The sequence below is a fragment of the Ochlerotatus camptorhynchus genome, unplaced genomic scaffold (genome assembly GCF_037179485.1).
Source record: "Ochlerotatus camptorhynchus isolate MF236.1 unplaced genomic scaffold, CSIRO-AGI_Acam_v1.1 ptg000178l, whole genome shotgun sequence".
In the NCBI taxonomy this organism is placed as follows: Eukaryota; Metazoa; Arthropoda; class Insecta; order Diptera; family Culicidae; genus Ochlerotatus; species Ochlerotatus camptorhynchus.
The window spans coordinates 1,311,866-1,383,954 of record NW_027040668.1 but is presented as its reverse complement, the minus strand read 5'-3'; the positions used below and the strand labels follow the sequence as shown (position 1 = coordinate 1,383,954).

The following is a 72,089-nucleotide window of genomic DNA, read 5'->3' as shown; positions in this document are numbered from 1 at the left end:
AACTCTCGACGGTGCATAACACCCGTCGAAGTCGAACGCCGCGACCCAACATTGAGCAACTACGGGACGTCGGAATTGCCCAGGACTACGCGCAGCAGCTGGCAGTTGCGCTACCCACGGAAGAGCAGCTTGGCGCAGCTTCTCTTGAAGATGGCTGGAGGGATATCCGTACTGCTGCAGCGGCACTAGGTACTGCATTCCCGGACCGAAGAAATGGCTGGTTTGACGGCGAATGCAAACTGTTAGTAGAGGAGAAGAATGCAGCACGGGCGAGAATGCTGCAACACCGCACGAGATTGAATGTGGAGCGATACAGACAAGCGCGGAACAGACAAAACTCGGTATTCCGAAGGAAGAAGCGTCAGCAGGAAAACCGAGATCGCGAGGCGATGGAAATATGTACCGCGTAAACGACACACGGAAGTTCTACGAGAAGCTAAATAGTTTGTGCAAAGGCTACGTTCCGCAAGCCGATATGTGCATGGACGTGGACGGTAGCCTTCTCACGAACGAGTGTGAGGTGATTGAGAGGTGGAAGCAGTACTATGACGAGCACCTCAACGGTGAAGCAGCAGAAAACGAAGGTGGCACGACAACATACCTTGGAGCACGCGCAGAAGACGGCAGGCTACCGGCCCCTGATCTTCAAGAAGTTGAGGAGGAGATCGGTCGGCTGAAGCACAGCAAAGCAACTGGTGTAGATCAACTACCAAGTGAGCTATTAAAATACGGGGGTGAAGCCCTGGCTAGAGCGCTGTACTGGGTAATTGCCAAGATTTGGGAGGAGGAAATATTACCGGAAGAGTGGATGGAAGGTGTCGTATGCCCAATTTACAAAAAGGGCGACAAGTTAGATTGCTGCAACTACCGCGCGATCACACTGCTGAGCGCCGCATACAAGGTACTCTCCCAAATTCTATGCCACCGCCTGTCACCATTTGCAAGAGAGTTCGTGGGGCAATACCAGGTGGGACTCATGGGTGCCCGCACTAACACGGACCAAATTTTTGCGATTCGGCAGGTTCTGCAGAAATGCTGCGAATACAACGTGCCCACACATCATTTGTTCATCGATTTCAAATCTGCATACGACACAATCGATTGAGATCAGCTATGGCAGATTATGCACGAGTTCGGATTTCCGGATAAACTGACACGATTGGTCAAGGCGACGATGGATCGAGTGATGTGCGTTGTTCGAGTATCGAGTCCCTTTGAATCTCGAAGGGGGTTACGGCAAGGTGATGGACTTTCGTGTCTGCTATTGAACATCGCGTTAGAAGGTGTGATCAGAAGAGCTGGGATAGACACGAGTGGCACGATCTTCAGGAAGTTCATCCAGCTTCTTGGCTTCGCCGATGACATTGACATCATGGCACGGAACTTTGAGACAATGGCGGAAACGTACATCAGACTGAAGGCTGAAGCTATGCGGATTGGACTTGTCATCAACGCATCAAAGACAAAAAACCAGAAAGGAAAAGGTTCTAGGGAAGACAATGTTAGCCTCCTACCCCGAGTTTAGATTTGAACCGGTCGAATAAAATTCACCGCCTCACGAAGTTGACTGTCTACAAGACGCTGATTAGACCGGTGCTCCTCTACGGCCACGAGACCTGCACTATGCTCGTGGAGAACCAACGCGCCCTTGGTGTTTTCGAATGGAAGGTGTTGCGTACCATCTACGGTGGAGTGCAGATGGATGACGGAACGTGGAGGAGGCGAATGAACCACGAATTGCACCAGCTGCTGGGAGAACCATCCATCGTCCACATTGCAAAAATTGGGCGACTACGGTGGGCTGGGCACGTCGTAAGAATGCCGCACGACGACCCAGTGAAAATGGTTCTAGAAAGCGACCCAACAGGAACAAGAAGAAGAGGCGCGCAGCGGGCAAGGTTGATTGACCAAGTAGAAGGTGACCTGCGGACCCTTCGTAGACTACGAGGTTGGCTAGGAGGAACCCTTTTGGAAAAAAAAACATTTCCTCTAAAAAAAAGCTGATTCGAGTAGTTTGTACGATCCACACGACGGTATAAAATGTGAGTAACACTTATACCATCGACAGACATGAGTTTAGAATCGTTGTACAATTTACTCTATTAACGCAATTGATGCACTTAAAGTAGTACAATGGAACTATAATAATGTTTGTCATTAGTATTACACACTTGTCGTGCATGCTAATGCGAAAAGTTGTTGAGCTGACAATATCTAATGCCAAAAAACTCCACGTGTGATAAATTTGAAATCGTCTCAAAATAACTAAATCAAACTAAGCTTTGCAACATAATTCAAGAAAACGGCATCCCTTAACATCCGATTCAGCCAAAATGTCTTCCTCAATAACATGCAGCAGCAGGTGTTGTGAGCCAAGTAATTAACTTGTTCCCTACCATTTCACCGGAAAATTTAATTTTTTTTTGCACTCTCACTTCTACACTTCCAAGGAGTAAAATTAATGATTTCCTTACCAAAATTACTGACCCAAAATGGTTCAACCAAAAAGGTGCAACATTAAAAGCAACGGTGGTCCCATTGGGAAGGGCACAAAAGAATGTTCCTTTTTGTCTTCAGGATCAAAAGTATAAAACAGTTTGCGATCGTGAGAGGGAGAGAGAAACAATTTTCTCCATTTAATATGCTAAAAGATGTGATGTGAATTGTATAATTTGCATATTAATTGTACCCCTATTGACATCGATCATTAGCCGACAGTCATTCTGAATGAAGCCTGATACCACTATTATCCAATGGCACGGTGCTATGCGAGGCTTTTGTTCGGCTGATCTATGCATTCAATGATGAAATGCGTCAAATTATGGCTAAACGGCGACACGAAATATCGACAGGGTTGAATCCTTCACTCTCCTCTCACATGACCCCGGGTGGAAAATGCGATGAGCTTCAAAACTTCCTCATCCACACCTTATTCTCCACAAACCACTTAATCGCTACATGTCCGGAAATTGTCGCAATCGCAATCCCCGGAACCAACACTGCACTGTGTAGCAGGGTGCCTTTCTCGCGAATGAAGCCTACATTGAAATTGCGAATCCTTCTACCTTTCCAGTTGACAGTTTCGAAACACGGCCAAATGCTGGAAGGAGCATGTGGTGATGAACCGGTTTGGCAGGGAGGGTGAGTGGTAGATCGTTATACTAGTAGCATAGAAATTAAATTGAGTGACATAACAAGCGATAATGAGTTGAGCTGATAATCATTTTCCATTTTCGAAGCCCGAAACAAAAGGACATAATCAGCTCTGCCTCTCTAATGCCTCGAGGGGTTGGGGAGGGGACTGGGAACTCGAGACTCGGGATTGCAGCGTTGACGGCGTGGAAATCTTCGCTACACGACAGCATCGACAGGCATCAGACGCGGGAACCTTATCGGTTTCATTAGGCGTAATGGGGTATTGTAGCAATTTTTTCGAATTGCCTGCTGGGATAACGGAACCGATGGAGTGAAGTTCTTTTCACGCGTGAATGGAGTGCCTTCCTATATTGTATTTTTTTGGGATAGGGAGCGAGGTACATCGAGGGGAATGCACAGTATAGTAATTACGATTGACGCACCTTAACAGGTAGAAAGGGTTCTATTTGATATCGTCGTTTCTTAATGGAAAGTCTAGTGACACGTGCCTGAAAGGGCGTTAAATGGAAAATGTATTTCGCTTGATAAAAGTTGTTGTTCGCCAGGATATTGGCAACGAATTTATTAAAGTATACCTTATCCATAAAGCTCTCTGGAATACTTTCACTGGCTTGATTATGCAGTTAAGTTAATCATTTACATTACATATTTTATAACGCATGCTATTTTTTGCATGTATTGAAGAGTAAGCAAAAGTATGGAATGGAACTTTTTGCCTGTGCTGAAAATCGTAGGCGTTAGCTTAACTATTAGATAAGCAATGGAGCATTTCCGCTCCAACTGAAAATGGAAACAGTAGGTGTTTGGTCTAAGGTATCTTATCCACCGTGATGGAACTACCATTTTAAGTGCAGCTTCCAGGGAAAAGTATTTCTTATTCTGCTGCTGGATGCCAGTCAGACGCTGTTTGAGCCACACCTCCATGGTGAAAAGACGCTCAGTGAGGTGAGCTTAGGTACCGTAAAATGGGGTATCTTTGATAATGCGGGTTACTTTGATCGTAGAATAAAATGATTGAATGCATCCTCTGCCTTTTTTTTTCCGAATTATTAACATTGGTTCCATATTGTAGCTAAAGGCATTTCCCTTGATATCGCATATAATTTTTATATAGTTTGTGTTCCATGTTTGCCAAACATATTGTAAAACAATTTTCTTCCTTTTGCCTGTTTAAAAAAGCACTCAAACCATCACTCATGAAATGTATTTCTGATATAGCCGTCACAAATTCAATGTTGTCTTATTATTGCTTATGATGTTTCTGATTATATACCCATTCAATGTTTCATATTTCTTGACCTCAATTGTTTGAGATTCACGCATGTTTTTCTACATTCATCGGGCATTATCAAAGTAACCCCAAATCAAAATTCTGCTGCTTGGTATCAAGACTAAAAAATAGTTCAAATGCAATAATTTTCGTTAAATATATTACTAACGAAATTTCTCTTGGATCCTCAGTACTTGTTTTTATACAATAAAATTTGAGAAACATTTTTTTTTATTAATTTATTTGATAAGGCTCAACCGAATTAAGTTTACAGAGGCGAGGACAATACATCTTAAAACTATAGTCAAAAGGTACAACACAGTAAACAATTTATCTTCCGCTATCCAATAAGCCTCCTCCACCAGAACGGCAGCCGTTTGCAGTGGTTTCATTGTATGGCAGATTCGCCAACGGGGGTCAAAGCGCTTCCATTGCAGCAATGGAACGGTTGTTTTCCAAACTCGACGACGCGTCGACCGAAAGAACTGCTGATGAAGAACAATGAGGAGGACTATACAATGGATGCTGCCGAGTAGACAGACGATCGCGTGACACACATCGAGAGTGGCCTGCTTCTGTCGACAGCCGAGTGAACACTGATTTGAGAAACATTAATTGATGTAAAATATATTTAAAATATACTTTAAAAACTATCAATGTTACCCCGTTTACGGTATTTATAGCGGTACTAGCCCGCGTGATCCAAACTGATTTTGCATATTGTGGTAGTTCAAAGAAACTCGACAAAGCCTGAACTGCTATGTGCTAGCAATGCAGCACCAGAACAGCTCTCGATGTTATCATCCATGTGCATCAAATTACTAGCTTGCTTAGAATGAGTAATGCGTCGTCGACTTTGGAAAGCAATGTTCCCTAATAAAGATAAATTAATTAATTAATTTATTTGGAAAGCAACCGTTTCATGATGAGTGTGTGAGTGATGACCACGTTTTACGACCGTTGATGGAATGGAAGCGCTCTTTGTTCCGTTGACAATACTGCCATACAATGAAACAACTGGATGTCGATTCCGTACTGATGGAGAAAACTTATTGGATAGCGGAAGATAAAGTGTTTATTCTGCTGTACATTTTGACTATAGTTTTAATATGTATTGTATAGTGAACAAGAATGCTCGGCTATTTAAAGTTAATTCGATTGAGCCTTATCAAATAAATTAATAATCAAGAAAAAAAGAAACGGTTCCACCAAAACGGATGATTTACATGACTGTGATCGATCATCACAAACTTTTTCAAATCCTCCCTTTTATTTTCAATCACTTCCTTGAAAATATTCTTCCTGCTTCTATTCAATTCACCCTTCTACTCGGCAACGACAACATTTCCTTTTCTAGTCCAATTTTTCAGTTATCTTGGTACTGCTTCGCAACCCGGCAGACACTCTCAACGTTGTTCAATACCGCAAATTGATTAACCAATTACTTTGCCCTACTGCACAACGCAGACATATAGGTATGTGCAACGTAATTGGCATGATTTATCTCCTTAAATATGGCTCCACTCCGTTCAGATGGTCAAAATTTTTATTTGTGGATTTCCCAGTGTAAAATATTTCAAAATCCTTCATTTGTTGGCTGGTGGATTTCCCAAACCTTTAAATCGATTTATCTCCGTAAATATAGTTCTAATCGCGATTTGGGGGGTGTTCAGATGGTCGAAATTTCTGTACCCGGATTTCCCAGTGTGAAATATTTCAAAATCCGGCATTTGGTGGCTGGTGAATTTCCCAAACCTTTAAATCGATTAATCTCCTTAAATATGGCTCTAATCGCAATTTGGGGGGTGCTCAGATGGACGAAATTTTTTTACTCGCATTTCCCAGTGTAAAATATTTCAAAATCCTTCATTTGATGGCTGGTGGATTTCCCAAACCATTAAATCGATTTATCTCCTTAAATATGGCTCAAATCGCGATTTGGGGGGTGTTCAGATGGTCAAAATTCTATACCCGGATTTCCCAGTGTAAAATATTTCAAAATCCTTTATTTGTTGGCAAGTGGATTTCCCAAACCTTTAAATCGATTTATCTCCTTAAATATGGCTCTAATCGCAATTTGGGGGTGTTCAGATGGTCGTAAATTTTTTACCCGGTTTTCCCAGTGTAAAATATTTTAAAATCCTTCATTTGTTGGCTGGTGGATTTCCCAAACCTTTAAATCGATTTATCTCCTTAAATATGGCTCTAATCGCGATTTGGGGGGTGTACAGATGGTCAAAATTTTTATACCCGGATTTCCCAGTGTGAAATATTTCAAAATCCTTTATTTGTTGGATAGTGGATTTCCCAAATCTTTAAATCGATTTATCTTCTTAAATATGGCTCTAATCGCGATTTGGGGGGTGTTTAAATGGTCGAAATTTTTATACCCGGTTTTCCCAGTGTGAAATACTTCAAAATCCTTTATTTGTTGGCTGGTGGATTTCCCAAACCTTTAAATCGATTTGGGGGGTGTTCAGATTGTCGAAATTTTTATACCCGGATTTCCCAGTGTGAAATATTTCAAAATCCTCTATTTGTTGGATAGTGGATTTCCCAAATCTTTAAATCGATTTATCTTCTTAAATATGGCTCTAATCGCGATTTGGGGGGTGTTTAAATGGTCGAAATTTTTATACCCGGATTTTCCAGTGTGAAATATTTTAAAATCCTTTATTTGTTGGCTGGTGGATTTCCCCCCAAACCTTTAAATCGATTTATCTCCTTAAATATGGCTCGAATCGCAATTTGGGGGGTGTACAGATGGTCAAAATTTTTATACCCGGATTTCCCAGTGTGATATATTTCAAAATCCTTTATTTGTTGGCTGGTGGATTTCCCAAACCTTTAAATCGATTTATCTCCGTAAAAATGGTTCTAATCGCGATTTGGGGGGTGTTCAGATGGTCATTATTTTTATTCCTGGATTTCCCAGTGTAAAATATTTCAAAATCCTTTATTTGTTGGCTGGTGGATTTACCAAACCTTGAAATCGATTTATCTCCTTAAATATGGCTCTAATAGTGATTTGGGGGGTGTTCAGATGGACGAAATTTTAATTCCTGGATTTCCCAGTATAAAATATTTCAAAATCCTTCATTTGTTGGCTAGTGGATTTCCCAAACCTGTAAATCGATTTATCTCCTTAAATATGGCTCTAATAGTGATTTGGGGGGTGTTCAGATGGACGAAATTTTAATACCTGGATTTCCCAGTATAAAATATTTCAAAATCCTTCATTTGTTGGCTGGTGGATTTCCCAAACCTGTAAATCGATTTATCTCCTTAAATATGGCTCAAATCGTGATTTAGGGGGTGTTCAGATGGTCAAAACTTTAATTCCTGGATTTCCCAGTAAAAATATTTCAAAATCCTTCATTTGTTGGCTGGTGGATTTCCCAAACCATTAAATCAATTTACCTCCTAAAATATGGCTCTAATCGCGATTTGGGGGGTGTTCAGATGGTCGAAATTTTTATTCCTGGATGTCCCAGTAAAAATATTTCAAAATCTTTCATTTGTTGGCTGGTGGATTTCCCAAACCATTAAATCAATTTATCTCCGTATATATGGCTCAAATCGCGATTTGGGGGGTGTTCAGATGGTCGAAATTTCTATACCCGGATTTCCCAGTGTAAAATATTTCAAAATCCTTCATTTGTTGGCTGGTGGATTTCCCAAACCTGTAAATCGATTTATCTCCTTAAATATAGCTCAAATCGTGATTTAGGGGGTGTTCAGATGGTCAAAATTTTAATTCCTGGATTTCCCAGTAAAAATATTTCAAAATCCTTCATTTGTTGCCTGGTGGATTTCCCAAACCTTCAAATCGATTTATCTCCTTAAATATGGCTCTAATCGCGATTTGGGGAGTGTTCAGATGGTCGAAATTTTAATACCCGGATTTCGCAGTGTAAATATTTCAAAACCCTTTTTTTGTTGGCTGGTGGATTTTCCAAACCTTTAAATCGATTTATCTCCTTAAATATGGCTCTTATCACAATGTGGGGGTGGGGGGGTGTACAGATGGTATCTATTCATATCCCCGGATTTCTCAGTATAAAAGGAAAAAGCCCAGTGTTGTTTTGTTAAATTCAACGGAAAATCTTTACAAAACATGAGGATTCTCAACAGCTGCTGAAATCTCCCAAGGACCCGCTTTCTCATTGATAACAAAATTGGAACTGAAAAAAGATCCTCATCTCTGAAGTTTGCCGCGTGTGAACTACCTTGTCGATTAAATTACTATTTATAATCAATCTGAAGTTTGAAAGTATTTTCCACTGATCACGTTCTGTTGGCAGACTGATTTCACGATGAAAATAAGAATCGCAAAGCCAGCGATGGTTTGTGCATCTATGCCCATCCTGCTCCAGCCATCTGACACTATCTGGCGTCCACGATGCAGAACTCATGCAGCAGTGCTATCCAACGCAAGTTCATCCCAGTCGCCTCGTTCAGAAACAATCAACAACGGCACGCCGCAAGGCGACCGGTAGAAAAACGCTAGAAACTATAAAACTAATATTATTTATAACACCGAGCAGCAACCATCATTCGCAGACATAAAAATCGTAAACTACACTCCACCAACCGATCGCCTACCTCTGCTACCAAGTCTTGATCGTTTGTTTCCTGGTACTTTCTTCGGGGAAGCACAAGAAAACATTGAGTCATGCATATAGACTTCCGGAAACTAGTTGAAGATGATTTTTTTCCCCTTCGCTGTTGAGCGAGCACTCGGTGTTCGTTTCTTGAGCTTTCTCCTGAAAAAAGTTGTAGGTGATATATTTGATAAAAACATTTTTACACTGCAACTTGCCGTCACCGCGTTCACTCCAGCAGCAATACTTCTTCGCTTATTATGTGAGGCAACATTTATCAGAAATGAGCGGGAGAGCTTGGGGGAAAAAAGAGAACCACGCGACGGCAGCATTCCGCCAGAAGACATCGAACATCAGAACCGTCGTTGCCGCTGCTGCTGCTGCTGCTGCCAAGGGGCAAAAACTCGATCCGGAAATGCTATGCTGATGGTTGTTTTATAGCAGTTGCAACCATTCTTCATTTTCCTTCCGACCAACCCGGCGCGGCGTGGCGGCATGCGCTTAAGCTGAAGGAAAAGTTGGTTGAGACTTCTTCTAGCGGTTGACGTGGTTGTGGAATGATGTATTCATGTGAGGAAGTGTAGATATGTATAGATGAACATATAAAAGTAAAATGCTATACAGGATGGAGTAGTAGCTACGGAACTTGTCAATGTTGCCATTGTCAAGTCGAGTAGTTTCGAACTTATTTGCAATTGTAAGCCGAATTAATTTGAAGACCTGGTATAATGATTACTTTTGCAATGATGACATCCATGTCCTTTTTCTGCGGTTGACAAAGTATTTCCAACGATGATTTAAAGCACTGATCATCTGAAAATCTTCAATTGTCCACATCGAGCAATTAGTTAATTAAATGCCACTTCGCCAAGCATACTAGAATATTCAATTTCTCATTCGTAAAACCGCAGGGTTGACCAACCTCTCCCTTCAAGCAATACGCAGTCATCAAATCACAATAAAAGCGACTTCCTGGAAGTCATATCCCTTTCCTTCGAAGCCAGCACATCTGACTCATCATCACCCTTCTGCCATCGAAGAGAAGCCCCCACCAACGGACAACGAGAGTACTCTCTGCGGTGGCATCGCTTAAGCCATTACACATCCCTTCCAATTGACTTACATTGTCTCCACATCAGAACGGTGACGCATTGGAAAGCCGACGAACAAAACGTCACCAATGGGCAAGAACAATAAACCAATCAAAATCAAATCAAATTTTACTTTTTGACCTTCCCCGAACTTGATAGCCAGGACTATGCTCCAGTTTCACTTCCCTCGAGGAAGGAACACTTGACGACGCCTATGTACCTTTGGCCTTTGACCAGCCTCGGCAGCAGCTAGGGCAGGGTTGATATTTCGAGGGTGTAATAAGATTATATTGTCTCTTTTTCATTTGATATGCATTAAGATTGAATTGAAATCCATTACTGAGAACAGCAATCCCATGTTACTATAGCGATGAAGGGTGACGTGGTGGTTCAAATGCTGAAACGGTTCGTGACTCTTCTAAGAGGGAATCAACTTCGAAGGGTTCGATGGAGTTATTTGGATTCCGGGCGCTCGAATTTTTGCCTTATAAAAAAAAATCAAGAGCATGATATGCATCGTATATAACAGGAGTGCGTGTCTTGGGATATGTAAGTCAGCGTTTCTCAATCTATGGAGAGTGGACAGCGTTAGCAGTTCGTTGCCTTTTTGCCAATTACATATACATACATATTACAGTACCTATAAATTAACAGGTAAATTCGTGTCATTCTATATAATTTATCATGTGGATGTAAACTTACATGGAAAGCTTGTGAATTTACATGTTTGAATCAGTTACATACCAAAAGCTGTAAAATTAGATGTTCAATTTCATTACATGCCACATTTTGACGTAGACTACGTCATACGGAAAAGTATTGGGGGTAAATAAAGAATCTAAAATTGTGATCGTCACGAAAAGGTGTTAGGTTTTGAACGCTTATGACATTACCATTTATAGATGAAATAAAAATCTAAATACACCAATCGATAGGAAATAACCCTACAAATTTGCTGAATTCAATTCTTTTGCATTTTTTCTTAAAAAACTTAAGAAAAATGTCCATATATAAATTGATAATTTTTTCACTATTTTCAAAAAAAATTACGTTTTCTCTAGCCCAGTCGTCATTGAGTACTACTTGGTTGTACTTCGTTCTTCTTGGACCTGTCAAGTTATAAAAGAGCGATGCTGTCACGCCTCCGCTCAACCAGTCGTTGGTGGAATGAGACTAACCTTACCACAATGTATTATGTAATTTACCTATTTATGTTTGTATTACTTCTGCGTGAAGTTAAAGATTTTACATAGGTGGTGGGGGAATACCCTTCATCATCCGTCTCCATCTGGGGAGTTTGGTAAGGAGAGATGATCAACCCGATTGTACTTTCCTCAAAGTTGTTCTTGCTCGTTTTCTACTCTCTATATACAACATTCACACTGCCGTACTCTAACGGAACTATCAATTCTATACTTTCATTTTTTTCATCTATCGTACCACTTTAGTCTGTTATTTGGAATTTGAGATCTTCAACAAGGTTTTATAATTTAATGGAGTGCAGTAAGATAGAGTGGTAAAATTTGAAATTAGCATATTCAACTATGTAAATCGTTGACTTCATGCAGAAGTAATATAAAAAAAAACAAGTTAAAGTACATAAAACCTGCAAATTTAGCTTTGACAGAGTCACAATGGGCGATTTTCCGGCCGCCTCTTCGTGAAGAGTGAAGAGTGAAGCGTGGGTGAGATAAATGACAAAATCGCTTATTGCGACTCTCATGTAGCAAAATTGGCAGGTATTATGCGTCAAACACAAACTTTACTATTTTTTATTGTTGCTAACACAAACAAAATATTATTATAATACATTATTATTCTATGATTTCATAAAACATTTTTTAAGCCAAAATAAATGGAAGGCATCCTGGTTACAACTTAAAAAAAAGTAAACCCCGTTATGCCGGAGAAAATAGCGGCGCCGGTGGTGTAGTGGCAAGCGTGATTGCCTCTTACCCCAGCAGGCCTGGGTTCAATCCCAGTCGGCGCCGCTGGGATGTTCTGAGGCATAACATCTCTGATCACGCCATCCTTCGGAAGGGAAGTAAAGCCGTTGGTCCCCGGTTCATGAGTTGATGGGTCGATAGGTAGGGTCCAGGTGTGGGAGCTGCCTTCCTGGCGTCAGTAGCATTGGTGCTCAGCACGGAAAACAAGATCGACGGAAAACAAATCCAAGAAAAAAAAATGCCGGAGAAAATAACAAGCAGTAGAAATTGTTGGATTGATCATTTTTTGATCTGATGTTTGATGGAATGAATGAAACACATTCGATTCAGTCCAATGTAAATGAAAAGATTAATTGAATTTAAATTTAAAACAGAAATTAAGAAGGATTTTCGAACCAAAATGGAATTCCCATTATTTTGATTTTTGCCAGTATTGCATGAAACCGACGATATATCTCACTCTCTCATTTGGGGAGAGTCGATCGGACGATATTGGACAGCTGTTTGATGAACAGGGTGACCAGTGAACCAGGAAATTGAGAAGAAACCAGGAATTCGAAGTCACCAGAACAAAACCCGTGGATTCCGATGACAAATCGGGAAAAATGTACTAGACTTATTTTTCAAAAAAAAAAAAAGTATGTATATATATATATATTTATTTATATTTTACAGCTTTCAGCTAGTGCACCGCCTTGCTCGTAATTCAAAATCAGCTTAATTTTATGCACCTGTTAAAAAAAAGCATGATATATTGTACGTAGCCTCTTATCTAAGGGGCTACTCCCTATGACGATCTCCTTATACCTTTACATGCCAAATTAGGTCCGTTTGCTTGATTAGTTCTCGAGTTATGCAGAAATTTCGGTTTCATTTAAATGGGAGCCCCCTCCCTGTTAAGAGGGGGAAGGGGTCTTGAACCATCATAAGAACCTTTCTTGGCCCCAAAAACTCCTGCATACAACTTTTCACGCCAATCGGTTCAGTAGTTTCCGAGTCTATAAGGGTCAGACAGACAGACAAACAGACAGACAGACAGACAGACAGACAGACAGACAGACAGACAGACAGACAGACAGACAGAAATTAATTTTTATATATATAGAAGAAGAAGATTAGTTGAGTGTGCCCGGCCTTGATCGGGATTTAAAATTAGCTTGAGTTTATGCGCCAATTTAAAGTAAAGCATGCTATATTGTAAGTACCCTCCCCCCTCTTATCTAAGAGGCTACCCCCTATGACCTCCATATGCCAAATTTGGTTCAATTTGCTTGATTAGTTCTCGAGTTATGCAGAAATTTCTGTTTCATTTGTATGGGATCCCCCCCTTACAGAGGAGGGAGGGGTCTCGAACTATCATAAGAACCTTTCCCTGCCCCAAAAACCCCTGCATACAAATTTTCACGCCGATCTGTTCAGTAGTTTCCGAGTCTACAAGGGTCAGACAGACAGGACAGACAGGACAGACAGGACAGACAGGACAGACAGGACAGACAGGACAGACAGGACAGACAGGACAGACAGGACAGACAGGACAGACAGGACAGACAGGACAGACAGGACAGACAGGACAGACAGGACAGACAGGACAGACAGGACAGACAGGACAGACAGGACAGACAGGACAGACAGGACAGACAGGACAAACAGGACAAACAGGACAGACAGGACAGACAGGACAGACAGGACAGACAGGACAGACAGGACAGACAGGACAGACAGGACAGACAGGACAGACAGGACAGACAGGACAGACAGGACAGACAGGACAGACAGGACAGACAGGACAGACAGGACAGACAGGACAGACAGGACAGACAGGACAGACAGGACAGACAGGACAGACAGGACAGACAGGACAGACAGGACAGACAGGACAGACAGGACAGACAGGACAGACAGGACAGACAGGACAGACAGGACAGACAGGACAGACAGGACAGACAGGACAGACAGGACAGACAGGACAGACAGGACAGACAGGACAGACAGGACAGACAGGACAGACAGGACAGACAGGACAGACAGGACAGACAGGACAGACAGGACAGACAGGACAGACAGGACAGACAGGACAGACAGGACAGACAGGACAGACAGGACAGACAGGACAGACAGGACAGACAGGACAGACAGGACAGACAGGACAGACAGGACAGACAGGACAGACAGGACAGACAGGACAGACAGGACAGACAGGACAGACAGGACAGACAGGACAGACAGGACAGACAGGACAGACAGGACAGACAGGACAGACAGGACAGACAGGACAGACAGGACAGACAGGACAGACAGGACAGACAGGACAGACAGGACAGACAGGACAGACAGGACAGACAGGACAGACAGGACAGACAGGACAGACAGGGCAGACAGGACAGACAGGACAGACAGGACAGACAGGACAGACAGGACAGACAGGACAGACAGGACAGACAGGACAGACAGGAAAGACAGGACAGACAGGACAGACAGGACAGACAGGACAGACAGAAATTCATTTTTATATGGAAGGAAATTCATTTTTATATGTAAGGATACAGATACATGTTAATATATTTGGATCAGACTAGATTTTTTTTCGTAGGAATTCGGAGAGATTTTAGATTTAAGATTTTTGAATCAATGTCAAGGTATTTCTGAGAATTTTAAAAGGAGTTTTAGAACTCTAAGTTATACTTTAACTCCAAGCCACTTTTGAGAGGTCAAACTTAGAGTTGAATTTTTAAGTAGTTCTGTGAAAAATTGCAAGTCGATTGTGAATTGTTGATTGGATCCGTGAAAAATGCCAAGGGAATCGAATTTTGGGGGAGCAATTTCAAAGGAATAGTTTAACGGAAATTCCAAGTGCATCACGAAACAAATTTATAGAGAATTATCAGGTAATAATGTTTTTTTGTAATAATAGTATAATTACACTGCTGATATCAAGTTGAATAGAAATAAGTTCATGTTTTAAGAATAGTTAAATATTTGTATCGTAAATCATATTTCAGCCTGCTTCTCCCTCTCCCCATCCATGAAACTGTAAATCACCACTAACGTCGAGACGACCGCGAGTACTCGGTTCAATTCCTTTAACTTTAGATTTAAGACATTAAAAAAAGTATAACGCAAAAGATAATTTGGCATTGTAAAGTTTATTAGATTAAGCATGTACAAATAAATTAATTTACAAAAAAAGAAGAATTTTCAGGAAATTTTATGCAATATTTCAGAAGAATTTAGAGAAGAACTGCAAGATAATTCTGAACAAAAATTAAAAGTATTTCTGAAGCGATTTTTTTATAGACTATTATAAATCTTTTTTTAGGGACTGTCAGAGAGAGAATCTCAAACTGATTTGAATAAATTCTGAAATAATATATATGTAGGGAAAGTAAATCAATGGAAATGCTTGAGAATATATTTATTGAAATTCAAACCATCAAATTATTGGTACATCTTTTATCTACCGAATGAGTAAAAAAGTTTACTTTGATTTACGGTCTAGCGACTTTGCAGTCAATTTTAATTGTTTATTAGAAAGTTTGTACATACTGAGAAGTAAGCACATATCGTCGCACATAGGGGCAGAATGGTACTTTTGTTGGACAAAAATTGTAGCGCGCCATCCCTGCATCTTAGAGGTTTAGTGTCTTTGGAAACGTTGTTCAAGTAGTTAAGGAATATCTAAGGACGTCAATATGTTAGTTCTAGATCACACCGTTCAGGTGGCGCTACCTCTAACTTTTTATAGAAGCATCATAGCGATAAGTTGTTTGTTTTGACTTTTTGAACAACTCTTCTGAAGACGTCAAAAATCCACAGCCTACTTCAAGCGAGATATTTGACATTATAAATAATATTCATTGAAAAACAGTTTTTTTTTTCTTCAATTTAATGTACATTAAACGCAGATAAAATAAACTTAAATGTTTTTTTTTTTTAATAAAAATATGCATTTTCTCAAGCATTTATTGTGACATACTTATTGAAGTAAATGATTTAACAGCATATTTCATCAAAACAAGCTAAAATTCATGCAAACTTCTATGGTCCATAAAACAAAAATGGTTATCAGCATCAAAAAAATCGTTATCAGCATCACTATCGTCTATATCATTAACACTGTTTGCATCATTTGGTAGCTACAGAAAAGTGCTACCATAGTCGGTTTGAGATCCCTGTGTTTATTGATCACGGGAGTTCTCATCGATGACAAAACAGGATCAGAAGTTATCATTAAATTGTTGAAAATATCATGCATTGTATCCTTCCGGCTAGTGTGTCTGTTATTCCATTCCCGGAGATTTCAGAAATCCTTATTTCGGGTCTCTTGTGCCTCCTCTGACAGCATGTCGATGGTAGTAATGCAATTTCGATTGCATTTGATCCGTTATAAACACTTTGCTGGCATGGGATACCAACAGCAGTGCTTTACATAAGGTTTTGCTGTATCTAAAGCGAATGTTCGGAAGGTCTCCACATTAATAGCATACCCACAGGACAGCGTTTATAAAATAGTATCAATACCTGAAATGTATCGAGCAATAAACATTGTGTGTCATACTTTATGTAATTCAATTCGAAAACCTAAAACATGAAAATATAAGATATGATACTTGTGATTTCACTTGTCTTCGATGGATTCGAAAAAAATCTCCACACTGTGTTGCCATCGTTCACCGTTCCGGATCGATCTCTAACGATGTCCACTAACAGCCCACATTCAGCTTTGAGCTTGTTCTGGAATCCGTTTTCGTTTCTCAATAGCTTCCTTCACCAATTGCGTTTTGTGATGCAATATTCATGCAGCCACTTACTTGATTGCACAGATATATCGTTAATAGCTTCCGATCTTCCCACGTCAAGACATCCTTTCATCCACAGCTCATTACTCTTTTCAAATGTTGGCTGGCTCTAATGTTGGCCTATGGTTCTAAGATTGGGCCCATCGCTAAAAATCTACACACTACCAAAAAGTCATGTAATTTTCCGTGCCCTGAGACCGACACATTCAAGCGGCCCAAATGACATACGAAACAGTTGAAAGAAACGAGAAAATAAATTCATTACAACATTACATCCATTTCCCCTACGACCACTTTTCTCCCATCTCTTTTTTATTTCTCCACAACACCGAACGTTATAATTCTTTCTTATAAGCTTCAAGATTTCAGGGTTCACCCCAATTAAAATGGACGTTTGTAATCTCTCGCAGATATATTTATACCTGAGCTTCCAGGAAAGATCTATATTTTCACTCAAGAGATTGAACACTTCTCTTCTTGTGAAGCAAACCATTTTTGAATGACAATCACTGTCTGAGAAAACAAACAAACAATTCAAGGCTAACCTGATGATTTCGAAATGTCACGTAGAGACAATGTAAAATGTAAAAAAATTGATTTTTTTGTTATATATGAAAATAAAGTATTTTTAACACTGTGTAATAAAAATGCCTTGTAGTGCCCGGTCCAGTGCTCAGCAGAATAGTAATCGGTAAGCACTGAAGAGCTTGTGAGGTGAAAATGAGCTGCTACTTTTTGCTCATTTTTGTTTTATAGAACATAGAAGTTTGCATGAATTTTCGCTTATTTTGATGAAATATGCTGTTAAATCATTTACTTTAACAAGTATGTCACAATAATTGCTTGAAAAAATGCATATTTTAATTAAAAAAAAAAACATTTAAGTTTATTTTATCTGCGTAAGTACATTAAATTGAAGAAAAACCTGTTTTTCAATGAATATTACTAAAAATCTCAAATATCTCGCTTGAAGTAGGCTGTGGATTTTTGACGTCTTGAGAAGAGTTGTTCAAAAAGTCAAAACAAACAACTTTACCTAAGAAACTTTTTCGCTATGATGCTTCTATAAAAAGTTAGAGGTGGCGCCACCTGAATGGCGTGATCTAGAACTAACATATTGACGTCCTTAGATAGTCCTTAACCACTTGAACAACTTTGCTAAGACACCAAGCCTCTAAGATGCAGGGGTGGCGCGCTACGATTTTTGTCCGACAAAAGTACCATTCTGCCCCTATGTGCGTCGGTAAGAGATGTGTGTGTGTCTGTGTGAGAAAATTTGCGAAAAAAACTAAAGGCACCGATGGGATTCAAACTCACAATTTACATTCAGTACACGGGTGCATTGCCTATTATACAACGGTGGGTGGACCTATATGGTATACGGATGTATTTGACTAATGACATTTGAGTTTCGAATCCGTTTCGCACCCTAGTCTTTTTGCGCAAGTGTTCTCTAATACACAAAAATCGTCTATTATCGACGATATGTGCTTGTTCCGCAACCACTCAGTATCAGTCGATGTGAACAAACACAGCTCAATTTTTATTTTAAATCTTACATGCTGAAATATTTCCAGTACAGTATGAATATACCGGCAGCTCAAATGTTATATTCACAATTTGGCTCTGTAAGCCATGTTTAACAATTTTAGCCTATAACGCAGCTGAAAAGAAAACGAAAAAGTAATTTTCGAGGAATATTCCTAAAAGTAAATTTGACAACTGGAGGTGTCTTTTGCTCAATTTTGAGATCAAGAGGGTCGCCTAATTTCAAAATCAACAATTATCAGTTTTTATGTTGTTAAAATGTATCCAAAACATCATTTTTACAACAAACTTTAAAATTACCTAACGGAATAATTAATCAGACCATTATTCCGCAAGGAAAGTGTAATTGCATTCAGAATGCGCCATCTTCATGTCGATCACGATACTAATGCAATCGATATTTCCTTTACGGATTTCTTTTGAACTGCGTACTGGGTCAAGAAATGCTAAGGAAAAGTAATTTCTTTAGTATTCCGTGTCCTATCCCGTAGCACGTAAAAACATCATTACTTTTAAGCTGCGTACTAGGCTTTTCAAATGAAAAACACAAATGACATTTCACAAATAGTAACACCCGGAGACGAACCAGCGTTCGGCTGAAAGTCTCCTTAATAAAGGTAACTAACTAACTAAATAGTAACGCTTGTGTCGGTTACTATTGCACAACAAAATTTGCTAACCCGCTGTTCACCGAATGGCAGGATGTTATTTCCCGCAATTGAATGGAAACCCCCGGTGTGGTTTCTGCCTTATGGTGGAGGTTGCTAAAGTAGCTTTATCAACGCATTGGTGTGGGTGGCCTAAGGCCTGAGTCCTTTAAAACTTTTCTAGTTTCGAATAAGAGGAGCGGACTGGCTGATTTTGAGCCAAACGAACTGTCAAAGCCAGAAACAATCGAGCAGTGCCTATCTTGATAGCATTGGCAGTGTTGTTAGAAATCACCTAGACATAGGTTGCCTAGGCAGTTTGTTTTGAATCCGCTCCTCTCTTAGACCCTCTCTAGTTTCTACCAGACTTCACGTGCCGTCGATGCTTCCTTAACATGGACGTAGTTTATGGGGTAAAGCAGCAGGATGATCTTCCCTGTTGCCTGGCTATCCTTATCTGCGCTCACGGCTTCATAGCTTCCATCTTCCTCCCGTTTCAGCTTCAAAGTGCTCCAGAGGTCTTCGAGCTCCAGGAAAGAATAAACGGTAAATTTCCAGGTGGCCCAATTTTCTCCTCCCGTGAGGCGCTCGATTCCGGGAAGGCTTGAGTTCACAAAGCTACTACCTGTGGCGATTGAGGATACGGTGGAGGTAGAAGTCATCTTGAGTTCTTGACGAAACGGTTAAACTATACTTTTTTCTTGCGACCAACCTCCTCCGGCCAAAACAGAGTGTCACCTTCGTGGGACCGGAGGAAGGACAGCAGGCGCTTCAGGAGGCATTCTTCTTTATATATTTGGCCGTTGATGGTGCTGGTCGTTATGTACGGCTTGCTGAATTTGCCGCACCCACAGATTGCCTGCCACACTAAGCACTTCTTGGCAAACTTGTCGACCGAAACTTCTCTAGAACATCCAGGCAGGACTTGCCGATGAAAAACTCCAGGCCAGGGATCTGCTTGGCGTCCGCTTTAATGTACGCCTCGTCGTCCATTACGATGTATTTCGGCTGCGCCAACCACTCGCGTTACAGCTTCCTGGCGCGAGATTTGACCACCGTATTCTGTTTTTTTTTCGGTTCGGTTAGGTGCCTTACTTACTTTAAAGACATGCAGGACACACTCTAAACTAATTTTACTCAAAAATGTCATTAATTTTCACCCATACAAAATTATAAACAAAGGAAAATGTTGCATTTTTTTCGAGTATTATCTTTACATGAAATCGTATCATGTTTACGTCAAAGATGAATTACGTCTCGTATAAATAATACATTTTCAAAGTTTGTTCGTGTTTCTGTCATCAGAGTAGTCTCACTCAACTGAACAACTCTTCTCAAGTCTAGAGACAAACCAGCTCAGGGCTGAAAATCTCTACAATAAAGCAAAAGAAGAAGAACTTTTCTGAAGACGTGAACTTTTCATTTGGCCAATATGATGGACAAAACAAAATGTTTGCTCTCTAAGACTCAAGGGGCGAGACATCATCATTGTATCCAGTGTTGGAAAAGTTCCCGATATTTCACGAAGTTCACCAAGGGAAAAGTTCGCGAGTCATAGTGAGTTTTCGCGAACTTTTCCATCACTGATTGTATCTAGATACATTGCCAATATTTGGATATATTCATGCCAAAATTATACTATCACAGCAGCCTTAAATCACTTTTATACTTTGACAGTTAATTGCTGATCTGAGTCACACTCGCATATTCAACAGAAAGATAATTGAAAAACTAACTTGATAACTTGATTTTATCTGCATATGCTTTCAAGATTTAGCGTGTAACTCTAAATTCTTCAGCCTTTTCCGGAAACAGTCCCTCCTCATGCTCACGGTTTAGCATCCATCTTCTGAAAATGATAACCGATCTGGGGGAAGTTCATGGGAAACAAATAGGTATCGTGCATTGACTACTATAACGACAACCGAACTTGGCAGGTCAATATAGAATATCTTTTTTATTAGTAGAACCACATCTTTTTAATATGGGGCGACCTCGGCGTAGTGGTTAACATCCATACCTCTCACGCCAAAGTCACGAGTTCAAATCTCACCCTCGGACAAGTCACAAATGACCCAAGAGTGTTAAAATGACTATGGAAAAAAAAAGAACATCTTTTTAATGAATGTGAACAACATGCCCTATCTAAAAAAATAATAATCAAATTCCGAAAGGATATCAAGCGATGCACCTGTGGGCTATTGCGACAAAGCCATCCCAGACCGAGCATCAATCAACTTAGAAAACCATACGATGGACTGAGACCCGATCGGTTCTAGCAGTACTTTCGGAAGTCATTGTTTTTAAGGATGACACGATCGAATCCCTCCCCCCCCCTGCCCTTCTTTCGTTACGTAGATATTTGTCCATTCAGTTTATTTAGAAAATGTGAGTTTTTACCATTCATCAATGCTTTTGTGCAGCATCATATACATATGTTGTACTTCTATGATCCGGGGGCATCAGAAGAAAATCCATATAATTTGATTTATTGACCGTGTAAATGAGAGACTTCCATGTAGTTACGTGCAGCCTCGTGATGAATAAAATTTTACCGATTTGAATATTTTGTTAGTGTTTTATGTATTTAGCGTTTCTTTGTATTAATTTCTAGTCTGTGAAATTGTATGATGTTATGAAAAATATATTGAATGTTTTTGCCTTTTTTAATGAGCCTGATGCAAGGTTTACCCATGAAGGATTTTCCCCATCGTATCCCTGCTTAAGACAGTACATGAAGTTGAAGATATAAAGTCTGTATCCAAAATAATCCGAACACATCAAAACTTAAGTAAAACTCAAATTTTTCAATTTATTTCAATTGTAGTTTGGATTAATGATTTAAAAATTCACAAATTCAAAACATAGCTATTTGGTATTTGCATAAAATGTTTGAACTTTGCGCTTAAATCCATCCATTAGGGGTTTATACAGGTTCCTCAGATACCGTGGTAGCCGCCTTTGTCCAAATTTGTTGGAAGTGTTTGAGACCTTTGATTCCGTGTTTCTTTCCAGAAAGCTTCCGCTTCATCAGAGCCCATATCTCCATTCCATTCCATTGGATAATTTGGCGGATTTGCAGTTTTTCGTACAATATTCACCAGATTTGCTTCGTACCACTCCTTCACACCATCAAAATGACATGATGCCAATTCGGGCTAGAACAAAGGGTTTTCTTTGTGGCTTTTGATGAAGAGTGGCAATCGCTTCTACAGATTCTTGCAGACCTTCTTGTTGATTGTGCTTGTAGTGACGAAAGGTTTACTCTTTTGGCCACACGCCTGCCAAATAAGGTATTTTTTGGGAAATTTGAAGTCCATAATAATGCATGAAAACTTTGTCAAATATTCGCAGTACAAACTCCGAGCCTGTAGTTCTGCTGTCAAATTATGTTTGTCATTGCGATTTGGAACAGTTTTTACTTTGTACGACTGCAGCCTCAGACGCTGTTTTTTTATTTTTGGACAAAACCAGGTGACATTCCTATTTTACGAGCCACCGTTCGAACAGAGAGATTTGGGTTTTCCTTAAATGTCCTCTTCATCATTCCATGGTTTTCATCACTTCTCAGTTTCCTATCGACCGTCAAACGTTCCGAAAGTTATTTGAGCACACCGTGAACAGTGGATTTAGAAAAAAAAAACATTTTTTTTTTAAAGTTCCCGTATTGACAAGTCAGGATTTGCATTACGTCGGTACAAAATCCACTCGCGCACGTGTTTTGCATTCGTCGCCATTTTGAACACTAAACATGGAATGTAAACACCAATCATAGTTTTTTTCATCAATCACGATTTTTTTTACCCCTACGTGCAATATTTCAAAAGCTGCAGTGATTTGAATGTGTCCGGGTTAATTTGAATGCAGACTTTAAATTAACAATAAACAATAGACAGTCATGCTTAAAATTATAAACACAATTCCTTCAAAATCATGCACGTACAAAAGAGACTAATTGATTCTCCATTGCGTCGTACTGCAGGCAAACTCCGCATCGAGCTTCCACGAACAAATTAGAAAAAGTTCAATCGACGAAACGAAATCAACAAACGCAACTGCTGGAAGCTTTCAAAGGAAGGTAAACAGGACTCGGGAAACTTTGGACTGCTCGTTCATTGAATCTCTCGTGCGTGAACTCTCAAGTTGCTTCCAAAAAATGTGCACGGCATAAAATTCTGTGGTTTTACTTTTACAACTGCCTTCCCAACATCCCACAAAAAAAAGTAGCTCATTATATTCTGCAGTTGATTTCCTTATTTCATAGCTTTTATTATTTCTTCACCGCAAACACACACACACACACACTTGCCCCAACCACCCCCTCCCCCCACATTCACCCCCTTTATAACGTAGCATAATTCTCATTTACGACCCGCTCCCTCCTTCGGGCTCGAATGGCTTTATATTTTATTTGCTCACTGCTTGACTCACAAATCACACACGCATTTGTCGTTATGAAGTGGAAATCTGTTTGAATTAAACCTTAATACCATTTGCTTTACGATCGGGAGCTCGACCCGAGTTTTATTACAAAGTACCGTGGACCCCCATAAAGCTATCAACCGCACATCTAGCGAAAATGTAGCAACGGCAGAGCTGGTTGCGGTTGGCCGGAGGTTGAAGTAATGTGACACACTCGTCCCGATAAGGATTCGCTGCTCCGCGTTGTGGCCTCGTCGTCCTTTGTCAACTTTCACCAACTCCACCCAGTTGCAAAATCGCTACAACTGCTTGTTAAGTCCTGCATCTCGTCTTGCAGCACTCCACACTGCTGCTGGCGTAGGTAATAGGAAACCTGCCCAGGGCCACCTTAAGCAACCGAGACGAAATGAATTTTTTTTCACACAAGCGCTCATACGATAAACGCTTCGTTTTGACTCCCCCAATGAGGTCCCTGCAGTTGAATTCCGGGCATAAATGTCTGAAATAAAAGGAATGTAGAAATTTATACCTCTTCAATGAAATGTATGCCCGGTCTCATTATGCCAGGCTGCCGAACATTGTAATTAAATCAGACTTCGTCAGCTGGTAACCAACTGCATCACCAACTAACAATTTTAGCTACAGACCAGGCCACCTTCTACAGTCAAGATTTGCCTTATGCAGGTATTTTTTTTTGTCTATATAATCTGGTCTACAGTCAGACGTAGTACACTCAAAAAATTCCACATGCCATCATCATGTGTCTCACACTTAATTTTGCACTTATTGTGAAACACATCCATTTCATGTGTGAATCTTATGCTATGAACCATGCCTGAACACTATGGATTTGAATTGTGACACACTTCGATTCTATGTGTTTCATATGGTGATATCAATAGCTTTGCACACCATAGTTCAATATTTTACAATATTCTACTTTATCGACTTCTACTTTACCGACTCTAAAAATTGAAACGACAAATATATGATCAAAACTGCCAGAGGCCAGAGCTTTCACATATCTTTTTAATGGGTCTGATTTGGGATTCGATCATGGACTGTTGGGGTAAGCTGCTGCCGGAGTCTTCGTTCTATCTCACTGTGCCAGGGTTGTTCTCATATATGAGGCGGGTTAATAGGATAAAGTCACAACTCTTGTTTTCGATGTTTACCTTTCTGAGCAAGCAATTCACATCGTATTGAAATGCAAAACACTTTAAATACATCTGTTTTGAACAGTAGCGTGATTCAATGTGCAATACACTTGAATAGAAAGTGAAGAATTTTCAACATTTCAAAGTTTGAAACACTCTAAATTAACGTGTATAACACATCGAACCAAGGTGAAATACACTTAAAGTAAATGTGATTCTGCATTTAAAAAATCAAGTGTTTAAACACTTCGATCAAACGTGTGAATTTTTTTGAGTGTAGTAATAATCAAGATGATTCACATTATTTTATGGTGATCCACTAAGGTCTAATTCATATACACCTTGCTAATGATATTCATCTCAAGCATTGGTTTCATTGGTTTTTATCTATTTTCGGAAAAAATCTGATTTTTTTTCTATTGAAAACTTAGTTTCTATTACAATAATGTATCTATATTAGAAGTAGGCGATAAACAATAACTTTTAAACGTTCGTTTTCTGCAGCATTACCATTTTACCAAGCATCGAGTTCCCCAATTCAATGGAAGCTTGTTCAATTTCTGGGAAAATAGCGCATGCATTTCACACTACTAAAAACAACTACTATTAACTGACTGTTTTATTTCGTCAGGTTCATCGACCAATTCAATGGATTGATTAATCAATTAATCACTGTCTACAAAATAATCATTAAACTTAGTTGCAACTACTTGTTCTGACTGTTCTAATGTGCCATTAAAAGTTATGGACCGCGGTTTGCAAATACTAGGTTTTAATAAAGATTTCAAAATTTTCCATAACTCTTTGCTGTTGTTTTGATGCTGATCAATCTTCCTTTGAACATATACACAACGAGTTTTCTTTATCGATTGTGAATACTTATTACGCGCGATTGTGTACCTATTTCAATGATTGTCATTATTTAATATGCAAAACTTTTTGTACCATTTGTCCCTTTTCCGTTTAAGACGCAAAAGATCCAAGTTGTACCAGCTGTTTGAGTTCTTCAAAGAAACAACCTTTTGCTCAACGTTGATTAGTACACGTCTTCAAAGCGTTATTAAGAACAGCTGTAGATTAATCTATGTTACCGGCCGAAAATGGAAAATCAACGCTCCTCTCAACAAGGTTCGAAACAGCTTGCTTCGAATATTTCGTCCAGCACTTCAATTTTACAAAATTATCGTTATTGTTAAAATGGTTTAAGACATTAATCACTAAGGTCTCATGATCGGTTATTTTCAAATCAGTATCCGTAACTGAACAAATGGAATCAAAATTGGAATAAACGTGGTCAATTAAAGTTCTACTGTGCCTGGAAATACGCGTATATTCATTTACCGTTTGCTTTAAATTAAAAAACTCAGCTAAACGCTTCTTCGATTTATGTTTATCACGCCAATTAATATTAAAATCACCAGTCAATATATTTAATTTACTAGAATCAAAGAATGTCTCGAGCCAGTTCTCTAAAACTTCAACAAAACGCTGGTCACTAGAACTGGGAGAATGATACAAAACACCATAATGACCCATCTTCATGCCACGTACAACTGTAATGCCCAAGAACCAGTTGCCATCAATAACTTCCTTGGTACGAAGGTTGAATTGAACTGATTCTTTGACATACATAGCAACACCGCCAGTGTGTCTAGAATGTGATAAACAAATACATATTCTCAAAGCAAAAACTCTGCTGAATCGATTGGTTGTCGTTTCACTGGCTGGAAAATTTTGCGTACCGAGATAGAGGGCCGGGATCAACCCGTGTTCCCGGTAAAGTAGGAAATGCCACTTTCTATCGACATAATTTTACACTTCACTTAACGTATATTACTGGAAATTGATAGTTCTAAGTATATATGGTGTAAAGACACCATATACGCCCTCAGGGAAACTACTGGCCTGAAGAATGATCCGTAACGACCGATAAAGTGGCCACATTATAAGCAATGTCCAAGAACCTTGTGATTTTTTCTATGTTGTTCAGAATCAAGAGATCAAAGCGTATTTAATATGGAAACTATATGTTGGGGTATAGTGGCCATATTATGGTTCTCCGGATAATCTGGATTGAGCGATAGAAGGCCACATTATAAAAATTGTCCTTGAACCTTGCAGTTTAATCTATTTTGAATCAAAAAAAAAAAAAAGAATCAAAAGATGAAAGCGTATTGACCTTGGAATATATATATATTTTGGAATATAGTGGTCATATCCTGGTTTACCGGATAATCTGGATTGACCGATAAAGTGGTCGTGATTCTGAACAAACAACAGTTCTAGAACATTTTTTTATAATGTGGCTACTTTGTCGGTCATCCAGATTATCCGGAGAACCAGGATATGGCCACTTTATACCAAAGTTTTAATACTTTAATAAATTCGCTTTGATCTCATGATTCTGAACAAACACAGAAAAAATCGCAAGGTTCTAGGACATATTTTATAATGTGGCCACTTTATCAGACGTTCCGGATCCTCCTTTAGGCCAGTAGAGTTTCCCTTGGGGCGTATATGGTGTCTTTACACCATATAACTTAGTGCTATCAATTTACAGTAATATTCGTTAAGTAAAGTGTAAAATTATGTCAATAGATAGTGGCATTTCCTACTTTACCGGGATATCAGCTTGATCCTGGCCCTCTATACATACATACATTTATTTGTACAACATCACATTTAGGATAAGACATAATTAACAATAGTACGCCACAATACTCGGTTTGCGGCTGCCGCTCTCCATCCTCGGTCATGCCCAATGCTCGCTAGATCACGCTCTACCTGGTCCGCCCATCGTGCTCTCTGCGCTCCACGCCTTCTTGTGCCAACCGGATCAGTAGCGAACACCAACTTTGCAGGGTTGTTGTCCGGCATTCTTGCAACATGCCCTGCCCACCGCATCCTTCCAGCTTTGGCCACCTTCTGGATGCTGGGTTCGCCGTAGAGTGCAGCGAGCTCGTGGTTCATTCGCCACTCACCGTTCTCCTGCACACCGCCGAAGATCGTCCTTAGCACACGTCGCTCGAAAACTCCGAGTGCTTTCAGGTCCTCCTCGAACATAGTCCATGTCTCGTGTCCATAGAGAACCACCGGTCTTATTAGCGTTCTGTACATGGTACATTTGGCGCGGCGGTGAATCTTTTTTGATCATAGTTTCTTCTGGAGCCCGTAGTAGGCACGACTTCCACTGATGATGCGCCTTCGTATTTCACGACTCACGTTGTTGTCAGCTGTCATTAAGGATCCAAGGTAAACGAATTCCTCCACTACCTCGAAAGTATCCCCGTCTATCGTGACATTACTTCCTAGACAAATCCTGTCATGTTCGGTTCCGCCTACTAGCATGTACTTTGTTTTTGACGCACTCACCACCAGTCCGACCTTTGCTGCTTCGTGTTTCAGGTGGGTGTATAGTTCTGCCACCGTTCCTAATGTTCTTGCGATAATGTCCATGTCGTCCGCAAAGCACACAAATTGACCGGATTTCGTGAAAATCGTACCCCGGCTGTTGAGCCCGGCTCGTCGCATTACACCTTCTAGAGCGATGTTGAAGAGTAGGCATGAGAGTCCGTCACCTTGTCGCAGTCCCCGGCGAGATTCGAATGAACTGGATACCCGAAACCCTTACGCAGTTTTGCACACCATCCATCGTTGCTTTGATCAGTCTGATCAGCTTCCCAGGAAAGCCGTTCTCGTCCATGATTTTCCATATCTCTGTGCGGTCGATACTGTCGTATGCCGCCTTAAAGTCGATACTTCTCTTTTTTTAATTTCTGCTCAATTCTGTAATCCGAACTCCAACAAGTTTCATTTGGAAGCGGTGGATAGGAACCTCCTCCACTGACGTCAAAAAATGCTTTGTACTCAGTGGACCGAAACTTCTTCACCTTGTTTCTTATTTTGCTCAGAGCATCTTTATGCTCGTTCTCCTTGTAGCCGTCATGGACAACCAACTGTGTAGTGTGGGCTCCGCAGCGGACAACAGTGATGAACTCATCAGGTGCAAAGTCCTCCAAAATTTTCGCTCACTCCTGAACTACTGGTTTTTCAGGGGAATCATTATCAAGAGCATCGAAATCATCTGCCTCAAGTTCGTTCAATAAGATGGTTTCATCGATATCTGCGTCATCACTGTATTCAAACGAAGATTCACTCTGCCCCGTAACGTGGGTAAATCACCTTTTCGTGGTACGTTACGGGATGTAAGATCTACCACCGATTCCTAGTCCTGACTACTTCAAACTAGGGGAACAGGATTTTTTAGTAATCCAAGGAACACATCTTAGTCCTTGTTACTTTTTATGCCTTGTTTGATAGTGACAAGACTCGGCTTTGTCTACCGAGGATGATCTTGAAACAAGGAAAAAAAATGAGTTAGTTGTCTTCATCTATGTGATTCCTAATCTTCTATTCGTTGTTCCCTAGTTTGAAGTGGTTAAGACTAGGGTTCTGATGCATGGTCATTATCGGTGTCATACCTTAATTTTGTTGCTAAGGAATCCAATTTTGACTGACAAAGGGGCGCGCCTTTGGAGGGTGTTTCAACACCGGGACCTTTCAATTAGAGTCGGATCCTTGCGATAAATGCAAGAGTGGCAACTGTAAAAAAAATCGAATACTTCATCATTTCTCAATAGTGATGGAGTAATACGACATGCACTAAACTAAGGACACGGGATATACTACAGTAGATCAATTTACTGGTCGCAGTAGTGTTAGGTCCCGAACAAAGGAAAAAAAAAAAGATTCACTCTCATCTGAGAGCAGCTTCACTAGCTTGACCATATTAGACGCATTGTCAATAGTGACAGCAGCTATTTGCCACATATCGACGCCGAAGGACTTCAGAGCTTTAAGCAACTCTTCTTTGAGGATCATGCTAGTGTGACGACTATGCAGCTCAATAATACCTTAAAAAACCATCGTTAAAAATACGCATGCAGCAAGTAATAAATTTAAGGCAGCATTTCAAAAGGGCGGAAGAGACAGTTCTGTGAGGACTATTTTAGTCAGTTCGATTCTTTACACGTGTTATCAACTATATGGGGCCACCTCAACTAGATTGTGAAACTTTTGGAATCAAAACAAGAAGCGTAAGCTTACAGATTTTTTCACACGTTGTTCTATTTTGCCAACACTTACCCAGAGTTCGTTTAATAAGAGCACCGTTATTGTTGATGTAGTGACAGTTGATACCCAGCATGTCCCGATACATTTTAGATACAATATCTAGCTTGAGCGAAATCATCACCCCTTTCAACTCTTTGTAAATAATACAATTAATGCCATCTGCCGCTTTTGACACATACTGTGCGATGATACCACTTCCTGAAATCCTTCCCATTCAGTGGCTTTAAACGGAAGTCCATGTATGGTTACCAACTTTACAATTCCGCCTAATAGCCGCTGCTTCGTCATCCTGAATGTTATGGCAGGTTCCATGCTCGCATTGCTAGACTTTGTAGGATATGGACCGATACATAAACGATCATATGCCTCCGAGTTGCACAACCGGAAATGGCATTCAAAGTTTGTCTGCCGAAAACACCTTCTGGGAGTTCTCACAACTATCCTCCAGCACACAATGAATCACACGTTCCCCTTTCATCAAGCGCTCTTCCGTGTAGGTACCAATGATGGAGCGTTTGGAAGGTGCTTTGTTGTTGTCACGATGTTTCCTCTTCAAAGCACTGCACAGTGGTTTGAATGCTCAATATCACGAACTTTTTTATTTGCGCCTTCAATGTCGGTTTTTTCACTATGATGTCTTTAAAATAGTTTTTGCATAAAATAAGGCGCAAAGACTAGTGATAGGTTTTAGTTCGGAACTCCACCACAGGCGGCGCTGCAAAATCTAACTTTTTACATTTACAAGATAGGTATGCAATGTCTTCAGCAAAGTTGTAGATAATTTTACTACAAAAATCTTTGCTCAACACACAAATCCTCTATATTCCTTAGTTTTTGAGATACGTAGCGTTTAATATGACTGTTCAACAAAATTTAATTTTTTTCACTTTTTATAACATATTTAAAAAACTATAGGTGTATTTTATCACAATACAAAACTTTGTCAAAGACGTCCAAAAGGTATCGATTACACAGACTGAGTTATTCACAAATTTAGTAATTTTTTTACATATTTTGTGCCCTCACAGACAAAAATCCGGCAAAATCCGGCAGGTGAATCTTGAATAGGATGAAAGCTTGTTCAAAAGTGATCTCAAATTCCATTGAAACATTTGTCCCTTTTAGTATCCTCGTTGATTGTTTTGTATTTTTAAAAGGTCGTTCCGTAGTTCAGTGTTAGCGCGCATTTGTCAAATACTGAATCAAAGTAGGCTCAGTGATAATATAACAAAGTTTGGTCACACATTGATCGGTTTTGCAGCATTAAACGCATATTCCTTAGAAAATGTGAAGGTTATTTTTTCAACATTTCCGTAGCAGATCCCAAAAGTGAGAAAAGCATGTCTTTCAACAATGAAAGTAAGTACAACCATGTAGTTAATAAGGTATTCAGTGTTAATTTCCAATTCATGATATAAATGAGTTATATATGGAAGTTATTTGTTTGTGACAATTTCAAAAATAGTTTAAATTATAAGTTATCAAATAAAATTTCAGTTGAAATCGACAGGCGAAAGCTTTTTAAACTGTGGAAAGAATTTAAGGGAAACGACATTGATAAATCAAACGTTGTGTCGAGAGAACTTTTTGACTGTTACGGCATTGAAACATAATCAATGCCGTAACAGTCAAAAACTTCTCTGGACACAAGTGGCAGCTGAAATCAACCATTTTGTGAAGGCGACATGCAAATATTAAAAAAAAACTGTGGGAAACCCACAACCGGATTATGCTTGAAAGCAGTCGTGGTTATTTCGATAGCCCCTTCAAACTACCACAGAAAGCTGTTGATCATTTCCCTTGTACTTCTGGATCTTCCCGTCGTGGAAGAAAATCTTTGGCGGTCGAAGAAAGCAGCGAGGTTGTTAAGAGACGCAAGACGTCTGCAATGCGGCCTAACTACCCAACAGATGAACTTGCATTTGCAACCCAAATGAAATTACGTGAGGATGGTAAAGAAGATACAGCGTTCATTGTAAAACAGGCAACGCTAACAACTCCGACAAGAGTCGTGAAAACGGGTTCGGTTATGCAATCATCCAAAAATGGCTTTGTACCCTATTCGGAGACGGAAGCTCTTGCGTTAATATTGGATCTTAATTTATCGAAAGACCAATACGAAAAGCTTCGTAATGGAGCTCTGGATCAGAATGTGCCTTTGTACCCGTCCTACTACAAAGTGCTGCAAACTAAAAAGTGCTGTTATCCCAATACAGGGTTAGTAGTTTCGGAAACGTCTGCAGAAGTGAAACTAAAGGATCTCTTGGAGCACACGACAATGAGGATTGTTGATGCAAATGCGTCCACGCTGGAAAAGTTTAGTGATGACGAATTGGAGAAAATGATGATTAAGTGGGGATTTGATGGCACAACTGGATTAAGTAAACACAAGCAAGCACTTGACGATGATGACGGAACTAAATCCGATGCAAATATGTTTGTTACATCCATTGTGCCGATCAAATTGGAATCAAATGGGAACATTTTCTGATCCTCTCATCAGCAGCCTTAGAGCATCTCGAGACAAGCCGATTAATGACCTCTGTAGCGATGCAAAATACATGCTTGATGTGGAAGAGAAAGATGAAAATGTTTTTGATAACAATATTGTGTAACCTTTGTTAATATTTTTGATATATTTATATATACATGCATACAATGATGTATAACGTAATACGTTAAATCATTTAATTATAATATAATAATAGCTAACTGAAAATTATATATTACCTTCAAGTAGACTACTGTGATTTATGATTATGGCAATTACTCTGATGTCCGTGGTCAAGACCTTTTTGAAATGCAAAATAATCAACGAGGATACTAAAAGTGACAAATGTTTCAATGGAATTTGAGATCACTTTTGAACAAGCTTTCATCCTATTCAAGATTCACCTGCCGGATTTTGCCGGATTTTTGTCTGTGAGGGCACAAAATATGTAAAAAAAATTACTAAATTTGTGAATAACTCAGTCTGTGTAATCGATACCTTTTGGACGTCTTTGACAAAGTTTTGTATTGTAATAAAATACAAATATTTGTTGAACATTATACTCTTCTAAAACCTATAGTTTTTTAAATATGTTATAAAAAGTGAAAAAAATTAAATTTTGTTAAACAGTCATATTAAACGCTACGTATCTCAAAAACTGAGGAATATAGAGGTTTTGTGTGTTGAGCAAAGATTTTTGTAGTAAAATTATCTACAACTTTTCTCAAGACACCACATACCTATCTTGTAAATGTAAAAAGTTAGATTTTGCAGCGCCGCCTGTGGTGGAGTTCCGAACTAAAACCTATCACTAGTCTTTGCGCCTTATTTTATGCAAAAACTCTTTTAAAGACATCATAGTGAAAAAACCGACAATGAAGGCGCAAATAAAAAAGTTCGTGATATTGAGCATTCAAACCACTGTGCACTGGTTTCCATCAGAGGTATCAGGGACTTCCATGGATGATGATGGATTCTCTTTGGTCACCGATTCGGTCACCGACTTAAAGCTATGTCCATTTAGAATCCGGAATAATAAAATCATATGTATCTCGGTAACGGATTGACGTAAAAATAAGGATAATGCATCAAAACGAGGGCAGTTCACTGAACTTTAAGGAAAAAATATTAATACAAATCATATCTCTTCGTTTCTAATAAAAATTCGTACTTTCTTTTTTATTCCTCCCATCAAACGCTGTACATCACCGTAGTCAACTTTCTTGGCACATTTGTTCCACATTTTGGTCATCTGAATCGCGTCCCGAGCCGTTTTCCACTTGTTTTAAGCTTCCGCTTCATTATTGCCCAAAATCTCTCGATGGGCCGGAACTGCGGGCAGTTGGGTGGATTTATGTTTTTATCGATGAAATCTACGTTATTATCGCGGTACCACTGGATGACTTCCCGGCTGTAGTGGCAACTCGCAAAATCTGGCCAAAACTTCACGGTTCACGGGTCCTTTATGGGCTTTAAAGAAAGGTTGTACGCGGTTTTTGGGGCATTTTTTCTTGTACAGCTTCGAGTCCATCGTCTTATTCGTCGCGAATACTTGGTATTTGCTCCGCATCAGCATATCCCTTGCCAAATCATCAGTTTTTTGGCAAATTTATCCATAAAAGCAAACTTAAACTTCACAGGAACATCTCCTCGTGCCGTCGCCATGTAGATTTTTTGGCCAGGAAGCTGTCCGAAATTCATTTTGACGTAGGTTTCATCGTCGATGAGCAGACATCCTTGGTACTTGGTCAAAAACTGCTGGTAAAATTTTCGAGCTCGAGTTTTGGTGACGAAACTTTGCTTCAACGTTCTGTTTGGTTGCTTGCTGGCTCGATTAGAACGATATCCTGCTCGCAAACGAATTCTTCGAACGGTACGGCGAGCAGCAGCGTATTTTTGTGCTATTTCATTATCTGATAGTCCAGGGTTTGCTCTGACGGTTCTCAACACCTTCTGGTTCAGCATGAGGTCATATGTTCCACTACGACGCTTACCTTGAGGCACTCGATCCACGCTCTTTCGCTCCTTGAAACGTTTGAGCACATTATATACGGTTGATTTGGCGATTTTCAACGTTTTTGCGATTTTTATTGTGGACCACGTTGGATTATCAACGTGCGTGTGAAGAATTTTTTCTCTCCTCTCGGCTTCCATCTGGAATAAGTTTTGACTCACTGCACGAAACACCGCGAAATTTATACCACAGAATGTGGGCGCCTAGGTAAACAAACCGCTGTGAAATAATTCTTGCAGCGGTCACTTTCCGTGCCGCTGCAACACAATAAGTGATTCCAGATTCTAACTGGACAGAACTTTATTACATTCACAGTTGTTCAGTAAATCTTCGGACATTTTTTTTTATTTTCAAACTTTTCCGCACCACGAACATAACAATCACAACAAATATGGTTGACGTTTATTTCAACGAATACATTTCAAAAGAGCTTACATTTATAATGGTGAATCATGGGTATGAATATTACCAAATTTCTATTTGAATTATAATTATACTAGCGCGATTCACTGTGCGTGTAAATCAATCAGTATATGTTTGTGTTGGTATTCAAAAAGGTTTCAAGTATCGATAAGAGCTAATTAGGTTATAAAGGTGATGATGATCTTTCAATTTTGAACCATAGAATGTAAAAAGAACACAGGCAGTTTTGACAAACAGCAATCTTAAGCTTTAAAATTCATTTTTTACTTGGTATGATTTGTTCATTCGTGAACAGCATTGAAAATTTTTCTCACGCGTAAAAGCGGTGGAAGATTTATCCATACTCGTGAATCAACATCAAAGAGAAGGTTCGGGATTGTATTGCTCGCGAACAAACGTCTGTTACTGTTTTTGATATCGTACACACTTTGAAAAAATTACCGACTTCGGTAATTCATTAACCGACTTCTCAACAGCTAAACGGCCGGTAATGTTTTCGGTAATCGAGAAAATTACCGAAAAATCTGTAAACTGAATCAGAAAAATTAGCTGTCAAATTTATCGAACGATCGGTAACGTTTACCGAAAAAACAAGCTTGATTTGTTATCGAGTTTACCGTAGAACTGTAATTTTGTAGTCGATGTGGAAAACGAAAATTACCGAAAGATCTGTATTTTTTTTTAAAAAGGCTACCGACGATAACCAACCGATAAATCAGCTGAATTGTAAATACGCACTTCGGAAAATATACACAAAAAAATCGTAAATGCGTACACGCTGAAACTAAAATATCATATAAAAAATACTCAAAAATACCTCGAAAATACTTTGTACAGGAAAAATACATTTCATAATTAATTTAATACACTTTAATACAAAAATAAACAAAACTTGAAAATACATAAATGCGAAAAAAAATCAAAATACACCTTTTCAAGTCGGGGAGATGATCGAAAATACTCAAGTTGACAGCCCCTCGGTTACCGACTCAGCTGTAATTTGCTTTAATCTTGCTTTGATGAATAATCTTGATTTTGAAAATAAAATAAAATACATTTTTCCTTAGCCATTATTCTATTTTCTTCTTACGGATATGTTTTATGTAAAACGAAAACCCAAAGCTTACATGTTGCGCTGGCAGTTGCTGCAATCCATGCAAGAATTTGGCTCCAGTCGTGGTCAATATGTTAATATTACAAATTGCTCCACCGATAAACAAAAAGAAGTTCTTGGCTGAAGGATTTGGCGCAACACTGAACACATGGAAGTATTGGATAAATATACCAAATGCTGTTTCTAGATCGTCACCAACCACCATACTGCCCATCATACCGTCTTATCAGATTAATTTCCTCGTACTACCAATTGTGGGATGCTTCCACTATCCTGCGAAAAGTTATCTTCGGGCTAGAACAAACAAATATTAATAAAGCAACTAATTTTGATTACACCTTACGGCTCACCTGTATCCAAAATATCTACGATCCGCTCATCTTGGTGTTGCAGCTGGTCCAAAACAGCCTGCATTATTTCACTTTTTGTTGTTCACAATCAGTGTCCGCTTCGTCTTCAAAGCCGGTCGAAAATCACAATATCAGTTTTCCCATGATTTAAGCCATTGTTTACACAATTGCATGTGTAAACAATGGCTTTAGCCGTCGATTTCTCGCGAATTAAAGCTCACTCATAAAAAATAATGACATCAGCAGGTAGAGGAATGTTTCCTCTACCAGCTAGCGTTGTAATTTTTGACAGGTAAGATTTCATTCGCGAGAAATTGACGGCTAAAGTTATTGTTTACAAAAGCAATTACGCCCCTTTGAAATGTTGGCACTGATATGACGGATTTGACGTTTCCCGCTGTGACCGTTACCGAAATTGGTAATGGATTGCTTTGTTTACCGAAACTTCAGTAAAATATTTCACTGAAGTCAGTGATGAAGCTGATTTACAGATTTTTTGGTAAAAATGTTTACAGTTTTCGTTAAATTGAAATGAAATCACCGAAATTCATTAATCCAATAAATAGTCTCCTTACCACTACTACCTAACTGATTTCATATATGCAGTGATTTATGACATATTCCTCATTTTTTTGACGTAGGACTACGTCTTTGATTTCTATATGGGGGTGCACTTTGTGAAAACCGAAAATGGAACATGTAACCAATTGAGAAAGATTTTGAACGTTAATAACTCAGCTGCCCCTGGTCTAATTTCAATAATTTTATCACCAATCGATCAAAAATATGGCTACGCATCGATAAAAATGCTTCCGAATGTTGATTTTTAAGAATAAACTATTGAAAAACTGGTAAATGTCCATCATTGTCCAAAAGCGTCGAATTAACTAACAAATCCACCAATTACCTACATGCATATGCTGCTTACACAGCACAGTCGCCAAAGAGTAGTAAGTAGACGAAACAAGTCGAAGTGGCAGTCGCCTCCGAACCTCAGGCGCGTGCGAATAGGGAGAATGTAATTGCGTAATATTTTGCACACTCATCGCCATATTCAGAACCAAACGCAAGTTCTTCGACATAACTACCATCCGTCGTCTGGCTCGCCGTGGCGGTGTCTGACGTATCTGCGGTCTGATTTACAAGGTGTGCTCCTGAAAAATGAGATCCGTGATGCTGTCAGCTACACTAAACATGCCAAGCGTAAGGGGCCACGGATGTCATCTACGTTTTAAAGTGACAGAGACGCACTCTGTTTGGTTTCGGAGGTTAAATCATCACCAACTTTGGCAACAAAACGGCTCTTTTCAGGGCCACCAAGCTTATTACAGTAAAGAGTAGGAATATAATTCTTATGCCTGTTTGTCCATATTCAGAACCAACGATCACACAAAGTGCTCATATAATCAAACTGGAAGCAGGGGTACAAATTAATTTTGATCAACCTTGATCAACTTTGAATCTTCACGGCCGGATATTTTCGATGGAATAGCAAAATCTAGGAAACATTTGTGAAGCCGAGTTATTTACGAAAGAGAGTGTCGATGAAGAGAATCGATCAATGTAGATAGGACCTATTGAAAAGTGACGTGAGATTTGTTTTCCGTACTGAGCTCCACTGCTACCGACGCCAGCGAGGCAGCTCCCACACCTGGACCCTACCAATCGACCCATCAACTCAACCGGGGACCAACGGCTTTACTTCCCGAAGGAAGGCGTGATCAGTGATGTTTTGCCTTAGAACATGCCGGTGGGGCTGACTGAGATTGGACCCAGGCCTGCTGGGGTGAGAGGTAATCACGGTAACCACCGGTGCCGATATCTTTCAAGGTGATATCACGGCAAATGAGATCGACCCAAGTTTGAAATTTAGTTATCTCAGAAATAAGAAATAAGTGCAGGATTTCAGCGATGAGTAAATTTGCCTCATGTTTTCCCAGGTTTTTCCAAGATTTTCCAGGGAAAAATTCCCGAACTTGAGAAAAGTAAAGATTGGATTCACTCAGTCTTTTGGTACTACTCCGAGACTGAATAAAATTTTCGTCAATTTCCTTATTTTCTGGCAAATTTTTTAGGTTTTCTACAGGAAACCATGAGACAAATTTACTCATCGCTGAGCTCCTGCACTTTTGGCGATTATGAGTGAACTAAACTCAAATTCGGGTCGTTCTCATTCGCCGTGTACGCAAAAGGAAAAGAGCCAGTGTCGCTACTTGATAGCAAACTACTCATAATGGGAGGAGTCTTTGTAGCTTTTATACCACTTGGTTGCACATCATTCTGCTCCAACCTGAAAAGATATAAAAGAGCGCTGCTGTATTTCATTAGCTCATCAGGTCATTCTCTGCTTGATCGTCAAGCAGTTCAGTTCGGTGTTAGCTCGCTCTCTCGAGTTGTTTGAAAAGTTCATTGCGATAGCGATAGTGTTCGTGTTCTCTCTTTCGCGGTTTGTCGTGCGTGTGTGTGTGCCCCGTAATGGGGAAGCATCGGTCGCGAAGCCCGGCGAAGGTCCAGAACCCCGAAGAAGGAAGCTCCGGTGTGCCTACCTCGAACAGGTTTGCTGTTCTCCCCATGGATGGGAATATCCAGCCAGCTGTGTTGGAAAAACGCAGTAAGAAGAGGAAGAAGAATCGAGGCCAGTCCGATGTCACTGCGACGAACAACAGCGATGTTGGAGATTTCGGTGACGCTGCCGAAACCGTGAATACTGCCGAAATGAGCACGGCAAAAGTGAAGCTACCTCCATTGGTAGTGAAAAATGCCCATCTTAATGTGCTCATTGCGGATCTAGCGACGCTGGGTGTTAAAGCCGAATACAAGTTGGGCAGAGTCGGCACTAAAGTGATGCTCCGTACCAAAACGGAGTTTGACGTGGTCGTCGCCCACCTGAGGACTTCCAAGGTGGAATTCTTTACCCACGACATTCCCGGTGAGAAGCCGTTCAAGGTCGTCATCAGGGGCCTACCAAACTTCGACCCGAAGTTTATCGAATCAGAAATCAGGGACCGGTACAAGCTGGCCCCAAGTGCCGTGTATCGAATGACAAGAAGAGACGAGAATGTGAAGGCGTATCCGGATAGCCTTTTCCTGGTACACTTCCAGAAGGGAACGGTGACGCTCAACGCACTGAAAGCCATCCGGTCCATCAATTCCATCATCGTTCGCTGGGAGCCATACCGTGGCGGCCATCGCGATGTGACTCAGTGCCAGCGGTGTCTGAACTTCGGACACGGTACCCGCAACTGCAACATTAAGCCACGCTGCGGAAATTGCGCTCAAAACCATGCCACCTCCGAATGTGCTGCGGATGAAGCTGTGGCGTCCAAATGCGCCAACTGTGGTGGTGCTCACCAAGGATCCAACAAGCAGTGCCCTAAACGCGAGGATTTCAAGCGCATCCGAAATCAAGCGTCCACCAACAATCAACCAGCACGAAGGAAGGATAAGGCCCCGGCTTTCAGGACAGAGGACTTTCCACCTCTTCGTGGACAAGCGAATCCCAGGGTGCGATCCGCGCCCCCTCAAGAAACGTCTGGATCTTCTGCTGGACAAAGCTCTCCATCCCCCCCTGGATTCTGGAGGCAACCAACAGCTCAAACAAACAATCCCGATCTGTTCTCAGCAGACGAACTGATGGAGATTTTTATCAACATGACCGGTGCTCTACGTAAGTGCCGCAATAAGCCCGAACAGATCCAAGTGCTCGGTAAGTTCATCATCCAATATGGTGTCTAAACCGCTAACCATCGCTACCTGGAACGCTTGCTCTGTAAGAGCTAAACAGATTGAGCTTGCCGACTTCCTCCGCAAGCATAGCATCGACGTGGGTCTTCTAACCGAAACCCACCTAAAGTTCGGTGACAGCTTCTGGTTGCCTGACCACAACATTATCCGGCTTGATCGCACCAGCTCCAGGGGGGGTGGTGTAGCGGTCATCGTCAGAAAGGGAATCAAGTTTTGCACTCTGTCCCACATCCGCACTTCTATCATCGAGGCCATTAGTGTGGAGGTGGAATCACCAACTGGAAACGTCCGGTTCATCGCTGTTTACTGCCCACGCCAGTGTACCGCAAGCAACGGATTAGGAATCCAATTCAAGAAGGACCTGACCGCCATCACCCGTACTAGCTCCCGATTCATCGTTGGGGGCGACCTGAACGCCCGCCATGAAGCTTGGCGGAACTACCAGAGGAATCGAAACGGATGTCTATTGTTCGACCACGCACAACATGGATTGTACACAGTGCAATTTCCGGACGAACCAACTTTCATCTCTCCAGCGGGAAATCCCTCCACGCTAGACTTTTTCCTGTCAAACATCGGACTATCCAAGCCGGAGGCGCACAACGATCTCAGCTCCGACCACCAACCGGTGGTGACTGAAGTCGGTGTCAACGTAGTTCCTGCTAGAGGCTGCCTGCGTAAAGACTACCACCATGTCAACTGGGTGCAGTACGGTCGAATGGTGGACAGCAACATCGATGAAAATCCACTACTCGACACCGTAGATGACATCGACCGGGCGTTGGAAGGACTCCAACAGGCCATATCCGAGGCTGACGAGACATGCGTTCGACAAGTTCCTGTGAGGGGTAAGTTTGTTGCTATTGATTCCCACACCCAATTATTGATTCGATTGAGAAATGTGCGTAGACGCCAGTTTCAGAGGACTGGAGACCTGGGCAAAAAACGTGAAATGGCCGATCTGAACAGGCAGATTGCTTCCAGAATGGACTCACTCTGAAATGAAAGTTTCGGGCGTGTTGTCCAGAATCTGGACGACCGCTCCAGACCATTCTGGAAGGTAGCCAAGGTCCTGAAAAATCATCCCAAACCCGTTCCACCTCTCAAAGTCGAAAATGATGACGATCAGCGACATGTTTGCCGATCGCATTTGCTTTCTCCTGTGGGGTAATTAAAAAATTACCCCACAGGAGAAAGCAAATGCGATCGGCAAACATGTCGCTTCATCGCATTTGCTTGGCTCGACTATCCAAAGTCCGCTCGATGATCAGGTTGCGCAATGCGTTCAAAACCTAGATGCCTCCCCTTGTGTCGTGCCTCCGGCGGATATGATTACAGTACAACACATTTGCTCAGCGCTGAAATGCACCAAGAACATGAAGGCTCCCGGGTTTGACGGTATATTCAACTTGATCTTGAAGAGACTCAGCATGAAAGTGCAGTCTCTTCTAACCGCTATCTTCAACAGATGCTTGGAACTGCACTACTTTCCAAGCATCTGGAAAGTAGCAAAAATCATACCAATCCGCAAGCCCGGTAAGGATCCAACATTGCCTTCAAGCTACAGACCAATCAGCCTCCTTTCAGCGCTGAGCAAATTGTTCGAGAAACTCATTCTCAATCGTTTGCTCAAGTTTGTCGAGGAAAATAACATTCTCCTTCCGGAACAGTTTGGATTCAGAAAGGGGCACTCCACCAATCATCAGCTAGTACGGGTGATGAATAACATCCGAAGTAACAAAGCTGTATCCAAGTCCACAGCCATGGCCTTGTTAGACGTTGAAAAGGCGTTTGACAATGTTTGGCATGATGGACTTGTGTACAAGCTTTGTAACTTCAACTTTCCTTTACATCTTATTAAAATCACCCGTAACTACCTCCAGCAAAGGTCGTCTAAGGTATCGTTGAATGGTTGTCTCTCAGACACGTTTTCGATCCCAGCAGGAGTCCCGCAAGGTAGTCTGCTGGACCCCTTGCTTTACAGCATTTACACTTCCGACATTCCTCCCCTCGGTGACGGTTGCGTGTTTTTCCTGTTCGCAGATGATACCGCAATAGCCGTCAAAGGAAGGATGCCTCGCGAAATAACGAACAAACTTCAACGATGCCTTAATGCCTTTGCTGATTATGCCACCACGTGGAAAATCAAAATCAATGCCACCAAAACACAAGCGATCATGTTCCTCCATCGGCAATCGCCCAAACTGAAACCGGCTCCATCTTGTACTGTAATCATGGATGGCACAAGGGTTGAGTGGTCCGCCGAAGTAACCTATCTCGGGATGTTGTTTGACGAAAAGCTCTTATTCCACTCGCATGTAGAGAAAACCGTAATCAAGTGTTCCGCCTTGGTTAGGTGTCTGTATCCGCTGATTTGCCGCAGATCCCGCCTCTCAAGGGTGAACAAACTGGCCGTCTACAAACAAATCATAGCACCTGCGATCCTCTACGCAGCTCCGGTGTGGGAATCATGTGCACAGACTCACAGGAACAAAATCCAGGTCGCTCAGAATAGAGTGCTGAGGATGGTTCTTGATCGTCCTTTCGACACTAGAATAACAAATTTACATGAAGAGGCAGGCATTGCCGAAATAGATTCCAAAATTAACGAAATTAAGACTAAATTTGCACAAAAATGTAATTTATCAGAACATGCTTTGATAAGCAATTTGTATATAGTAGATTAGGTGTATATAGTAGTTGTAGGTTAGTTGTAGTTGTAAATAGTAGTTATAAGTAGTCTTCTTTTTCAAATTTTCAAGCAAACCAATCCCACCAAGGTGGTCATTCTCTAAAACAGGCCTGATAGGACTAGGAACTGTAATTAATAATAATTGAAATTTCACAGGAACTAAAGTTGAAAAGACGCATCTGTGTCACTTGATAAGTTATACATGTAAACCACACAAATTCAAGAAATATAGATCATTCAAAGTAAAAAAAAAAAAAAAAATTTCATTAGCTCATTTTGGCTTCGGACGGCGTGGTGAACAGCAATAGCAGCAGTAGGAAGGTGGTGGCTAGTCCACTCCTTCACAACTAACAAGCAACAATTGACTGGTAGTGGCAAAGGAGGAAAATGTCTAGTAAAGGAGGCGCCAAACGTCATCGCAAAGTTCTTCGAGATAACCGCCATCGGTCGTCATGCTCGCCGTGGTGGTGTAAAACGTATCTCCGGTCTGATCTACGAGGTGTGCTGAAGGTGTTCCTGGAAAATGAGGTCCGTGATGGTGTCACCTACACTAAACACGCCAAGCGTAAGTGGCCATGGATGTCCTCTTCAATAAAACGGCCCTTTTCAGGGCCATCAGGCTTACATCAGTAAAGAGTTGGAATAGAATTTATCTGTGCTTGTTTGCCCATATTCAGAACCACAAGCCCCCAACGACCACACAAAATGCTCTCCAGAGTTGTAGTCTTGTAACCAAACTTGGAAGCAGGGGTGCAAGTGATTTTGATTCATTCTCTTAATCAACTTTCTCTTTGAAAAAGATTACTACAAATTTGGTACGCCTACAATTCAAAACGGAAAGAGTTGAGATAATAGATAATTAATCAATTACAAGAACTAAATGCTCTTCACATTTATTCCGTCCACTAGCGGTCCTACGTCAAGCTTCCGTTCGTGCTCCTAGGCACAGACCCTTCTACTTTTTTTAGTATCGTTTTAAAGAATGTGCCTAACTTAAACTTTAAATTATCGATCATGTAGTTAACCAATCAATGATGAACATTTAGGAGCTGAATAGCTTCGCAACATTTGCTCACAAATGCTACTGTCCAATGTAAAAACAACGAAAGCCTCATCCACATGTCAGAAGCAACCGAAACGAATACCACCAACTTTAGTCAGGGAAGAAAGTTTTTCTTTTTTTTTACATCCTCACATTTCCGCCTAGCTTTTGTTCATTTCGAGCAATTTACTTTATTTGGTGTTAGGTTGTGTCTCTTTGCCGCGCCTCTTCAACAACTTTCACTTTTTTCTTCTTTCGTGGACTTCTCTGGGGATCAGCAAAGTGGAAGTTCAGTACAAGAGGTCTGTTGCGCTCCTTTGCCATTAGGGGTGGTCATGGTCTCGCCGGATCATCGCACGATTCGTAATTAAAGTTTTGTTTGGATAATTTGGAGATTGGATTGCATCATTGACTGACCTTCAAGTAAATTGATCGCCCATCGAAGATGACATCCCAATTTTCGCCCAGCAGCATCATATTCGCTTTTATGTCCCGGGGTGTCAATTTCATCCAAATTGGTATGGAACACCCTGCCTGTTAGTTGAGGGGAAAAGGGACAAGGCAAACGAGGCGGCAACCCAAACGCAATATGACAAGTCGGAAACGGGCCGGGTGGGATCTGTATCGAATAAAACAAGCTCATTCGAGATTTCCACCATATCGAGATGTAGGCACCGAAAGCTTTTGGGGCTCATATGTTGCTTTTGCCCCAAGTGCGGAGCCAAAGAACCGGAAAGAGGAAACAAGGCAGAAAGTCGTCGCAAACGTAAACGACTTTGGCTGACTGCTAACTGACAGGCAACTTGACTCCATATAAAAGAAATTTTGCGAATCTTTTGTAGTGGAGGTCTCTCCATCCGTTTATGGGCGATCCTGCAGGCGACTGGGGGAAGGCAGGAGGCATAAATGCGCAACTGTTGGGTGTTGCTGGTTGGAAGTTGTTCGCTTTTGTCCTGTTTTGTCGCACGCCAGCCACTTGACATCAATCAAAGCTTCTTTCTTCTTTTCTCGATTGCGTGTGTGTTACGCTGTTATTGGAAAGGAAAATATTTTCTTTTGTTCTTGAGCTTCGAAACGATTGAGTTCTTTTGGGAGTTTTGTCGAAATATGATTTGAGTGGGAACATTGTTTTCCAACGTTGGAGATCAAACAGATTTTGATGGAAATATCCCATTTTGTCGACGAGAGAGGAACGGATTCTTGTGTAATGTTATTTCATATGTTGCGGTGATTTACTTTTCGGTTGAATAAGTAAACGTACCAGTTCGGAAGAGGACGTAATGCTATCGAGTGGTCGGAATCGGGCATTGGTATTAATAAAACGCTGGTGGCCAAAACAAAACTAAAAAAAAACGGATCTCAAGATTCCATTTTCAATGCTGAACATTTCCTTGGAATTAACACTACATGTACAGTTGTTCACAAAGTGAAAAACCATTAACTGGAATGTCTTAACCGTCAAGATTCTTAAATTACATTTAAAAAACGAATTTTTTAGACAATTTAGATGATGATTGGAACTTTTCCAACGATATTCTGAAGATTACATCTAAACCAAATCAGAAAATGTATAATTTTATTATAGATTTGCATGAAAAGTATGCAGAATTTGAAATGTTTCGTGACATGAGCAGTTTATGTAATATGGTCGCCGGAAGGTTTTTAGTTTTTATGTAAGCTTATTGTTTGAACAAAGTTTGCTTCCCCAATGGCATTACGCCTAGAAAATAATTTTGTAAAGGGTTTATACAAAAACACGCCCGCTGCAGTTCATTACAAGAACAGCCATTACATTTGTTCTATGAAACATATGCAGAGGATGTAATAAACTCAACCTTAGTGTAGAAATTTTGGCAGATATTTTCAATGAATTCCTTGGAGAAATCCAACATATTTTTGAAAAGAATTCCATGAAGTTCGCGAGAAGAAATTTTTGTGAAATCTATGATTCCATGGTAGATATAAGCATGGGGATTGTGAATACAGGATAATATTAATAAAAATCCAACAAACAAAACCAAATCGATCACGTTCTAATCGACGGGAAATTGTTTTTCCATAATATCAACGTTCACACATGCCGCAATGCGTGTTTAGATTTGAAATGATGATGGCCGGGTATGTTATTTTAAATACTCAAACCCGACCCGTACTCGGGGCTTAAATTTTTCAAGAACCCGTACCCGACCCGATCCCGAAATGGGATTTTTTTTAAACCCGTAGAGTAAAGTGAGGCAAGAGTACGCAGGCGGTAAAAGTACATACTGGTTCGAAAGACAGATAAACGAAATGATGGAACAATGATAATAAGTGGAATTGAAGCCTCTACTGAATACAATCTTACTTGAAAAATATTGCGTATTTGGAATAATCCGCCTAAAGGCGCCAGGAGCATGTATTTCTTCGATTTTTGAATTTTGATATAAAATTACAATTTTCTTTTTTTTTTATTTATTACTTTATTTGTACAGGCTCAATCGAATAAACTTTACAGAGCCGAGTTATCATTTTCGTAATACATTATTGATGTCTTATATTTAAAGTTAAAGGAACTGGACCGGATACTCGCGGTTGTCTCGAGGTTAGTGGAGATTTACAATTTTTTTTGGATGGGAAAAGGGAGAGGGAGGTTTGAAATGTGGTTAACGATACAAATATTGATTACAATTTTCTGGAATTGATATATTTGATGAAGATTGTAACCTTAGTATTCCAGTATTATGATTGATCTATGTGATAGGTATTTAATGGTATGTATCAGCAGACGATATAGGAAAGACGTAGTTTATGGAAGACCTTTTTCATTATTGACTTTGAGTGGGACAAGAGTACGAATGGCTTAGAGTGGTGGACATATCGTTTTGATTCTGAAAATGATGATAGAACCTGATTTTTAATTATTAAGATTAAGTGCAATAATATTACCGAATATATGAATAACATCAGTTTGTATGATTTTATGTTGATTTTAACCACTAAAATCACAAATCTTCAACAGTTAAACAAAGAAAACAGTTAAGATCAAATGTGCATAAATATGACGAACTAAGGTCCATTTTTGATTTGTTATTGATTTCAAAAGCAGTCATTTGTTCAAAATATACATTTGAGAAACATTTAATAAAATGCTCACTGATGAAACATAATGTGAAGTTTTTGGTAGTGGGTCCAAACAGCACCGCATTTACGCCCGTTCAAGCGAAATTATACAGGTAAACTGGCAACCTTCAATCTTCGGTTGCTTGTGTTCGGGTTTTTTTCGTCATCATCATCATTTCCTCCCATCATCATTTGTTTAGATCAGTCAGTCATTATCAGTAGCTTGAAGTGAATAAACCTAAAATTGAAACTTAATATTTCTGTGATTAAATAGAAGGTGGGGAAGAACTCTTTTTCTTAATTTCGTGCAACCGAAAATTGCAAGTGTGTGTATCAGTGAAATTCGGAGTACTGGCATCTCTGATCTTCTAAAGTGCATCGTATGCACTTTCTTCCCTGTGCGCACACTGGGGCCGTGCTGTGGCCTCAATTCGCAAAGTTGAGACACAACGTAGGAGTAAGTTTGAACATTTTTTGGTGCCATGACTAGGATAAACGGCCGGTGGGCACTACGGGACCGCCATTATTCCAGTCCGGAACAATAGAAGACGCGCCATTGCTGGTCGAAGGTGAAGCACCTGCTAGCGGTCGATTGTTCGAGTATTTCTGATTTGTATTTGATACAAGGCTCGCTCAATCGGATTCCAGGTAATTACCTGTCCGATTCTTCCCACGTATCTCTCAGGTGCGCTTTAGATCTTCGTTTCTTTCCGTTCAAGCACCTGTCTCGAAGGTTAGAGAGCGCGATTGTCGCCATCCTTGATTGGGGCACACCACGTTGGCCATCCGGCGCCATCTTCGAGCTGTTCATTGTGTGGACAGGTCCGCTGCTGTTCTTCGGCGGACAATTGAGGCTTTCTTCTGGAGCATTCCTCAGCAAAGCCACGCATTTTTTGTATCGCTACGTACGTGCATCAAGCATACAGTTGCGTATTCATCGCATCGATTTTCATCTCGGCGGCTGTTTCGCCGAATACCTGAAGATTTTGATTAAATCAAGGCACGCTAAGCCTTGGACTAGTGCTCGTCATGCTTGGCTACATCCCGTTGGAGTTGGATTCGACACTGCACTATGGAAGAATCCAAGAGCAACAACCAAGCGCTGCTTTCACGGAGGGAGAGTCTTCCCGCTGCTCTGGGTCGGGTTGAGGCATTTATTGAGGTCTACGATGCTGCGAGGGACGCAAGGCAGGTTCAGCTTAGGCTGGACCACATAAAAAAACGTTTGGGCCTGGTTGGAGGACGTGCAGACGGAGCTGGAGTCCATCGAGCAGGATGAACAAGGTAAGCGAATGCATAAGGAGGTACGTACTACCTTTGAAGAGAGGCTGTTCGCAATAAAAGCCAATCTAACATCTAAACTTCCTGTTCTTTCTAATGACGCTCGAATCCCTCAAGCTATTGGCCATAATTCCACTCTCTCTGGGTTAAAGCTGCCCACAATTTCACTCCTCGAGTCCCCTATGCAGTGGTTGGGTTTCCATGACACGTTCTTGGCTTTAATTCACGCAAATCCCGACGTGCCAGAAATTCAGAACTTTCATTACTTGAAAGCCGTAGTGAAAGGGGAAGCTGCACAGCTAATTGGAACGATCGCAATGCAGCGAACTACAACTTGGCTTTGGCTACTTTGGTAAAGCGCTATGCGAACGATTATCTTTTGAAGAAGCGACATTTGCAGGCACTCTTCGACATTCAGCGCATGAAGAAGGAGACAGCATCGATACTGCACGCCTTGGTGGACGAGTTTGAACGCCACACGAAGACCTTGAGGCAGATGGGTGAAGGCAGCCCTAAGTTTGCACCTTTAGAATTGATAAAACGATCCATAAAATATTGAAAAACGTTCCATTAAAAACATCCAAATGGTCCATAAAACATCGGAGAAAATCCCTAAAAAAGTGTGGATGATCCATAAAAAATATCAATATTATCAATATTTTATGTGAAATTTAGCAACACAATTGTAAAAATGTACCACTAAATTTCTAAATAATGAGCATTGGAATTGTACGAATTACCCATAAACATATTGCAATTGATCCATAAAACATTCAGCAATGAACCTTAAACTAAAGAAAGTGATCCATAAAAAATCAAGTTTGCACACTTAAAAATATAGGCATGATCCATAAATTAGACGTATATTATTCATGTTTAGGACACTATTTTTTTTAAATTTTGATCCATAAACCTTGAAAAATTGCTCCACTGCTTATCTACTTAGATTTACTGTCCTGCCCGTGTATTTAAGGTAGATGTGCGAAGCGATGGGTGACCTCGGAGTGGTCGTGAATTACCAGGCATTCTGAAATGGGTCACTGGAGCTGCAATAGAGCTAACACCTTCTAACTCCCGGACTAAACCTGCTTTAATTTAAGGGTAATAAAAAGCAGTTTTCTTCCATACAATGAGAATGGACGGTCACTCCCAGCCCCATTCAGTTGATTCATTGTACAATTTCACTGATTCTGATCAATCACGGAGTGCAGTCAATCTAAGCTAAGCTAGCTATTGGTTATCCTATTTGTATAGAGTTTATAGTACTACATATCTTTCATTATTGACTTTACATCATTTAATATTATTGTAAATTACATTTTATTATACTTAATGTTAGCTATTATGAGCGGCTCCAGGGAAGCATAGTGTCAGCTTGAAAAGAAATCTGAATCATTCACTATCTGTTTTGTAAAAATCTTGTGTTTATTGTATCTTGTTACATGGCATTATAACGCATTTTCAATATTACATTACATTTAAATAAGTATTAACCCGGTTACACACATTTCAGGTCATCCAGGTCTTAAATAAGATGGGATCCGTTCCTTTTATCAACAGTTGTGATATTGCATCATATGCTGAAAATATATGAATTATCGCGTATTTCTGTTGTTCATTACATACCAGGTGAGGGCTTAATCATGTTTTGCCATCTAGTGTTTTGGTTTTGAGATGCTCGATAACCTTAGAGGGATCGGTTTTGCTTAATGAGCAGAACATCATGGGTTTAATCCCAAGCTCTCCCACAACATAACACAACACAAACATATCAAGTATCATTCTAGCTAAAAATATTTATTTGCATAATATAACCTGGAAATTTCAGGGTTACATCTTCCTTATTGGGAGCTGAGGAGACCTAGAGCTGCATCATATTGTATGTAAAATAATTATTATTTTCATTGCGGAATACTAGTTTTTTTTCATCCATTTAAATGTATTTTCATTATTACGTATTTTAATGTTCTGATATATTTCATTTCTCCATTACATATGTTTACTATATATATATATAAATAAATACTGGGTTGGGAGGGAGCATCAGGGTATCATTTGACCTGGAACTGGACGATTGGAGTGGTATGACAACCGGAGTCTAGGAGGGAATAAACACTATCATTTTCTTTATCCTACCGATTCGATTGTGATGGTGTGAATTCTACTCCAACAGTTTCATGGAGATTGACGCGCCCTTCTTAACAAACCATCCTGTAGGAAGCTTAGTAAGTATTGCGAATTGCGTTATTCGATTTGTTGGATCGTATCGTTGGAAGGAGATTCTTAAATTCCCGTGGATTTCGCGTAAGTGCCTCTGCTTACGGGTCCACCCCACCGTTTTTGGCCCTTCATACAGCGATATTGTGAATTCAGATCGGTAGCTCAAATTGATCTTGCTATTAAGTGGAGCTGCATACAAGACAAGATCTTCGAACTGTGAACTCACAGTTCCGTTGAACCAAACCTTAGATAGGTCGGAGCATGAACGAGAAAAAAAGAGGTAAAGAAGATACAATTCCAAACCATTTAAAAAACGTTTTACAGCTAGATTATTTTAATTGCCTAAATTTGTTAATATACCTATCGTTTAATTAAATTGTAGTTATTTGTAGTGAACTAGCTACCAACAATCAATACGAAACTAACGATTTTAAATTGGCTCACTACTTGACTTGCCTATTGGTCCCAAGCAAATCGATTAACGTACCTCATTCTAGTCAAAATTATAGTACTACACAATGTTTGTTTTGATTCGCTATGAAAGTTTGACAGGTAAAATGAGGGGTTCGTGGATTTTCTCGTGTTTTATAGGGGTGCATCAATAAGCTTCTGACCGAAGATAGTACCAGAGCTTAGCCAAAAAGCTGAGCACATTTCTTCGGGACCTTCTGGTCTTAAAGTTGCCTCTATGTAGCTACTGAAGTAGGTTAGTTGGAGGTGAAATGCGTGCAAATATTGAATTTAATAACCCTATATTTGCTTAATCTAGATACTACAGTTTGATCCTAAAATCTGGTAACCTACAATTTGTTCCTAAACGCTATATACATGATTTACCCTAAGTAACTAGTAAGTAGCTCATTCTACATCGTTTGCGTGCTTAACTAAAATAATAATTGAATCCCTAAATGCTAAATCTAGCCAAATCTTTGTTAAAGAGTGACGGAAGATAACTCTCGGTTTGAAAATCTCCCGCTCACCCTCCTATCGCTTTTCATGGAGGAATTTCTCTTCCTCCAGCGCTTTCTTATTTGCGCTTTTCTCCTGCAGCAACTGGTCTAGGGATTCTTCCAGGCTGACCACATTGGTACTTCCTTTTCCAGATTCGGTTACGGCATCACTCCTCACTCTATTATTTCTGCTAGGTGATTTATTTATTTGAGACAGACTTCTTGGTTCCTTTTGCCACCTTATAAGCATTAAGATTGGTTTTGATTTTATATTAGTTTAATAAAACCTGTTTCAGCTTCAAACTGTCCAAAACGAGACTGCTCTGAGGAAGTTGCTTTTATTAATACGAACATGGCTATATTTTTAAGTGCGCAAACATGATTTTCTATGGATCACTTTCTTTAGCTTAAGGTTCACTGCTGAATGTATTATGGATCAATTACAATATGTTTATGGGTAATTCGTACAATTTCAATGCTCATTTCTTAGAAATTTAGCGGTACATTTTTACAATTGTGTTGCTAAATTTTACATTAAATATGGATCATATTGATATTTTTTATGGATCATTCACACTTTTTTAAGGATTTTCTCCGAAGTTTTATGGAACATTTGGATGTTTTTTATGGAACGTTTTCCAATATTTTATGGATCATTTATTGGTTTTTATGTTCAAAAGTATGTTTGCCATGGGTGAACCTACCGGTCAATGGAGCAACATTCTTGAGCATCTGCTCTATACTCGGCTACATGACGACACTTTCAAGGCGTGGGAGGTGCACGCATCGACCGTGGAGAATCCGGACTATCCGTGCTTCATCGAATCTATTTCAGTCAACCACCATGCTCCTCCATCCGTTCCCCAAACCCAGTCATCATAAACGAATACCACTTGGTTGCACATCGTTCTGCTTAAACCTGAAAAGATATAGAAAAGCGCTGCTGTCGTGCCTCTGCTCATCATTCTCTGCTTGATCGTCAAGCAGTTCAGTTCGGTGTTAGCACACTCTGTCGTGTTGGTCGAAAAGTTCGTGGCGATAGTGTTCGCACTCTCTCTTTCGCCGGTTTTTGAGTGTGCCTACCCCGAAATGGGGAAGCATCTCTCGCGAAGCCCGGTGAAGGAAGCTTGGGTGTACCTACATCCGATAGGTTTGCTTTTCTACCCATGGATGGGAATATTCAGTCAGCAAGAAGAGGAAGAAGAATCGGGGCCAGTTCGATGGCACGATTGGTTGCGACAATGCCTCTGCGACGAACGGAGATTTCGGTGATGCTGCCGAGAAAGAAATCCGGCAACCGGTACAAGCTAGCCCCAAGTACAGTCTATTGGATGACAAGGAAGGACGAAAACGTGAAAACGTACCCGGATTGCCTTTTCCTGGTACACTTCCAGAAAGGAACGGTGACGCTCAACGCGCTGAAAGCCATCCGCTCCATCAATTCAATCATCAAAACGCGAGGATTTCAAGCGCATCCGAAAACAGACGTCCACCAATAATCAACTAGGACGAAGGAAGGATAAGGCCCCGGCTTTCACGGCAGAGGACTTTCCACCTCTTCATGGACAAGCGAATCCAAGGGTGTGATTCAACCCCCCCCCCCCTCCCTCAAGAAACGTCTGGACCTTCTGCTGGACAAAGCTCTCCATCCCCCCTGGATTCTGGAGGCAACCAACAGCTCAAACAAATAATCCCGATCTGTTCTGTTCGCAGTTGACATCCAAAGTCCATCCTTTTTTCCATATTCTGCACAAAAGATACGTTCTGCCCCGTCTTATTCATAATAATAAGTATAATAGTCAAAAATGCATGACAAAGATCAATTTTGCGTGGCTCTACGATACTGCGGTCGTCTAGGATGGTCTAGGTCTAGGATGCAACCCTTTTTTATATCTTTTCAGGTTCAAGCAGAACGATGTGCAACCAAGTGGTATTCGTTTATGATGACTGGGCTTGGGGAAATCGTTTAGTTTATGAAAACAGTGATAAAATTATCATTTACGCATTTTTCAAAAGTTTTTTGATTAAAATTTGAAGAATTATTTATTTTTAAGTAATATCCTATCGATTGGCGTATTTGAATTTTAATTGCATCTATAAATGACAAAGTTACAAGCGTTAAAAACCAAACACTATTTCACCTCACATTTTTTTTTTATTTGTACCCCAGTATAGTCGACAAAGACGTAGTTCTACGTCAAAAAAGTACGAACTCCCTTAAGATGAGCCGAGAATGTCAGGGAAGTATAGACACTTTCTGAGAACTTATAAAAGCATCAAAAAAATTGATTTCATAATTAGATATACTTCGGAATTTTCACAGAAGTCCAGGAAACAAAAAAAAGGAAGTTCAAAAGTGTTTCAGAGCAGAATCAAAATATTGTAGAATTGATCTGGAGCAATCTGAGACTTAAAGGGCAGTTCACATAATTTCGAAAAATTCAGGGTAATTCTGGAATGTTCAGCAAAGTTCGGAGAGAGTGACTAGAAGTTATATTAACATCAGGAAATGTGAGAGTATTTAAAAAAAATATGATTATCCTCCCCAAGAGACATTGCTTGTTTTATCGAGGTTCTAAAGCATGCTACAAGTCGATTCCCGGTCTGGTCAAAGAATTTTTCTGGATGGAAAATTTATCGACTTCCCTGGGTATAGAGTATGATTGTACTTGTCACACGATCTTACTAATTCAAGAATGGTACAGGCATCAAAAGCTCTCAATTAATAACTGTGGAAGTGCATCTAGAACACTAAGCTGAGGTAACGCAATAAGCTAATATGCGGTATGCTTTGATTACAATTCAGCAAATTATGATAACATTAGAAATAGATTGAACATTGTCGATTGGCAAGCAATATTAAGAACTGCAGGAAATGTTGAATGTGCAGTTGACGTATTCTACAATGTGTTGCTTGAAATAATTCTTGAAGAAGTGCGAACTAAAAGAAGAAGACGTCAGAGTCATGCAAAACATCCAGTTTGGTACAACAGGAAACTGAAAAATTTAAAAAATCGAAAGCAAAAAGCGCACAAATTTTATAAAAAATATAATAGTGAAGAAACTTTGGCATACTATTTAGACATTTGCGATCAGTTAAATTTGGCCGTGAATATGGCATTTGAGGAGTATAATTTAAAAACTGAACTTGAAATAAAATCTTGTCCTAGAAACTTCTTCAATTATGTGAAAACCAAATTAAAATCTGATAATTTTCCCTCAAAGATGCATTTGGACGATAGGATAGGTGAGAACTCGGATGATATATGCAATTTGTTTGCAAATTTCTTCCAAGAAATATATACTACGTTTTCAGAAGAGGACCGTGACCGTGAATATTTTGAATCATATCCAGAATTTTCAAGTGACATCAGCGTAAGTCAAATCAAGGTTCATGATATCTTAAAGGGTTTAAACAATTTAGATGCATCTAAAGGTCCTGGCCCTGACGGTGTTCTGCCAGTTTTTATGAAAACTTTAGCAATTGAACTTACTGCTCCATTATTTTGGATTTACAATATGTCACTGGAATCCGGAAACTTCCCTAAAATATGGAAAAACTCGTTTTTAGTGCCTATCTTTAAATCGGGTAAAAAATCCGACATACGTAATTATCGTGGTATAGCTATTATCTCTTGCATTCCGAAACTTTTCGAGGCAATTGTAAATGACAAACTCTTTCTTCAAATTAAAAACAGAATAACTACTATGCAACATGGCTTCTTTAAAGGCCGTTAAACAACTACGAATTTTCTCGAATAAATTAATTATTCCTTGAATGCAATGGATAACGGAAACCATGTAGAAGTGTTGTATTCAGATTTCAGCAAAGCGTTTGATCGAATTGACATACCCATGCTTCTTTTTAAACTTCAAAAAATGGGAATTCATTACGCACTCCTCAAGTGGCTTGAATCATATTTAACTGACCGCCATCAAATAGTAAAATACAAAGGAAAGACATCGAATCCCGTTGATGTCACTTCTGGAGTTCCTCAAGGCTCCCATTTAGGACCACTTTTATTTATTCTCTTCGTCAATGACATATCTTTCATTATTAAGAAATTGAAAGTTTTAATCTATGCTGACGACATTAAACTTTTTTTTTTAAATAAAAGATGCCAAAGACATCATCACATTCAAAGAGGAAATACAGATATTCCATACTTGATGCCAAGAAATCCTGCAACAATTAAATATAAAAAAATGTAACTCAATTACCATAAGGAGAAAACAAACCCTACCCGATATAACAATCACTTAAGGAAACCATATCGTAGAAAAGTGTGATAGAGTCAGGGATCTAGGTGTTATTTTGGACTTAAAACTAACTTCTACCGATAATTATAACAAAATTATTAACAGAGCTAACAACATGCTTGGTTTCATAAAACGTTTCTGCTATAACTTTCACGATCCATCTACGATAAAAACATTGTACATTGTTTATGTAAGATCGATATTAGAATATTTCAGCATAGTTTGGTCTCCTTTTTCAATCACACACGAAGAAAGAATAGAGTCCGTTCAAAAGCAGTTTCTATTGTATGCACTCCAAAAGTTAGGTTGGACTGTATTTCCTCTGCCATCTTACACAGCTCGGTGTATGCTCATAAATATCCAAACATTAAAAGAACGTCGTGAATTTGCTATGATTTCTTTCGTAAACGATATCGTATCACATCGAATTGATTCAATAGAACTATTGTCATCCTTAAATTTATATACACCATCTAGGCATTTACAAAACAGAAATATATTTGCTACAAATCGTCATCGTACGAATTATGCCAAATTTTTACCCTTGAACCAAATGATGGATACATATAATAAGCACTGCGATAACATTGACTTTTCAATGACAAAAACTAAATTAAAGCAATATTTTAATTCGTCGCATAACGTCAACTAGAAGTAATGTTTTAACTTTTTCTTAAGACATATTATAAAAAATATAAACAAAGACAACATTGTAAAAATAGCACTTAAGACAACAATTGTAAAACGGTCTACACTGATTGACGATAAATAAATAAATAAATAAATAAATAAACAATAAGCTTGAAATGTGAAGTAGAAGATAATTATTTTGGAAATTTCACAAATTGGCGAAAATTTAACTTTTAAGAAGATGAAGTTCTCTAAATAACTTAGCTAATTTTCGGCAATTTGTGAAATTCCCATGATAATTATCTAATTCCAATATTTTAAAAAATAATACGATATTATCAAAAATTTCCACAGATCTTCATAGAAATTAAGATACTTTTAGATAGTTTGATGATATTCAGTGAAATCCCGAGTACATTGAGGACGCACAGATTGCTTTGGAGCAATCCCATAAAATTAATAAATTTTGCAAAGACTTATAAATAGTTTCATGGAAGTATAGGATATTCATAAAATTCTATGAAAGATCTGAAAACCTCGTAAACGTCAGGGAATAATGAATGTTTAGGGAACCTCAGAGAAGCATAGACATTTTCAGGGACGTCCAGAGAAGTTCAGATAAAATATGTAATTTAAGAAAATCTAGTGGAAAACTTTAGAAAATTTGAGGCAATTAATTGAACGTCAGTAAAATCACGAGTACTTAAAAAATACTGAGAAAAGCAGGACGGTCTAAAGAACTCTTAGGAAATGCAGACATCTTTTGGACAGTTTAAATAATATCAGGAAAGTCTAGCCTATTGGTAAATCTAGCTTAAGGGCAGTTCCTTGAATTGTTGAAAAATATCGAGAACTTCAGTGAAAACCTTTGATCTTTGTCTTAAGAGGTCTTAGAAGGCCAAGTCTGAAGTGCACAGGCCACATCCCAGAAGGCTTGGTGGACATGGTGATTGATATGAGGACTTCATTAAAAATATTTGATTTATATTAATTATTTCGTTTTGATTCCAGGAAAATTGAGTAAACTTAAATAAGTTTCAGAAATTTCAGGGAAGTCCCTTAATTAAACAATCGCCTTTCTCCTTGATGGTGTGCTTGGGGTTTTTGATACTCGTATTGTGTTTCAGGCTGTCATTTTCAACTTTTTGCTAGGTTCACATAGCTGTTTGTTCTATCGACTCCTTATTTGTATTTTTCATTTTAACTTATTTGAGGCTTTCTTAAAATTTATTTTAAATACCTGGATCCTTTAACATTTCTATTCATTTTTCTAGTTTTTTCTTTAGTTTTTATTTGATTAACTTTTTCCTCTGGGGGGCGACCCCGGCGTAGTGGTTAACATCCATACCTCTCACGCCAAAGTTACGAGTTCAAATCTTACCCCCGGACAAGTCACGAATGACCCAAGAGTGTTAAAGTGACTATAATAATAATAAAAAAAAACTTTTTCCTCTTTGAATACGATACCTATTTGTATTAGTTAATGATCAGTTCCAATCTGTGCAGTGCTGTGTTCTTAAAATTTGAGCTAAGTAGTCGCACCCAATATTGACTTGCGCCCTTAAAATATAAATTTGCCTAAAATAACGACGTCGTTTCAAATAGTTTACTATCTAGTTCAGGCCTGCCCAACCTTTCAAAACTTGCTTTTTGAATGGCTGTAACTATTTTCGATGAACATGTTTGAAGCGGCATTTTGTTTCTTTCTCATTCATGCTGGGTTTAAATTCATAATTATGAATAAAATTGCAATAAAATTATGCCCTTGCTGAGATCCAGAGACCACGTCCGGCCCTGTGTAATACAGATTACATTCTCATGCTAAATTATGTCGGTACTATCTGAAGTGATTCAGTAGTTTCTAAAGCTTTTTTGCAGTAATTCAGTACTTTCAAATTGATTCAGAGATTTTCTGAAGTGTTTCAGTACATTCAGAAGAGATTTCGAACTTTTTTGAAATGATTCTGTGCTGTACAAAGTTATTCGGATTTTTCTGAAGTGAATAAATATTTTATGAAGGGGTTTGAAACTTTTCTGAAGTGATTCAGTTATTACAAAGTGATTCAATTCTTGAGGAAGCTATTGCAAACTTGAGAGAATTGATACAGTATTTTCCGAAGTTTTGTAAAATGATTCAGTCCTTTCCGGAATTATTCAGATCTTACGGAAGCGAATACAAATTTTCTAGAAAGGTTAAGTATTTTCCAAAGAGTTTCGGAAATTTTCTTAAGTCATTCAATACTATCCGAAGAATTTTCGAGCTTTTCTGAAGTGATTCAGTACTTTCAGAAATGATTTACTTTCGGAGTGATTCCAAACATTCCTGAAGTGAATCAGTACAGTCTGGAGTGATTCCGAATTTTTCTGAAGGGATTCAGTACTTTCTGATTCGATTTCGAACTTTTCATAAGTCATTCAGTGCTCTCTGAAATGATTTAGTACTTACCGAAGTGATTCCGAACTTTTATGAAGTGATTAACTACTTTTCAAAGTGATTCTGAATGATTCTCAAGTGATTCAGTACTTTCCGAAGTAATTACGAGCTTTTCTGATATGATTCCAAACTACTCTCCCATACCTCACCGTCAATGAATTTTGAAAGCATCATCACGTCAAAATTTATATCTTACCGCCATTAAGAATTTGCCCCGTTAGTGGTTAACCTCAATCGGATGAACTTTGTAACAGTTAAGTGTTTTCTAATAGTTGGAGATGCTGAACGTCAAATATCAGACTTAAAGTTGTCGTTTTATATAATAGATGAGGATATGAAAGTAAAGAGTTGATTGTTCTGTTAGAGTACGGCAGTATGAAAATTGTATTTAGAGAGTAGAAAGCGAGCAAAGGTCAATTTTGAGGAAGTCACAAATCGGGTTGATCATCTCCTTTACCAAACTCTCTGTTGGGAAGGGATGGTGAGGGGTATCTCTGGAGTTCATGATCCCGATTCGTGCCTTCCTTCTTTCTTCTTGAACGTGTATATAAGGGACCAGGAGCGGTAGCCATTTAAACTAAAAATAGCTCTCCCTGACCGTGTACATCAGCCACATAAAATTTAAAGATTTGTATCTTTTTACCCTTCTTACAAAGAAGGGTATAGATATCACTTGAAAAACCGACTATCGATCCGAGGCCCGGAGAGCCGAGTGTCATATACCATTCGACTCAGCTCGACGAGATCGGAACATGTCTGTGTGTGTGTGTGTGTGTGTGTGTGTGTGTGTGTGTACGTGTGTATTTGTGTATGTGTGTGTGTATGTAACGAAATGAATGCGCTCACGTTTCTCAGCAACCGCTCAACCGATTTGGACAAACTCGGCGCCAAATGATAGGTCTTGGGGTCCCATTGAACGCTATTGAACAGTTTTGGAATCGGTGAACCGGTTCCGGAGATATGGCCGGAATAAGATCCGGTGAATATGGGCCTTCACGCTGGATTTAACGGAAAACGTATCAAAACCACCACCACATTGGACACACTTGGATATGTTCCGGGTACCCCGGGGAAGTTGCTTGAATATGAATTGAATTAAAACCCATTAAATCACATTAAAATACGATGATAAGGTGATTGGTAGCCTCACCAAATAGACTACACCCGGATATATTCCGGGTACCCCCAGGCAGTGGCGTAGCGTCACTGGATGACACCGGGGTGGGGGGCTTGGTCACTGATAATGACAATAAAATAAATAAACTTGAATAAGTAAGAAGGGTCTGATCACACCATAGGTGGATAAATTTGGGTTTTTTACTTGAAATGGTTTACCAAGGGGGGTGGTGCTAGCATTTTTAATTTATTTTTATTTTTCCAGATCATATTTCCAGGGGCGCAACTATTTAAAATTTAACATTATTTATAAATTTTTCCTCCATCATGTTTACCAGAAGCGGAAGACATTTTAAATTTAATTTGTTTTTATTTTTTTCGGTTATCTGGTCTACCATGGTTACTATATTCATTTCATATTTTTATTTTGTTAATGTTTCCATGATCATGTTTACCGAGAGCGCACGCCATTTCAAATTTAACGTATTTTAAATGTTTTCCTGAAGTTGTCTTGCGAGGACACAAACCATTACAAAATACAGCAATTTTTACCCCTGATCATGTAGGTATGTCAGGGGCGCAGACTATTTAAATTCTTAATTTTTTATTTTTTTTCTGATTTAAGATTTTTGTCAATTTTGAACGTGTTTACCAGATGCACTTGCCAATTAAAAGATAACATTTATATTTCAATATTTCCTCAAATTTGTCTAACAGGGGCGTGAGCTACTTGAAATTTAGCATTTTTTCCCCTGAACATGTCAACCAGGCTACATATTTTAAATTTATATTTATTTCAATTTTTCCCCAGGGGCACAACCATTTAAAATTTTATATTTTTTCCAGTTTTCCCCAGATTTTCCTTTTTCTGAACATGTATAGCAGACACGTTTACCACTTCAAATTGAAAAATTTCAATAATTTTAAACATGCTTACTAGGGGCGCAAATAATTTCAAATATAACCTTTTTAATTTTTTCCCTGAATGTGTATATCAGGGGCGCAAGCCATTTCAAATTTTACGATTTTGATAATTTTTCGATGAACTTGTCTACGGGCGCTTGCTATTTCAAATATACCGATTTTTGAATTTCCTCCTGAACATGTATATTGGATTGGAATGCTATATTATACCTATTTTGTAAACTTTTTTTTCAGTTTGGTGCTAAGTAGTCGTCGGCAACCCTCGACTACTCACAACCACAGCTCTGGTCCATTGTCCTTTAAGAAATTTAATCCATATGCTACTGTACTGAGGAACTAGAATATGATCAATTTGGCTTTGTTTATCTTTGCATTTCCAAGTAACTTGTACATCTTTACCAATTTTAGAAGACACGTTTTTAAGTTTTGATGTATGCAGAAATATTTTAAGGAGATCTCCATTATCATTACAATAGTATGTATTTAGAATCCAAGAGGTGAAATACTTAAACCTATCTTAATACTTCTTAATCCAGGGCTTGTTTTAATCAACTGGGAAAGGGGCTTTATTTTTTGCCAAGGGCGCTTGCTACGACGCTGGTGATGGGATATATTTTCGGTGAATTCTATAATTCCTAGCATAATCAGATCAACCACCATATTTCATCTGTCCCAATGATCCAATTATAGAGAGCAACACTATGTCTTCTGCCCTCTTCTGCTCGAAAGGTGCGCGAGACAGGCTGAACATATATTTATTTTGGACCAAATTAAATTTCACCTTTTTACGACCCCGATTGCATCGAACAAGGATATAACCCTTCTCAAATGCTGCTATCAGGCAATCGGAAAATAAAACTAACCGGTTCAAATGTATGGACGCACTCGGTGGGGATCGAAATGATATTCGAAGCTGTATATGAGGTGTTGCGATAATAATAATAATAATAATAATAATAATAATAATAATATTTTTCACCTCGCTTTTGCAATCCATTTTCCTCGTCACCATTGTCGTCCTCGACGTCAGCCTATGCTTACAGGTCTAGAGGAAGGCAACTCCTAAGTGGTGAGACCTTATCGCTTCGTCTACGGTCGATAGAATGTTGCCGGTAGGAAAAGGGTCACCATTTCGATTGTTGTCACAGTAGGGCGACGGCCGGTGGCATAAAGCATCAATGATGAAGAAAAGGTAAACCAATGCGCTGCTGTAGGGAACCTCGATAGCGTAGCCAACGGAAGAAGGGTTTAACCAATCCACTTTTGTGCCCTTTCCAGAAGAGTGGAAGGTGGGTGCTGAGTGAAGAACTTTTTTCGATTACAGATTTTCCGCTCCTCTATAATAATAGATTAGCGCATTCTTGTCACAATAGAAATCCAATTTGGTCTTGGATCATTGGGTTATTTTAGAAAAATACAGGGATGCTGATGATCACTTTATTTTAAAATCTCTACAGTTAAGATTAAAAATGACAGTGGATGATTTTAATGTTTTGCGACAACTTAATTTATTTTTAAAATTAAAATTCTAAAAACTGTGCATCCCTGTCTGGCGGAGGGCACTACGCCACGAAAAGAAAATTCAATAGGACTCTCGGACGAGAAGAAACCTCAACACTGTGGCCCTGTCACCGGGAACGTACTTACGCTTGACATAATCTGGACAAAAGCAACACACAAAAAGCTTTCTTCGGGAAAAGGGCCAACCCGTCTCGTTGTAAATTCATCGCCCGGAGGTGTGTCGGTGGGTTATGCTAAAAATGTTAATACCAAATTGAACGACTATGACAACGACTAAATTCACTTCCCTGGTTTTGTCGTGTCGACACCGGCAAACCATCATCAGTTAGAGACCCCGACGAGAACCAAGGATCCTGGGTGTGTGTGGGTGTTGGAAATGTGCTCTTGGCGTTCGTTGGTGATGATGATAACGATGATCATGATAATACTGCTACAGTTGCCGGTGTTGTACGCGATGATGGCTGATGGAGGGTGATGATGGTGCAAAACAGGGGGTTATTTTCCATTACACGCCTTTTAATTATAAATCCTTTACAGCACTGTAAGTAGGTGGGAAGCGACGAAGGCGACGAAAAGGAGTCCAAATCCTACGGAAATACAAACAATTTGACGCAATATTGGTCTGAGGGATGAGATCGGGAATTAGGTGTGTAAGAACAACGACGGCGGTACGATGTTGACAACGATTCGGTGCAAAATGGAGTGTGGCATTGGCAAAAGATGCTGATTAAGGGGATGATTTTGATGGATACGGTGCTCTCAGGGTAGGATGTGGATACGTGTCTTTGCGGGTAAATGCTTTCGTAGCGATGTTGATGAAGTGGTTTTGGAGGACGAGATGTTCTGTCTGCTGGTGAGTTAGGGCATTTCCATTTGCCTTATCTACAGAATAGAAGAAGTCGGACTGACAGGTGAATGCCATTCAGATGGAGTAAAAATTCCCAGGAAGTTTTAAAGGGATTGTGATTAATTACGGAATGCAGAGATTGCACAAATAGTTCTCAAAGGATAAACAATCATGGCTGAAGGAAGCGTGAACTTTTACAAAAAAAACCCTAATCCACATAACAGTGTCTTTCTGGTGCATTTTTAATAACAATTGTAATTAATAATTTATAAAATTGTTAATTTCATCCTGAAAATGTTGCAATTCCAACCTATTGCAGATTTGCATGTACAGCATACGCATAAGCACATTGAAGTAGTTCAACACAATATTCACATCGTTATAAATAATAAACGGCTTAAATGAGATCCCTGTGGAACTCCTGACGTGACTTTAACTGGTATAAAGGGATTTCCTTAAAAACGGACCATCTGTGTTCTATGCAGAGCTATGGAGATGGAGTTTAACGTATTGTTGAGCAAAAGAAGTTGGAGTTGCCGTAGGAAAAAGAAGTATCGGCTCCAACTTCGACTTAATTTTAAACTGTATTGTCTCAAAATTTGCATTTTTAATTTATAATTTATTGGCACATAATCAGTTTGATTGAATTCAATTTATTGCTTCAATACTTCTTCCCAATCTTCTCAATCCAGGCGAACGGAAGCTTGACGTAGGACCGCTAGTGGACGGAATAAATGTGAAGAGCATTAAATTCTTTTATTTGCTCAAATATCTATTATCTTAACTCTTTCCATTTTTGAATTATAGGCGTACCAAATTTGTAGCAATCTTTTTCAAAAGGAATGTTGATTACCAGAATCAAACAAAATCACTTGCACCCCTGCTTCCAAGTTTGTGTGGTCGTTGGGGGCTTGTGGTTCTGAATATGGACAAACAAGTACAGATAAATTCTATTCCAACTCTTTACTGATGTAAGCTTGATGGCCCTGAAAAGGGCCGTTTTATTGAAGTGGACATCCATGGCCACTTACGCTTGGCGTGTTTAGTGTAGGTGACAGCATCACGGACCTCATTTTCCAGGAACACCTTCAGCACACCTCGTAGATCAGACCGGAGTTACGTCAGTCACCGCCACGGCGAGCCAGACGACAGCTGGTGGTTATCTCGAAGAATTTGCGATGACGATTGGCACCTCCTTTGCCACGACCAGTTTCTTGTTGGTAATAGAAAAAGTGGAATAGCCACCTTCCTCCGGCTGCTATTGCTAACCACGCCGTCCAAAGCGAAAATGAGCTGATACCATTTATGTTTAAATGATCTTTATTTTAGTTTAACTTGGACGATTACCATATAAATTTTTTTACTAAGTGATTTAATTGCTTTCTTCATCTTTAGGTATGGGCAAAATTCAAAATTTGTTTTACAGAATTAGTCCTAGACTTAGTACACGGTCGACCACCTTGGTGGGATTGGTTTGTTTTGTTTTTAGAATTTGAAGAGAAACTACTTAATACTACTATTTACAGCTTAAAACTAACCTACTCTACTATACACTTAACCTACTATGTACAAATTGCTTATTAAAGCATGTTCAGAAAGATTGCATTTTTGAATAAATTTAGTTGTCATATCATCAATTTTGGAATCTACTTTGGGAATTTCTGCCTCTTGATGGAGGTCTGCTATTCTTGTGTCGAATGGACGATCTAGGATCATCCTCAACACTCTATTCTGTGCAACCTGGATTTTGTTCCTGTGGGTCTGAGCGCACGATTCCCACACCGGGGCGGCATAGAAGATCGCGGGGGCTATGATCTGTTTGTAAACAGCCAGTTTGTTTTGCCTTGAGAGGCGGGATCTGCGGCAAATGAGCGGATACAAACACCTAACCAAGGCGGAGCACTTAACTAGGGTTTTCTCTATGTGCGAGCGGAACAGGAGCTTCTCATCGAACAACATCCCGAGATAAGTAACATCAGTGGACCACTCGACCCTTGTACCATCCATTATTACGGTACAGGAGGGAGACGGTTTAAGTTTTAATGATTGTCTGTGAAGGAACATGATCGCTTGGGTTTTCGAGGCGTTGATTTTGATTTTCCACGTGGTGGCATAATCAGTAAAGGTGTCAAGGCATCGTTGGAGCTTGTTCGTAATTTCACGAGGCATCCTACCCTTGACAGCTATCGCGGTGTCATCTGCAAACAGAAAGAACACGCAACCGTCTCCTAGAGGAGGGATGTCCGACGTGTAGATGCTGTAAAGCAGTGGTCCCAGCAGACTCCCTTGCGGAACACCTGCTGGGATCGGAAATTGTCCCGAAAGGGAACTATTCAACGACACCCTGAACGACCTTTGCTGGAGATAGTTACGGGTGATTTTCACAAGGTATGGTGGAAAGTTGGAGTTACAAAGCTTGTATATAAGTCCGTCGTGCCAGACATTGTCAAACGCCTTTTCGACGTCTAACAAGGCCATGGCTGTGGACTTGGATACAGCTTTGTTACTCCGGATGTTATTCATCACCCGCACTAGCTGATGATTGGTGGAATGCCCCTTGCGGAACCCGAACTGTTCCGGAAGAAGAATATCATGTTCCTCCACAAACTTGTTTAGTCGGCTGAGGATCAATTTTTCGAACAGCTTGCTCAGCGCTGAGAGCAGGCTAATCGGTCTGTAGCTTGACGGTAGTGAAGGGTCTTTCCCAGGTTTGCGGATCGGGATGATTTTTGCCACCTTCCAGATGCTTGGAAAGTAGTGCAGCTCCAAGCATCTGTTGAAGGTGGCAGCTAGCAGCGAGTGCACCCTCGCGCTGAGATTTTTCAACGCTAGGTTGAATATTCCGTCAAACCCGGGAGCCTTCATGTTCTTACTGTATTTCAGCGCTGAGCAAATTTGTTCCTCTGTAATCCGTTCTTCTGGAGGGACGGCACAAGGGGAGGTATCTAACGTCTGGACGCACTGCACAACCTGGTTCTCGAGTGGAGTTGGGATTGTAGAGCCAAGCAAATGCGATTGGGCAATGTGCTCCCCAATTGCATTGGCCTTCTCTTCGTTGGTGATAAGCCGTTCGTCATTGACTCTAAGTGGTGGAATGGGCTTGGGGTGAGACTTCAGCACCTTGGCAACCTTCCAGAATGGTCTGGAACGGTCGTCCAGGTTCTGAACGAGCCGCCCGAAACTCTCGTTTCGGATTGAGACCATTCTGGAAGCGATCTGCCGATTCAGATCGACCATTTCGTATTTACGCTGCAGATCCCCAGTCCGCTGAAACTGGCGTCTACGAACATTTCTGAGCCGAATCAAGAGTTTGGTGTGGGAATCAATTGCTTGAAACTTACCCCTCACAGGAACTCGTCGAACGCACTCTTCGTCAGCCACGGATATGGCTTGATGGAGACCCTCCAGGGCCCGGTCGATGTCATCCACTGTGTCGAGCGGTGGGTTGTCGTCAATGTGGCGGTCGACCACGCGTCGAAACTGGACCCAGTTGACTCGATGGTAGTCCTTCCGCTGGCACGGTGCAGGGGCCACGTTGTAGCCCAGCTCGGTCAGCACCGGTTGGTGGTCCGAACTCAGGTCGTTGACGGCAACCGGCTTGGCTAATCTGGTGTTTGCCAAGAACAGGTCCAGCGTCGATGGGTTGCCCGCCGGTGATGTGAAGGTTGGTTCGTCCGGAAACCAGACGGAATAGAGACCATGCTGGGAATGGTCGAATAGCAGGCGGCCGTTTTGGTTCTGCTGGTAGTTCCGCCAGGCCTCGTGCCGGGCGTTCAGGTCCCCTCCGATTACGAAGCGGGCATTGGTGCGGGTTATGATGGCAAGGTCGTTCTTCAACTGCTGTGCTGTACCATTGCTAACGGTACATTGCCGGGGGCAGTAGACAACGATGAACCGGACGTTTCCGGTCGATGTTTCCACCTCAACGCCGACGGCCTCGATGATGGAAGTGCGGTAGTGGGGTAGGGTGCAGTACTTGATGCCTTTCTTGATGATGACCGCGACACCGCCCCCCCTGGAGCTGGTGCGATCAAGCCGGACAATGCTGTGGTCGGGCAGCCAGAAGCTGTCACCGGTCTTGAGGTGGGTCTCGGTGAGAAGGCCCACGTCGATGTCGTGCTTGCGGAGGAAGTCTGCAAGCTCAATGTTTTTCGCCCCTACGGAGCGAGCGTTCCAGTTGGCGATCTTTATGGGTTCACGGTCCATAATTAGCGACGAAGGAGATGATAGCTTGGAGCTGTTGTGTTCTTGTTGCGCAGGTGCGCTTGATGATGATGGCCTGGGCCAACAGTGTGACGATCTCATCCGTTGACAGCGGAGAATCGTCTGTAGCTTCACCGGTTGTACCGGCCAATCCCGGAGCAGGGGGATCCGTCGATGGGCCGGAGGCTTGACTGGGTACTGCAGCGGCAGCCGACTGGGCAGCAGCCAACTGTTGGTTGAGCGGGAGCGGCGCCAACACTGGAATTGGCCGTGGTTGGACCGGTGATAACGGAGGAAAGTTCTGCGCGTTGTTTTCCGGGACCTTCTTGCGACCGGGCTGGTTGTTGGACGAGGCCTTCTTCCGGATCTCGGTGTATTCGGCCCGCTTCGGACAGGCCTTACTCGTGGCCTTGTGGGCAGCACCGCAGTTGGCGCATGTGGGAGCGGCTTCCTCGATGCTGTCGCAGTCGTCGATCTTGTGGTTTTTGCCGCATTTGATGCAGCGGCTGGCCATGCGGCAGTTCCTGGTGCCGTGCCCGAACAATAGGCAGTTCGAGCACTGAGTGACGCCACGGTGGGTTGGCTTATACCGCTCCCACTTCACTACGATGTGGAACAGTGTGCGTGTCGTATGGAGATCCTTCACGGTTGTGGAGTTCTTCTGCAGATGGACCAAGTAGAGCTGGTCACGATACTTGATGGCCTTGCTGCGGGTCATCTTGTGGATTTCGACCGGCTTGAGGCCGTTCGCCTTAATCTCGTCCATTAAGGTGGTGGTGTCCATGTCGTGGAGCCCGCGCAGCACCACTTTCAGCGGCTTGGTGGCCTCGACGTCGTGGGAGAAGTACTCCAGCTTCATCCTGTCCAAGAGGGCCTGGACTGCGTTGTAGTGATTTTCGGCCGAGACCATCAGTTTGTAGCCTTCCGTGCACCGTTGAATGATGCAGCGAAGGCCCTGCTTAATGTAGAAATCCAGCTGCTCCCATAGCCCGGGAGGGAAGCCCTTCACATAGAAGGGTGGCAACTTAACTTTTTTAGGCACCGTCTCAGGGTCCGACTGCGGCTGGGCTCCGTTCTGCAGGGCGGAGAACGGATTGTTGCTCAGCAGCTTTTTTGCTGCCGATGCGGTGGCGCTGATGTCTTCAGGTCTGGGTCGTTTAGTTCCGGGAGGCCCCGGCTGCGGGTCCGCAACGCCTGTCGGGACGGGCAATGGGGTTTTCTTCTGCTTCTTCTGAGCTGGCTCGGTGGTCGCGCCGTCTCCTGGGAGAGTCTGTTTTCCCGGTAAGCCGGCACTCGCGTTACCGCGCGATTTCTTACCCATGGCTGGGTCAGCGAGAGCGTCACTATACAACGCGGAGCTAATTCGACTTGCGAACGAACGAACGAAACTAGAGAGAATTCAAATCGACTGAACTGCTCAACAGTCTGGCAGCGAATGAGCTGATGTATATGTTGAGCTGATACCATACAGCAGCGCTGCTTTATATCTTTTCAGGTTAAAGCAGAATGATGTGCAACCAAGTGGTGTAAAAGCTACAAAGACTCCTCCCATTATTAGTAGTTTGCTATCAAGTAGCGACACTGGCTATTTTCTTTTTGCGTACACGGCGAATGAGAACGACCCAAATTTGAGTTTAGTTCACTCATAATCGCCAAAAGTGTAGGAACTCAGCGATGAGTAAATTTGTCTCATGGTTTCCTGTGGAAAAACTAAAAATTCTGCCAGAAAATGAGGAAATTGACGAAAATTTTATTCAGTCTCAGAGTAGAACCAATAGACTGAGTGAATCCAATCTTTACTATTCTCAAATTCGGGAATTTTTCCCTAGAAAATCCTGGAAAAACCTGGGAAAACATGAGGCAAATTTTTCTCATCGCTGAGTTCCTGCACTTTATTTCTTATTTCTGAAATAACTAAACTCAAATTTGGGTCGTTTGCATTCGCCGTGATAGATATCGGCACCGGTGGTTAGCGTGATTACCTCTCACCCCAGCAGACCTGGGTCCAATCTCAGTCGGCGCCACCGGCATGTTCTAAGGCAGCTGCCTCTCTGGCGGCGGTAGCGTTGGAGCTCAGTACGGAAAACAAATCTCGCGTCACTTTTCAATAGGTCCTATCTACATTAATCGATTCTCTTCATCGACACTCTCTTTCGTAAATAACTCGGCTTCACAAATGCTTCCTGCCGTCTTCGTCGAATTAGATGCTAGATTGTTGCTTCTTCGATCGAAAATATCCGGCCGTGGCGATTCCAAGTTGATCAAGGTTGATCAAAATAATTTGTACCCCTGCTTCTAGTTTGATTACATGAGCATTCTGTGTGGTCGTTGGTTCTGAATATGGTTATATTCCTAATATTTACTGTAATAAGCTTGGTGGCCCTGAAAAGAGCCGTTTTGTTTCCAAAGTTGGTGATGATTTAACCTCCGAAACCAAACAGAGTGCGTTTCTGTCACTTCAAAAGCATCACGGATCTCATTTTTCAGGAACACCTTCACCACGCTTCGTAAATCAGACCGGAGATGGCGATGAGTGTGCAAAATATTACGCAAATCCATCCTCCCTATTCGCACGCGCCCGAGGATCGGAGGCGAATGCCACTTCGACTTGTTTCGTCTACTTACTACTCTCTGACGACTGTGGTGGGGAAGCAGCATATGCATGTAGGTAACACACACACACGCACACACACACACACACACACACACACACACACACACACACACACACACACACACACACACACACACACACACACACACACACACACACACACACACACACACACACACACACACACACTCACACAGACACACACACACACACACACACACACACACACACACACACACACACACACACACACACACACACACACACACACACACACACAACACACACACACACACACACACACACACACACACACACACACACACACACACACACACACACACACACACACACACACTCACACACACACACACACACACACACACACACACACACACACACACACACACACACACACACAATTCATTCTCAAAATTCTTGTTTTATCAGATTATCACCAAATTTTCAGGGAGTTATTTATATAAAATTATTATTGGCAATTTATTTCGCCTTTATATCCGAATGCGCGATCTTTGGCCTTAATCCCAGCCATAAGGTTCTGCACGACCTCAGAATCTACAGTTTTTTTGCATAATAATTCATGCTTTCTTCATTTCTTCTACATTCTTAACCACTTTAGATCGTTTTATAGAAGGTGCTCCTTCATAATGGCCCAGTATTTTTCGATTGGGCGCAGTTCCGAAGTGTTCGGGGGGTTCAGATCTTTCGGCACGAAATCGACATAATTCGCGGTAAGTTCTTCGTGTAGTGGCATGATGCCAAATCCGGCCAGAAGATCGTCGGACCGTTGTGAGCCTTAAGGAGAGTGAGAAGCCGCTTTTGGAGACACTCTTCCAAATTCACCGGTCCATTCATGCGGTAACGAAAGGTGTACTCCGCTTTCCGCAAGTACAAATCGCTTGCCAAATTAGGAACTTATTGGTGAACTTCGACATCTTCTGGGTCCGGAGGTTCCCGGGAACATCACACATATCGTTGGCAGTCACATACAGGTTTACTGTAATCTGGTTGAAGTCCATTCATTACGCAGTAGTGTGGTTTCGTTAAGTTCTGGTCATACAACTTCCGGGCACGGCTTTTTGCGACCATATTATGTTTCTTGTCACGGTTTGGGGACTTCTGAACCTTAAACGTACGTAGTCCAGCTGGAGTTTGGGTTTTCTGCACGAAAGTCCTGCTCACATGCAACTTTTTAGTCACATCTCGAACTGAGGCGTTCTGTTTCCGTTTAAAGGTCCCAACCACGCATTTGCTATGTATGTCAAAATACTAGATATAGATTTGTTGAAAAGTTCAATGTTAACGCTTTGCGAATATTCGCCAATATTAGAGTCGATTGTTTTTACCGATGTACAGTTACTAAAGGTTCCTGACTTGAAACATTCATGTTGATATCTTGTTCATCGCAGTTCGGTAACTCGTCACTACTTGATAGTTCAGTACGTTTAGAAAGCTGTATACGACATCACACGCGATCACACTGCTGAGCGCCGCCTACAAGGTACTCTCCCGAATTCTATGCCGCCGTCTGTCACCATATGCAAGAGAGTTCGTGGGGCAATACAAGGCGGGATTCATGGGTGCCCGCGCTACCACGGACCAAATTTTCGCGATTCGGCAGGTTCTGCAGAAATGCCGCGAATGCAACGTGCCCACACATCATTTGTTCATCAATTTCAAATCCGCATACGACACAATCGATCGAGATCAGCTATGGCAGATAAACTGACGCGATTGGTCAAGGCGACGACGGATCGAGTGATGTGCGTTGTTCGAGTATCGGTGACACTCTCGAGTCCCTTTGAATCTCGAAGGAGGTTACGGCAGGGTGATGGACTTTCGTGTCTGCTGTTCAACATCGCGTTAGAAGGTGTGATCAGAAGAGCTGGGATAGACACGAGTGGCACGATATTCAGGAAGTCCATCCAGCTCCTTGGCTTCCCGATGACATTGACATTATGGCACGGAACTTTGAGATAATGGCGGAAACGTACATCAGACTGAAGGCTGAAGCTAGACGGATTGGACTTGCCATCAACGCATCAAAGACAAAATACATGAAAGGAAGAGGTTCTAGGGAAGACAATGTAAGCCTCCCATCCCGAGTTCATGATAATGAACTGTATGAAAATGATACCAGCAGAGAAATTCAAAGACGCATTATGGCAGGGAATCGTGCCTACTTTGGACTCCGGAGGACGCTCCGGTCGAATAAAATTCGCCGCCGCATGAAGTTGACTGTCTACAAGACGCTGATTAGACCGGTGGTCCTTTACGGCCACGAGACCTGGACTATGCTCGTGGAGGACCAACGCGCCCTTGGTGTTTT

At 40.7% G+C, this 72,089-nt stretch overlaps 1 pseudogene; it reads right to left on the bottom strand.

The window, feature by feature from the left end:
- Positions 1–19,417: 19,417 nt before the first annotated feature.
- On the bottom strand, positions 19,418–47,496 carry LOC135701887 (uncharacterized; annotated as a pseudogene).
- Positions 47,497–72,089: the final 24,593 nt, after the last annotated feature.